The sequence below is a fragment of the Lethenteron reissneri genome, chromosome 65 (genome assembly GCF_015708825.2).
Source record: "Lethenteron reissneri isolate LAM-NWPU_2019-01 chromosome 65, ASM1570882v1, whole genome shotgun sequence".
Lineage (NCBI taxonomy): Eukaryota > Metazoa > Chordata > Hyperoartia > Petromyzontiformes > Petromyzontidae > Lethenteron > Lethenteron reissneri.
The window spans coordinates 12,764,186-12,834,458 of record NC_083843.1 but is presented as its reverse complement, the minus strand read 5'-3'; the positions used below and the strand labels follow the sequence as shown (position 1 = coordinate 12,834,458).

The window sequence follows — 70,273 nt, the reverse complement described above, 5'->3', positions numbered from 1 at the left end:
ATAGGTGTGGCGCTGCAGGTTACTTTTTTGATGGAGTTAAATAGCGATTTGTGATCGCGGGCCACTGAGGCAGACTCCATCTCCTCAGCAACCCGCGACCACCACCCATCCTTACAGCGCCTTACGGCTCTCCGAACCTCCGAGCGAAGGCTGCGGTAAACCTCCTCATTCTCTGACGTGGGATGCTGTAGGCGATGAGAGTGGGCCTGTCGCTTTTTCTCAATTAACCTGAACACCTCCTCTGTCAGCCAGGGTTTCTGGGGAGGTCTGGACCGCGTACCCAAAGCAGCCATTGCAGCTGCATGAGTCACAGTCTTAAACCTCGCCCATTTACCCTCGACATCAGGTGGAGTGGGGGACGATGCCAACCCCAGCTGCACGCGATGATGAAATTCTCGCTTGCAACTTTCATCAGCTAACTGAGACCAGGCCACTTTTGGTTGGAATGGGATCCTGGGTGTACACCCACCACCGGAGTGGAAGAAAGGCAGGCGCATCTTACAGATGACTAGTCGATGGTCAGAGGGCAGATCAGCTCCACGGTAGGTCATGGTGTCAAGGACATGGGCTCGCATCCGCTGGTCCGTCACTATGTAGTCCAGCAGATGTTCTTGCTTGGACCCGGCATGTATCCATGATGTTGTGTGGATGCGCCGATGCCGGAAGAGCGTGTTGGTAATTACAAGCCCATGGGCTGCACAAAAATCTAGCAGCCTCCTACCGTTATTATTGAGACACACACAGTGACACACACAGTGACACACACACACAGTGAAACACACAGTGACATACACACACAGTGACACACACACAGTGACACACACACACACACAGTGACACACACACACACACAGTGATCACACCGCTACAGGTTCTGGACGCACCCTCCTCCTCCTCTTCATCACCGCCTCCTCCTCCTCCTCCCGCTCGTTGTGGAACGACTCCCCCAGCGGCCTCCGCCCCCCCGCCCCTCCCCCGCCCCTCCCCCGCGCCCCCCGCGTCCCCCTCCCCGCCGCCTTCACCTCCATGGCGCGTGCCGGCCCCCCCCCGCCCCCTCCCCCTCCTCCTCGGGGTCACTGCGCGTGCGCGGCCAATCTACAACAAAGACAAAGATCCCCCAGGTAGCCTTCAGTAGAACATTGGGGCAAGTGCGCCTATAAAACACAGACAAAGATCCCCCAGGTAGCCTTCAGTAGAACATTGGGGCAAGTGCGCCTATAAAACACAGACAAAGATCCCCCAGGTAGCCTTCAGTAGAACATTGGGGCAAGTGCGCCTAGATGATACAGACAAAGATCCCCCAGGTAGCCTTCAGTAGAACGTTGGGACAAGTGCGCTTAGACAACAAAGACAAAGATCCCCCAGGTAGCCTTCAGTATAACGTTGGGGCAAGTGCGCTTAGACAACAAAGATCCCCCAGGTAGCCTTCAGTATAACGTTGGGGCAAGTGCGCCTAGACGACAAAGACAAAGATCCCCCAGGTAGCCTTCAGTGGAACGTTGAGGCAAGTGCGCCTCTACAACAAAGACAGAGATCCCCCAGGTAGCTTTCAGTAGAACATTGGAGCAAGTGCGCCTAGACAACAAAGATAAAGATCCCCCAGGTAGCCTTTAGTAGAACGTTGGGGCAAGTGCGCCTAGACAACACAGACAAAGATCCCCCAGGTAGCCTTCAGTAGAACATTGGGGCAAGTGCGCCTAGACGACAAAGACAAAGATCCCCCAGGTAGCCTTCAGTAGAACGTTGGGGCAAGTGCGCCTAAGCAACAAAGACAATTATCCCCCAGGTAGCCTTCAGTAGAACATTGGGGCAAGTGCGCCTAGACGACAAAGACAAAGATCCCCCAGGTAGCCTTCAGTAGAACGTTGGGGCAAGTGCGCCTAGACAACACAGACAAAGATCCCCCAGGTAGCCTTCAGTAGAACGTTGGGGCAAGTGCGCCTAGACAACACAGACAAAGATTCCCCAGGTAGCCTTCAGTAGAACATTGGGGCAAGTGCGCCTAGACAACACAGACAAAGATTCCCCAGGTAGCCTTCAGTATAACGTTGGGGCAAGTGCGCCTATACAACACAGACAAAGATCCCCCAGGTAGCCTTCAGTAGAACGTTGGGGCAAGTGCGCCTCTACAACACAGACAAAGATCCCCCAGGTAGCCTTCAGTAGAACATTGGGGCAAGTGCGCCTAGACGACAAAGACAAAGATCCCCCAGGTAGCCTTGAACAGATCGTTGGGGGTAAGTGCTGTTAGCGAGCAGCAATCTGTCTATGTGTTGAAACGCGCCTAGCACTGAGGCTGTCTTTGTAGGTCGACTCAGCCTCAAATAAGTTACCTCGAGTAGCGGTGTAGCGGTGTAGTGGTGGTGGTGATGTAGTGGTGGTGTAGTGTAGTGGTGGTGTGGTGGTGTAGTGTAGTGGTGGTGGTGTAGTGGTGGTGTCGTGGTGGTGGTGATGTAGTGGTGGTGTCGTGGTGGTGGTGATGTAGTGGTGGTGTAGTGGTGTAGTGGTGGTGATGTAGTGTGGTGGTGTAGTGGTGTGGTGGTGGTGTAGTGGTGTGGTGGTGGTGGTGTTGGTGGGGTGGTGGTGTAGTGGTGTGGTGGTGGTGTAGTGGTGGTGGTGTAGTGGTGGTGGTGTAGTGGTGGTGTTGGTGGTGGTGGTGTTGGTGGTGTGGTGGTGGAGGTGGTGGTGGAGTGAACATCGCTAGCACTGGGGGAGAGACAAAGGCGGCCGTGCGTGGTGCCGGCCACCCACCCCTCGTGTGCCACAGTGCCGGTAGCCTCCATAGCTGCTAGCTTACATCACTCGCCCCACCGGTCTGTGAGGCTATACGGGGGTTCTTTGCCTTTACCAATCGGTCTGTATGTATGCAATTATACGCAGATACTGTGCACGCTATGTGTGTGTGTGCTATGTGTGTGTGTGTGCTATGTGTGTGTGTACGCTGTGAGTGTATGCTGTGTGTGTGTACGCTGTGTGTATGCTGTGTATGTGTTTGCTGTGTGTGTGTACGCTGTGTGTGTATGCTGTGTGTGTGTATGTTTGCTGTGTGTGTATGCTGTGTGTGTGTATGTTGTGTGTGTGTATGCTGTGTGTAAGCTATGTGTGTGTGTATCCTGTGTATGTATGTGTGTGTACGCTGTGTGTGTATGCTGTGTGTGTGTATGTTCGCTGTGTGTGTATGCTGTGTGTGTATGCTGTGTGTGTGTATGCTGTATGTGTGTATGTAGTGTGTGTGTACGCTGTGTGTGTACGCTGTGTGTGTATGTTGTGTGTGTATGTTCGCTGTGTGTGTGTACGCTGTATGTATGCTGTGTGTGTATGCTGTGTGTAGGCTGTGTGTGTGTATGCTGTGTGTGTATGCTCTGTGTAGGCTATGTGTGTGTATACGATGTGTGTGTTGCATGCAGTGTGTGTGTGTGTAGACTGTGTGTAGGCTATCAATTACATCACTCGCACTCACACTTACGTTGAGGGGTCCCCCCGTTCCTCCCTCCCCTCCGAACGTGCGAGCCAGCCAGTCACCCAGTCACCCAGTCACCCAGCCAGCAAAACTTTCTCAATAGAGTTCGACACCGAGATGCCGCGGCTGCCGCTGCTGATGCCGCCCCGGTGCCCAGCCGGAGTCCCCGTGTCTGGGCAGCTCGCTGTGCGCCGCTACCCGCGCCGGGCGGGCGATCCCGCCGGGCCGTGACCCCCCGCCAAGCCCGGCCCGGACTGCTGCTGCTGCTGCCCCATCGAGGACTTCGCTCGGCGAGACGACGCGCGGATGGGGCCAGAGGCGGCCCCTGGGCTACTTGCAACTGCTGCGTGCTACAGCTGAGTGCTGTGTGCTAGTGCTGTGTGCTACTGCTACAGCTGAGTGCCACAGCTGTGTGCTACTGCTACTGCTGTGTGCTGTGTGCTACAGCTGTGTGCTACTGCTACTGCTGTGTGCTAGTGCTGTGTGCTAGTGCTGAGTGCTACAGCTACAGCTGAGTGCTGAGTTTCTGCCCCTGTGCTCGTGGCGACGCCGCTTTTATCTTCGAGCACCGCGCGGAGCGGGGCGGCAAAACTTGGGACTCATTAACCCGGCCTGGTGGGGGGGGTCACGGGGCACCCCCCCCTCACCCCCCACCCACCCTCACCCCCCCTCACCCCCCCTCACCCCCACCCACCCCCCTCACCCCCCACCCCCCACCCTCACCCTCCTGTGTGTGGGGAGCGGTGGGTGTAGTGGTCAGCGCGCTACACTACAAACCCGGCGACCCGGGTTCAATTCCCGCTCACGGCCAACACCACCGGTGAAGATTATCTGAACCGTGCCTGGGCCTCCCCTAGGTCGACTCAGCCTCGAATGAGTGCCTGGTGCGGGGTGTATACTTCGCCACTGGGGATACAAAGGCGGTCGGGCGTGGTGTTGGCCACCCACCCCATCGTGTGCCGTGCCTGCCTTCATAAGTGCTCACTTGCCCCTACAGTCTGTTAAGGCGAAATGGGGGATCTTTGTGTGTGTGTGTACCTGTGTGTGTGTATCTGTGTGTGTGTACCTGTGTGTATACCTGTGTGTGTGTACCTGTGTGTGTACCTATTTGTGTACCTGTGTGTGTGTACCTGTGTGTGTACCTATTTGTGTACCTGTGTGTGTACCTGTGTGTACCTATTTGTGTACCTGTGTGTGTACCTGTGTGTGTGTGTGTACCTGTGTGTGTGTGTGTACCTGTGTATGTGTGTGTACCTGTGTGTGTGTGTGTGTACCGATGTGTGTGTGTGTACCTGACCGGCTCCGGTTTGACAACAGAGGTTTCACTCCGAATCAGTCGAGTGGCGTTATCTTTTCATCGGTTGCGTAACGCTGTGTGGAAGCTACCTGGTCTGTCGCTCCGCACGAAGCGTCAGGTCTTCTCGGCCACGGTCATTCCCTCCCTTCTCTACGCTTGCGAAACGTGGACCCCCCTAATGGAGCATCTTCGCCGTTTAGAAATATTTAGGCTGGCCTGCATACGATCCATCTTGGGTTTAACCTGCAGGCTGGATTGTGTGAGGAGCTCACAAATCCTTGAAAGATCTGGACAAAGTCCCATCTGTCAGCTCCTGCGGCAGGCAAGGCTGCGTTGGCTGGGTCATGTAGCCCGCATGCCCAGCCACCGCATGCCTAAACAATTTTTGTTCGGCCGGATCGAGAGGGCTAAACGGGCGCAGCACGGGCTAGAGAAGAAATGGAGTGATGTGGTACAGGAGGACGTGGAGCTGAGTGGACTTGCCGATGACTAGTACCAGCGGTGTCAAGATCGGCCTCAGTGGAGGAGGCTCGTGAAGGACGCTACTGGGCAGTTGGAGGCAGTCGCCCTTCAACAACAACGGAGGGCGGAGGAGCGACGCTCACAACAATGAGCGCAGCGCCGGGTGGCTAAAGCACAGCAAGTTGGCACAGTAAGGGGCACAGGTGGTGCATCAGCCAGTCATCTCGGTCATCTCAGTCAGTCGACCCGTGGCACCTGGGTCTGCCCCGTGACCTCCTGCAAGCGGGCGTTCGACACTTCACGTGGCCTCAAGGTGCACGTAGCCTGGCACAAGCGTCGTGGTGACGTCACCGCCACTTAGTGGCGAATGGCGGTTGTTGTTGTGTGTACCTGTGTGCACCTATGTGTGTGTACCTGTGTGTGTACCTGTGTGTGTGTACCTGTGTGTACATGTGTGTGTGAGATTGCTACTGGAATGGGGAGGGGTCAATCCGTTGGGCGAGGAGAGAGGGGAGGGGCCACGCGACCCCCTGGCAGCGCGCGCCGCCGTCACGGTGCGCGCGCTGCCCCCCCACCTTGCTGGCACGTCACGTGACCCTTAGCAACGCCACACGGGCCAAACAAACCCCCCCTACCCCCCTAACCCACCCCCCACCGCTGCTACCAACAGAGCGCAGGGAGCGGTGGCGCAGCGGTTAGCGCAGCACCGATTTCGAGATTCCGTGGCGGGTTATTCCGGACGTGCTCAGCTGGTCAGCGAGATTATAACAAACATTGCGATTAGCCTGCGCCTATAGACAGAACGAGTTCTCGTGAAGATGACATCTCACTCTCAAATGTTATTATCGGATGTTGCAGTACAGGGTGGCCCACAAGTGAGGACACTGGAATTACAATATTTTAATTGTTTATTCTTTAAGTTCAGATTGTGTCCATTATCATGATGTAGTGTGGGGGGACATCTCGAATCCGCAGTTCACGAAACTCAACCCCAAGAACCCAGAATTATTACACTCCTGTAATTCCACACCTGTAGTGACACTCCTGTAATCTTAGATTGTGAACGTCCTACGTACATTTCCTAAGACAATTCGTGCACATGCATTGGAGGCCAGCCCGAACATTTGTGAACGTGAATTAAAGACCGCTGCGTGATTTGAGAAAGTAACACCACTGACGTTCCTGTGAAGACGCTGCAAGTCAAAATTAACTGAGGAGCTGAATGGGCTTCGGGTAGAGTGGAATCTTCAAGGGCTGCTTCGTGACGTGATTCGCTCCAGGGGCTGTTTGGTAAACGAAGTCGGTGCCCCAAACGGGGAACTTCGACAGGGATGGGCCTCCCGACTCGCCACGGTGCTGAACGAGAATGGCAACAGCCCCACTGGGTGGACAGAGCCCCTGCAATGCAGACACTCACCTACTACTAACTCTCACTCACTCACACAGAGACTCACTCACACTCACCTACTAACTCTCACTCACTCACACACTCACACACTCACTCCCACTCACTCACTCACACAGAGACTCACTCACTCACACTCACCTACTAACTCTCACTCACACACTCACACACACTCACACACTCACTCACTCACACACTCACTCACACTCACCTACTAACTCTCACTCACTCACACACTCACCTACTAACTCTCACTCACTCACACACTCACACACACTCACACACTCACTCACTCACACACTCACTCAGAGACTCACTCACTCACACTCACCTACTAACTCTCACTCACTCACTCACACACTCACACACTCACTTACTCACTCACTCACACACTCACACACTCACTCACACACTCACTCACACACACTCAGAGACTCACATACTCACACACTCACTCAGAGACTCACTCACTCACTCACACACTCACTCACTCACACACTAACTCTCACTAACTCTCACTCACTCTCACAATCACTCAGTCTGACCTATTCACTGTCGCACTCACTCACTCACACACTCACCTACTCACACACTCACGCTCACTCACTCTCACCTACTCTCTCTCGCACTCACTCACACTCACTCTCACACTCACTCACCATCTCTCACTCACACACTCACTCTCACTCACACACTCACTCTCACTATCACACTCACTCTGACAATCACTCACCCCTCTCACACACTCACCTACTCACTCACACTCTCTCACACACTCACCTACTCACTCACTGAGTGAGTGCGAGGGAGGGGCAGGTGAGTGTGAGTGAGAGTGAGTAGGTGGGTGAGTGTGAGTAGGTGGGTGAGTGTGAGTGAGTGTGAGTAGGTGAGTGAGAGTGAGTAGGTGAGTGAGGGTGAGTGGGTGAGTGAGTGTGCGAGTGAGTAGAGCGACTCTCACCTCACACTCACCTCACACTCACTCTACATCAACAACAGTGACAGTGGTGATGATGGTGGTGATGATGGTGATGATGGTGATGATACCACTACAGCAGCAAGCATCGTCAGCCCTGGTCCCGGATCGAACCCAGGCGGCAGGAGGCGAGGGAGATCGCCTCCCCTCGACCGCCACCGCCACCAACCTTGGAGTTGAATTTGTCCGTGACCCCCCCCCCCCCAGGCCCCCCCAGCCCCCCACTCTGCTTTGTCAACAGCAGTGAAGGCGGCGGCGCGCGACTCATGAAGGGCGTGAGGTGGGAGGGAGGGGGAAGGGAGGGGGAGGGGAGGGGCTGGTGGGGGGGAGTGGGGGGTGGTGGTGGGGGGCTAATTCGCTAAGCCCACACGCGGCTCTCTCCATTCACGTCGTGGGGTTTTTTTTCTGTCTGAAGGAGCGGGGAGTGAGAGGCCCGTGCCCGATGCCTGCACAGGCAACACAGACAAAGATCACCCGTGTAGGCTTAACTGACTGTTGGGGCAAGTGCACAGACACACACACGTACAAACATCCAAACGCACCCACATATACACAACAACAACAATCGCCATTCGCCACTAAGTGGCGGTGACGTCACCACGGCGCCTGTGCCAGGCTAGGTGCACGTTGAGGCCACGTGAAGGGTCGAACGCCCGCTGGCAGGAGGTCACGGAGCAGACCCAGCAGGTGCCGCGGGTCGACGAACTGAGATGACTGAGATGAGTGGCTGATGCACCACCTGTGCCCCCTACTGTACCAACTCGCTGTGCTTTAGTCGCCCGGCACTCCGCTCGTTGTTGTGAGCGTCGCTCCTCCGCCCTCCGTTGTTGTTGGAGGGCGACTGCCTCCAACAGCCTCCTCCACAGAGGCCGATCTTGACACCGCTGGTACCAGTCATCGGCAAGTTCACTCAGCTCCACGTCCTCCTGTACCACATCACTCCATCTCTTCTCTAGCCCGTGCCGCGCCCGTTTAGCCCCCTCGATCCGGCCGAACAAAAGCTGTTTAGGCATGCGGTGGCTGGGCATGCGGGCTACATGACCCAGCCAACGCAGCCTTGCCTGCCGGAGGAGCTCACCGATGGGACTTTGCCCAGATCTTTCAAGGATTTGTGAGCTCCTCACACAATCCAGCCTGATTAAACCCAGGATGGATCGTAGGCAGGCCAGCTTAAATGTTTCCAACCGGCGAAGATGCTCCATTAGGGGGGTCCACGTTTAACTACATACACACACACACATACACACACACATACACACACACATACACACATACACACACATACCCATACATACACACACATACCCACACACACATACACACACACATACCCATAGACACACATACCCATGCACACAAACACATACCCATACACACACATACCCATGTGCACACACACATACCCATACACACACACATACCGATACACACTCACACCCACCCACGCATCCACGGGTTTCTAGCGCAGCGCGCTCACCGCTACGCTCCCCACAGTGGGAATTATTGAAAAGTACCGGACATCGATTCACGAAACGTGGTCGAGTATTGTCTGCAGTCGGCACACAGTGCAGGCGCATTGCACAGCTGTGTGTGTCTGTGTGTACAATGCTACCGTGTGTACAATGCTGCCGTGTGTACAATGCTGCCGTGTGGACAATGCTTGATGTGTGTTTGCCCTAAGTGTCTGTTGAGGCTATACTGGGATCTTTGTCTATGGCGAGCGTGCAACGGTTTGCGCGCTGCGCTCTGAACCAGAGTTCGATCCCCGGTCACGGCCAACAACACCAGTGACGATTATCTGAACCGGTCCTGGGCCTCCTCCCCTAGGTCGACTCAGCCCCAAATGAGAACCTGGTCTTTGCACGTGTTCACGTGGCTGTGCGTGTGGGGAGCGGTCACGCAGCGCGCTACTAAACCGGCAGAGAGCCGAGTTCGATTCCCGCTCACGGCCACCACCACCACCACCGCAGTGAAGGCACCAGCAACAACATTATTTGGATATTTGCGACACCTTCAAACGACTCCAAAACTGCTGAGAATAGCCACCGATTACTCGAGCGATAGACACCGCAAACCAGAATCCATGCGACCTATGAATGATGGTGGCGATGATTATTCGGCTTTCCACACGCACGCACACACAAAGACCCCCTCGTGTAGCCTGAACAGCTCCAACGCAGGACCTTTTTTCGCCAGTATCAAAGTGTGAAAAAATAAGACGAAGTTTGATCCTTTCTGGAAAAAAACAGGAGGTGTGAAGATGTCCAAACACCAAATGGAAGCCTTTTGCGAGGAATCAAGTCTGCTGCTTGTGGTGAGCATGCAAACCAAAAAATGCTCTGATAATGATAAATGATGCGTTGTCTTTGAAACTGATTGGTCTGCACTGTTCGCCTTTTGACGTTGTCCTCTGGTCTGCCACAGGTGGTGAGACTTGACCCCAAGAAGGCCGCTGCCTCTGGTGGAGACCAATCCGTTTCAAAGACAACGCATCATTTATCATTATCAGAGCACGTTTTGCTTGCACGTTCACCACAAGCAGCGGATTTAATTCCTCGCAAAAGGCTTCTATTTGGTGTGTGAACATCTTCCTGTTTTATTTCCAGAAAGGGTAAAAGAGCTCGTCTTGACTTTGCATACTTCACAGCTCTTTTTCACAGAAGTCCAGATTCCGTGTCAGGGGCGAGCGTTTGGTGGGGACAGTGATGGTGACGGCGGATTTGTGTTGAGGTGAAAATTAAATGCAGACAATGTAACACGCACACGCCACTACCACCACCACCACCAACACTACCAAAGATAAAGATCCCCTGTGTAGCCTTAACAGACTGTTGTGGCAAGTGCTGTTAACGAGCACCTACGAAGGCCGGAAGGGGGTGGGTGGCCAGCACCATGCCCGGCCGCCTTTGTCTCCCCAGTGGCGATGTTTACTACACACCGCACCAGGTACTCGTTTGAAGCTGAGTCGACCTAGGGGAGGCCCAGGACCGGTTCAGTTAATCGTCACTGGTGTTGATAGCCGTGAGCGGGAATCGAACTCGGGTCGCCGGGTTCGTAGCACAGCGCAGCGCTAACTGCTACACTACCGCTCCCCACACGTGCACGTGCACACACACACACGTGCACACAGACACACACACGTGCACACACACACACGTGCACACAGACACACACACGTGCACACACACACGTGCACACAGACACACGCGCACACACACGTGCACACACGTGCACGCGCACACGTGCACGCGCACACGCGCACGCGCACACGTGCACGCGCACACGTGCACGCGCACACACACACGTGCACGCGCACACACACACGTGCACGCGCACACACACACGTGCACGCGCACACACACACGTGCACGCGCACACGCGGAGAGGAAGAGAATGGGCACGCGGCGAGACTGCTTAGCTGCCTATTAAGCCAGGCGCCATTGGAATCAACGCATTCAGCAGCCGCTCGGTTAAGTACACAGAGATGGGCCGGCGCTGCATTGAGAAGGAACGAGCGGCTGTTCCTGTTTGCTTAGCGCCCCCACACAAAGCGCCACGGAGCGATGTTTACACAGCGCGCCCCTTCGACGACAATAACAACACGCGGCCACGTGGCCTCCACACAATGGAGGCAAACGGCCTGTGACGTCACTTCCTGTTTGATCAAGCGGCGCTGCGGCCCTAAAGCGACAAAAGCCTCAAAGCTCCGCGGAGCGGAGGAATGCGCGATTATTTATTTATTTGACCCATTGGTGGGGGGGGGGGGGGGGTAGCGGATCGCCTTTATTTGACCAGGTGAGCGCCCATCGAGATACATTATCGTCGCTTTCGCAAGTCGAGAAGGTGGTGTTTGAACAAGGCGTTATTTATTTATTTGCTTACACGATTCTATGGCTATCCGTTTAAGTCATAAAGCACAGATCCCGGCTAAATTCCGGTAGAGATTGCCGGGTAAATTCGGGACGGTTGGGAACAGAAGCCAGAAACGGCTCAGCTCAAGACGTCGTTCAGCAAAGCACGCACGGCGACACTGGCCAGCGTACGGTCAGACACCCCCCACTCCTCCCTCCACCTCAGTACCAACAGGCGCGCGCGGGTGCCTCCATCCAGCAGTGGATTGATGAAGGGCTGTGCCCAGCGACTGAGTCGGATCCCATCTGGCTGCTGCGTGCTGAACAGTTCTCCAATTGATCTATGATTTATTGTTTATTTGGGTTAGCCATTGGCTGTCCCGCCTGATGATGCTGGTTGTAATTACTGGCGAAACGTCGTACTCAGATTGTAAATGTTGTGGATTTGCTCTCCAACACACCGGTGTGCTGTAATAGTATACTATATATACACTACACTACACGCTACTATTAACTATACACTACTACACTATACACTACTACACTATACACTACTATACTATACACTACACTGCACTATACACTGCACTATACACTCCACTATACACTGCACTATACACTACACTATACACTACTATACACTACTATACACTACACTATACACTACATTATACACTATACACTTCACTATACACTATAGTATACACTACACTACACTCTACACTACACTATACACTACACTGTAAACTACACTATACACTATACTATACACTACACGATACACTACACTATACTATACACTACACTGTAAACTAGTGCTGTACTAGTAACGAATTGCCACGTTCTATTTACGTGACACTAAACCGTATTGGTTGGCTGGCTGTGTCGGGTGGTGGCGGGTTTAACGACACAACATTTAGAAATTGTGGATGACATTGGTCGCGAAAGCCGCCTCCTCCTCCTGCTACTGCTGCGGATGCGTCTTAAACGGAGTTCTCCCATCTTGATTTGAAGCTTTCGTGACTGCAGGAATCCATACTCTGTGGTTCTTTCGGTAAAGTCACGTAGGTAGACAAATAATAAAACAAAGAATAATACATCACGACGTTTCGATCGCAACACAAGCGGTCGTCCTCAGGCGGGAAAAAATAATAATCCAGCAGTGGAACTTCTGGATTATACTATATATTCGACCTGCGTGACTTTACCCAAAGAACCAGAGAGTAGGGAGTCCTCCGTTTGGACAGCACAGAGGGGTGAGAGGAGGAGGCGCCCCCCGCGGCAGTCACCGCGACTCGCGTCGCGTCCTCCGCTCCGTTCACGGGGCTCAGCGATGGCTGCTCGACTCCCTTTTTTTCTTTACGATGCAGAGGAAACAAGAAAATGCTCGGTGTAGTCGGAACTTTGCTTCGTTCATCGTTTCGTTTTTCTTTTTTCAATGATTTGCTTTACGTGCCCCCCCCCCCCCCTAAATGAAATATTTCACAACATTTCGATTTAAAGCTTTCGTGACTGCAGGGATTCATCTTCTTGGTTCTTACTTCCCTTCTACGTGACTTTACCGAAAGAACCAAGAAGATTTCACAACATATTCCACGCTCTGTTCTCCTCCTTCTTACCCCTTCCCTCTCTCTACCCCCCTCTACCCCCTCTCTCTACCCTCTCTCTCCCTGCTCTATGTCTATGTTCCCCCTATGTTTTTTATGTAATGAATTTTTTACTACGACAAGTGCTGCATCTGCACCCAGCCCTTCTCGCAGTCCTACGGCCTCTAACGGCAGCTCTAATCTGCATGCAGAGCTCCCCGTCATCTGCCACAGAGTACGCGGCCTTCTACAGCGCCCACCGCTCCTTGAAGGCCGCCACGGCGTGGGTCACCAGCCGCGCCGCACGGCGGAACTCCGGCCCACACCCCCTGGCTCCGACCAGAGCGCGCAAGATGCCCAGGCTGCTGGCCGGACGTTTCCCCTCCACGGCCACCTTCCTCGCCCTGTATATGGCGATCTTGGCGTCCCTCTCTCTCTGTGTCTGTGTGGCTGCTGTGGGGGGGGGGGGGGGGAGCGATTGTCCCTTCACATCAGCGGCTGCGTGGGGCGCGGTTCGTGCGGCTCAGAGGGGATCGCGCCACCTCGAGAGAGCCTCGGAGCGTCGTAGCGAAGGGAGGTGGAGAGGGAAAGAGGTGAATGAGGAGGTGGGAGGAGGTGGAGGAAGAGGTGGGAGGAGGTGATGGAGGTGGAGGAGGTGGTGGAGGAAGAGTTGGGAGGAGGAAGAGGGAGGAGAAAGAGGTGGAGGTGGTGGAGGAGGTGGAGGAGGTGGACGGGGGCAAGACGAAGGAGGAGGTGGAGGAGGTGGTGGAGGTGATGGAGGAAGAGGTGGAGGTGGTGGAGGAGGTGGAAGAGGTGGAGGAAGAGGTGGCACTGTTGGGGGGTTGCCAACCCTCCCGGTTCGGCCATGAGGGTCTCTGCCGGAGTCGCCATCGGCTCCCCGTGAACGCGTGAAGCTTCGCAACTGTGGAGGGTTTTTTCTTTCTCTTCAGAATATAAATAAATTATTCGTGAAAATTAGTCCGGAGTCGCTTCAGTCAGAGTCGGCAACCCGAGCCCACAGGAATGTGTCCGAGTGCTTTTACTTTACAACAACCACAACACGACGACGGCGGCGCAGGTAACACTCGCTCGCTCGCTCACAGACAAAGATCCCCCGCGTAGCCCGCCACAGGCCGTCGGGGCAAGTGCCGCTGGTAGCGAAGAGCAGCGCCAATGAACCACGGGGGCTGTGGCACACGAGGGGGTGGGGGGCCAGCACCACGCCCGGCCGCCTTTGTCTCCCCAGCGCTTGAGGCTGAGTCGACCTATGGGAGACACAAGACCCCCGCCTGATGAGACTCCCAGCCACTGTGCCGCAACCCGCGGCCTGGAGTCCAACTCGGAGGTCGGAGCGGGGCCCGGACACGCGCTGCGCTCACCGCTGCGCCACCGCTCCCCGCACCTCCGCGTCACGTGACACCGCGGCGCGTGCCGCGTCTCGGGCCGCGCGCGCGACCCCCCCCCCCAGCCCCTCCCCCACCGCGCGTCCTTTGTTGCCGTGGCGACCGCGTGGGGCCGCGCGCGCGCCCGGGGCCTCCATTCCCGCCTCCCCCCCAGCCCCGCCCACAATCCTCCCTCGCTCCTCACCCCCTGCCGAGCCCCCACCTCCATCCACCCCCCGCAGCCCCCACCCCTGACAAACCCGCGAAAGCGCGCGCCACTGCGCTCGCGGCGGGGCGCCCGCGCATGCGCAGTGCCTTCTAAGCTGCCCTGTACCTGGCTGGCTGCTGGCTGGGCTCCTGTCGACCACCCCGACACGAACGCTGTCTGTTGAGAACATTTTGCCAGCATCAGGATGTTGAATGATAAACAAAGAAAAGCCCTTCGCCCTGTCTGCCGTAAATATATTAACGGAGTATGCAACTTCTTGCCCACCGTACGTAGTAAACCGTGCTAATCAGAGGTCCCCACGGATGTATAAACATTTCCCCACCACCGCAACTTCTGAATAATTTCCACAGCGCTTAGGCTACTCGTGGTGGAGTAAAAAAAATAGCTCAGATGACTTGCAGACACGCATTCTGATAAATACAGGGTGTTTTTAAAAGATGGACCCAATTTCAAAGCAGTATATTTCACGATGGCAACATGTTACAATTACACAAAAAGTTACAAACGGTTTAATGAGCTATCAAGTTTTACTAACCATTTAGTAAATGCTCTATGTGCCCTCCACCTGCTGTACGGACAACATCGAGACGATAGTTGAATTCGTCCCAAACGCCTCTCAAAGTGTCTCTTCTACTGAAGTCACCGCTGCCGTGATTCTGTTTTTGAGGTCATCCAGATTAGTCGCTAATGGTGGCACAAAAACACCACCGTCTCTTGTGCCACCATGCCCTGTGACATTGGCGGATCAATGCCAACACGCCGTTGAAACGCAACGCAGCACCGCAATTACGGATTCAGTCTCGCTGAACTGTAGAACGCCAAAAGGCGCATCTGGCTGTAAAAAAAAAGCTGTCTCTGGTGTGGGCCAATCAATTTCAAGGAAAGTGCACATACATTATCAGAGTGCTGTTTTTTGTTTGCATTTTGACCGCAGGTATTGTGGTTAATGCAAACATGATCCCTTGTAAAAAGGTGTCAGTTTTGTGCCAGATAAAAGGGTAAACACCTATTATTATATCATTGAGCAGTTCATTCTTGCATTCTGATGTTGCATCGCAGCTTCCGATGTCCCTTCAATATCAGTGAACTCCACCAGGTGGTGCAACATCATACATCATGCTCAGAATCTCGGACTCATTACAGCTGCACCAACAGATTCGTTCTCGGAGTTTGGAGGAGATGAGTCGCTTAACTGTAACACGTGGGCCGATAGGCTCACAGTGAAGATCGTAAGCAGGAAGACTTATTCACAATTCGGGCAAATCTCCTGATGCAGCTGGTTGTGATCACCAGTGAAACGTCGTAAATGTTGTGTTTATTCGCCATCAAACCCATGTGCTCAAGGAATGTTGTTTACTTTACTGATTGGCTGAATAAGATGAGTTACATCAAAAACCAAATATAATTTGGTGCTATGCTGCGAGTAGCCATCAATTCTCTGCACTTGAGAATCTGGATTCATCTGAAATCTCAACACCTGCACAGTCGGCGTTTTGTGTCCCTCCACTCTCACGCTCTTCCCTCTCCCCTCCTTCTCCTCCCCACTCTTCTTCTCTCATGCACCATTCTCGGCATCGCTCTCCTTTACTTCAACCTCTCCCACCTCAATCTTGATTTGAAGCTTTCGTGACTGCAGGAATCCATGCTCTTTGGTTCTTTCGGTAAAGTCACGTAGGTAGAAATAAAACAAAACAAATCACGACGTCTCGATCGCAACACAAGCAATCTCTCCCACCTCACTCGAAGCGCCTGTCAAGTACCAATAAACTGCCCCCATAATTGTCTGCACTCTCCCTTCATTCTCTACGTCATCCCCACCACGCCTCCCAATTTCCTTCACTTCCCCAGCACCATTTCCCCCCATTCCTCCAACGCAACCTCAGTCTGCTATGCTTCACTCTCCTCCACATCACTCTCCTGCACTTTCCCATCCTGCCCCAACTCACTCTCCACTGCCTCACCGCTACGCACAACGCTCTTTATTCCTGCCTTACTCAACATTTCCCAACAAGTTTCTGCGTTATCTTTACTTTTCACGTTGTCTGTAAAAGTCTCCACATCTTCCTTTGTCGCATCGCCGCTCTTCCCTGCAGCATTTACCACTGCTCCTCCATCCTGCGCCTCGGGGTCAGGGTTCACTCTCGCACTCTCCCACCCCTCGCTCTTCCCTGCCCCACTATCCCCCACCTCACTCTTCTCTCCTCCACCCTCTGCCACATCACTCGCTACTCCAGCCTTACTTTGACGACCATTCTCTTCTGCTCTCTCCTCATCATTCCTCTTCCCCACCTCACCGGTTGGTCCTTCACCCTCCTCAAACCGTAGACTCAGGCGAAGTATGGTGACCGTCCCCTTGTGCACGCACAGGGCGGGGTAGAGATGGCTTGGGAAGGCGGTGGCATTGAATGAGTGCAGCCGCCTCCTGGTGTCGGCGCAGTAGAACGAGAGGAGCCCCTCTTCCCAACGCAGGTGTACGCCGATCTTCCTGGGAGGAGGGCGCACGGCCGCCAGTGCGGTGTGGCGGCCGTGGTGGCTCGCCGCGTAGCCGCCCTCGCGTCTCCACAGGCACCAGGAGTCCGCGCCCGCGCCCAGGAGCTGCGCCTCCGCGCTCCCTCCGCGCGGCAGAGTGGCGCACGCGACGCCCACTCTGAACTGCTCCGCGCCGCCCACGTCCACCTCCCAGTAGTGCGCGCCGCTGGAGAAGCCCTCGCGGCACAGCGCCTGAGCGGAGTTCTCAAAGCGCTCGGGGTGGTGGGGGTAAGAGTGGCGCTCGGAGGACAGAGTCACCGTCCTGAGGTCGACGGAGAGGCGGAGGTCGGAGTACACGGAATTGGGGTTCACGGTGGGAGAGCACCTTTCTGAAAACAAATCAAGAATAGTGATATGTTTGCATGCGTGTTGAACTTCTTCCTCGCCGTACGTAGCCAAGAGTGCTTATCGGAGGTGCATGCTTAAAATGTAAAACAATGAGATCTTTATTTTACCAGATAAATCGTTGCTGATTGTGGATGAATACATAAAATATCTGGAATATAGCAGCATTTTGGTCGTAAACGACATCGTTTATAGCAACAGCAGTGACAGAGCGAACCTTTGTCAGAGCCACAGATGATTGACACTTCATGCCCACTTTGACGTCTCACTCTCCTGACAAGCTTCCCAATGTCCATCTTGTACACTGACGTTGACAAATTATGTTACAACAATAACGCTTGTGATGACTATAAACTGAAGCGTGCAAGCATGAGGTGTGCTGGTATTTAAGTGGTTTGTCTCTTACCTGACAATTGCAACATGGCGAGGAAGTCTCTTTCATTACTTCTAGTGACTACCATCACTTCCTCGAGCTCCCCGTCCTTCTTTACACTTTCAACTTCCTCGCGGATGAACTTTTCACACTTTCTGGGGGTTTTCTCCATGTACGCCTTCCAGTATATGTTCGCTTCGATGTGGCCCTGCATCAACATCTCATGCAGGAAGAGATAGGGTCTCCTGCGCAGCAGGGCCACCATATCAATCCGCACAGGCGTCAAACCGGCCTTGTCCTCATCGACCTTCTGGAGAACAGATTTGTTGACATCACCACTGAGGGGTTGGGCTAAGAGAGGGGTGAACAAAAACACGCGAATGAGAGACGTTAGGGAGTCCGAGCAAATGCAAAATCCTCAGCCACAGGCAATTGTTAGGCAGAGCTGCTTAATATCTCAAGGCATTGCTGCGTTTCAGTATCTAGAACACTGTCTCTGAGTGCGAGTTTTAACGATCCACACGAGTGGATCGTAAAAAATAGATGAAGCTACAAAATGCAAAATCTGACGTGTTTTGAAGCTTACACAATTCTCCATATTTGTAATCAGTTTTTGTGATGTAAATATTATAATTGATTATATTACTACCAGCCATCTTCAGCTGGAGAATCTCTAAACATGCGTAGCGTTTAGTTTGGCTAAACGAGGGCACGGAAGTGGCTATGTAAATGTAAGGGATTAGCAAGAGGCTGCTCTTCAATCTCACAGTTACATGCTAATTTCTCACATTAACATCACTAACCCCGGTCACTTCTTTATAACCCTTGAGCTACACCCATTTAAACCCTTTTAGAACAGCCTACCTCAGCAGTATACTGTGCTTTCCCACCTGATGTCGTGATTCTATTTAGTTTTCATTTTTTATTTTATTTTCACCTACTTGACTTTACCGAAAAAACCAAAGAGTATGAATCGTACTACTAGCGACGACAACCTGAGTATTGCTATTGCAAGAGTGATGTTTAAGCTGATATCAGGTGAAGCCTACTGCCAATAACTAGGTGATGTATGTTAATTATATGAATGGCTGATCTCACCAATGGTAATCGATCCACTGAGCAGCAACATTGCAGGATGAAGCGTAACGGAGCGTTCCCACTCATGCAAATTAAAATCGTGCAGAGGCGTCATGGTCTCAGCACAAACAAACGTGAGCGTCAGATTGCCACAGTCCAGGTGAATCCCGATTCGCTGGGGAGGCACTGGCGGGTTCAGCATGGTGACTTCTCCATCGTGAGCAGCCACGAGCTCAGCCTCGCGTCTCCACACGCACCAGGACATTCTAACCCCGTCCAGCCCAGCAATACATTCTTCTCTCTCCATCGCATTCTTCCCACAAGCGACACCGACCATGTATTGCTTTGCACAGCCCACGTGCAGCTCCCAGTAGTGGCGCCCGGAGGAGAATCCCTCTGAGCACAGCACTTGGGGGACGGCCTCAAACCTCTCCACGTGATATGGGTACATTTGTTCAGCTGCTTTCGTTACCGTCTTGAGGTCCGTGGACAGCAGTAGGAACCCATTTGCTGTGTTAGGGTCGTATGTTGGTGAGCAGATTTCTGTAACAATAAAAATAATTAACGGAGTTATCGGATGAATGAGATCATTTGGCGTTGATGATGCTGCCAGGGGCACCACCGCTGCTCCTGCTGTGTTGGTTGAACGGTCGAATCATGGCAGTGGGGCACGTGGGGTAGTTGTGGGGATGAGAAGAAAATGCGCAGCTTGGGGGACGGACGCGTGGAACATAACCCAATTAACATAACGAGGCACAAACACGGTTGCTGTGGAGGATACTGAGTGGTGTTGATGTCGTTATTGATGTCATCATCAACATCAACAACTGAGATCAAACGACTGCCACAAGAAGGCGTTCAAGTCGTTTCCATCTCTCACAAACCTGAGATCTAATAATCCACCGACCACCTGCACCAAACTCGTTTAATTGCCCCGTCTCCTCAGCGGGCATCCTCCACCGCTATATTTGACCATCGCTTCTCATCCCTTCTAACGGCACGTTCTGTCCCAGCCCACTTGCTCTTCTTGACCGTTTGAATGATGCAATCTACCAAGCTGCCCTGACCAGCGTGGCTACCACTCTCAAACACCACAGCATGACCTACACATCGAATTAAACATATTACGTTATAGTGATAAAGGTAATGTTGCAATGTACGAGTCATTTATGTACTTACCAGCCTGACTCTGAGCGGCGATCACTCAGCCACGTCCACACGGCACCTCCACTCGAGGCCATCTTCTCTTGGATCATCTCCACGGCGTCTCTCACAACGACAACCTCCACCTGCGACACGGCCACTGTTAGGACGTGGACTCTGCAATGGAACTTGCATGGATTGAGCACAAGGAGAATGAGGAGCAAGGAGAGACGGCAAAGATTCAGACTGATGAGGGCGAAAAGGCGACACAGAGAAAGTTACAAGCGTGGAAAGATATGGTGAGGCAAGACCATGAAAGAATGTGTAGACCAGGGTGAGGAGTTGGAACAGGCAGCGTTAGTAGCCGATCGTGTGCCTGGAGTGCGGTGGTGATGGTGGTGGAGGTGGTGTGGTAGGAGTTGTCACCTGTGGTTCCGATTGGGTTGGCTCGGAGCGATCGTCGCTACTCAGCGGTTGCCTCTCAGAGTCGGTGGCATTGACTTGGGAACCTTCATCATGACACACAAACACGGGCATTGTGGTTACACAGGGCAAGTCCTGAGGGCAGGGAACGTCCGGTTTGAGAAATCATCCCTCGAATAGCGAGGAACACAACCAGACTGGTGGCATTGAGGAGCAGCGTGTGACCCAGTAGCCCTGTGTTATTGATCACTCCGTATTCAGTGTGTGGTCAATTTGTACTTATGAAACGTGTGATTACTTCATGTGAATATATTCATTACCAATTGAAAATGAATCAACAGCAGTGAGTGTTAGGGTGAGATCAGGTTGTGGTGTTGGTATTTTTCGGTCGAAAATTTATTTTAACGTCAAGTGTGTCCATGTTTTTTATCCACTTGTCAAAGCAGGTTATAGACACTGTTTGACAACAGAGTGAACACGATGCCAGGATGACAATGGAACTCACCCACACGTTGAGATGTTTTCACTTTCTTAAACCAATATACGAAAACAGCAACTCCACCCAAAGCAGCAAAAATAATGAATACGACGACAACCCAAATCCAATTCAATGAGCCTACAACACAAAACACACACGTAATATAATGTTATATATATATGCAATATTTACACTCGCAAAACAACAAGATGTTCTACTCAGTGTTGAAGACAACGCCGGTGGATTTGAGCTAGGCCAGTAGAAAAACTCAAAACGGAATGTGTTCAAATGAATGGGGTGACTGCAAGTTTCACCACCCGCTCTTCCCACCATGGTAACTTTCTCTAGTTCAGCTGCCCAGGGCTCTTCTTATTTTTCTGACCGTCCTTTCACTGCCTCCCACTTTTCTCTATGTTGCCCTCCTCTCGATGTTCGTGTTGTTGTTTGTTGTTGTTGTTGTCGTAACTTGCTGACCCCCCTGCCCCTCCTGGACATCTGTGAAAAAGAGCTTCATAGCTCTACGGATTCCTCCTCCTCCTGTAGTCTAAATAAAGATTCTGATTCTGCTGAAATGCATCTGCTCCAAGCTCCGTCCACACAGGCTGATATTGATGGATGTGTAGTGACAGGGTGCCATTTGCTGGCCATGGGGGCTAACTACGGGTATAGGTGCGTTATAAAACGACACACATATAAGCAACCACAAGGGGGGTGTAACTGGGCCAAGGGTCAAGGAAGGGATCGGTCTGGAAGCTCCTGGAACCAGCGAGAGAGTTCCATTAGAGAGGCGTGGCCAGGAACGGGGCTTCGCCACGCTGGAGGGATATAAGGGAGAGGCAAACGGGGGTTCGAGGCTGTCATGGGGGCTGTGGTCGCTGTCATCACTGCATCTCTTCGTCGTCATCGTCACTGCATAGCTAGCCGGCTATGCAGTCTTCACGGTCATCGTCACTATATAGTCAGTCAGCTATATAGTTGTGTGTTGCCAATGTGGCTGTATGGGTGACTAAGCTAAAACTCACTCAGCGCTCGTGTTATTCCGTGAACCTGTCCTTAAAGTATCGAGAAATAAATAAGAAACCCTCACTTCTCGGAAGTCAACTCATTACAGATGTATAACACGTAGGAGGCTTTCGCGACCAATATCATCAATAAGCGTTTTTTCTGGGTGGGATTGCGTAAATATAAATGTGCCGTTAAACCTGCCACCACCCGACACAGCCCAATTAGTAAGGGTTGGCACGTAGACAGAACGTGGTGCCAATTCTTTACTAGTACAGCACACTGGCTGTGTGTTGGAGAGTGAACCCACAACATTTACAATTCGAGTACGACGTTTCGCCAGTAATTACAAACCGGCATGTATAGCTCAGTGGGTCTTACGTGTCTAAAATAAAAATAGCTTTAAAAAATCCTTCGTTTTAGTTTAATTTTGGCATAAAACTAGCCACGTGGCCGAACACAAACAAATAACGATGAACGTATTGGCTACGAAAATCTACGTTGTAATTTAACCACACCATGTACAACAAAACTTGTGTCTTACCCAGGGCCAGATTTGGACTTGCTGAGGGCCCTAAGCTATGTCAAGCTTAGGGTTCGTATATCGAGTAATTCCTGTTTATCACGTAGGAAGGACAAGATCAATGGTCCCGCATAATGCACATGCATAATGTACGTTGACTCAAGAGCTTAGAAGTTTGGTCACCACATCTACGCCTCTATATAAGGAACGAAACAGGTGAACTTCTCCACAAATTTGGCTGTCGCCTGATGAAGATAGTTATAATTACTGGCGACACGTCATACTCAGTTTGTAAATGTGGTTTGGCTCTCCAACACACCGGTGTGTTGTACTAGTGACGAATTGGCACATTCTGTTTACGTGACAACCCTTACTAGTTGGTTGTGTCGGGTGGTGGCGGGTTAAATGACACATTTATATATTTACGCGATCTAACCCAAAAAATTTCTATTATTGAGTAATGCCTGCATATTTTTTGTCATATCGGAATGAAAATAACCGCTCTCGACAGCAATTTTCCCCCTACCTCCTTAATTTCAGCCGATTATGTAAAACTGTAAATGTATTATTATTATTTTGGGGAATTTAGAGGCCCCACTTGATAATGTGATGCCCTACGCTGTAGCTTACTTAGCTTCAATGAGTTGGCTCCTAAATAGCTGACCACCAATCTGCTTAAGTTTTATATTCCACTGCGATAAACCGTACATCTGCTAATTCTCAACAGTTTTTACTGCAGGCTTTCTCCATAACTTGACAAGATTCACATGGAGCTCATGACTATAGAACTGCTTGCTGCTGTTGTGTTTAGTTTGTTGTCCTTTCCCCGCATCTCCAATTATCATGGTTGGCTTGCGTATGGTGCAAAGAAGTTAAAGGCACATACCTGCACACAAAGCTCTTTGAGGCCCTGTGCGAATAGCGCTGCAGAAACCAAGTTAATCATTATCTTGCCTAAATCCGGCACTGGTCTCACCTTTAAGAACCTCACAGGGCTCGGACTGGCTTGGTCTGTACATTCCTTCCACGCACTCGCACACCGTGTCGCCAGTGGCGATGCACTTATGCTGAACAAGCTCCCCTGGCAAAGAAAGTCGCGCGAACACAGCGTACAATTGTCATTGCTTAACGAAGGGCATTTAAGAGATGGGCCTCAATAGAACACGTGATCGCACGATGTACTGACACCACCACTGTTGGGAACACAGCGTCACGGGTGTGAGAGTTGAATAAGAATACGACAAATACTTTGTTCGTCGCAGATTCTGCATTCTTGGCAGCTGGTAAGGTTATTTTCCGAGTCTGTGAATGTTGATCCGTCGCTACACGAAAGGCAGAATGGGAAATGTTCCTCAAATACACAGTCTTCAACCTTCGCTGTCCCTGTTGGGTGAAACAAAGGTTATTATTATGTTGTTGTTGTTTATCTCAGTTGCTAATAAGAGGACCGAAGTCAATGCCTCTCACCGTGGAAGCAAAGTGGAGAGGCAGGTGAGGGGTTTTGAATTAGCTTCTATCGGAGGGCTCAGAGCAAATATTTGATTGTTTGCTACCACCTGAGAAGTCGAAACTTGAGCCTCAGCAAAGCGTTTAATCGCCAATTAACGTGAATTATACGCAATAAATTAGTTCAATGTGTACGATTTCACATCATCCACTTTGTAGCTAACTACGTTAATTTAAAATAAACTGAATTTTCTCTTTTTACTTTACCAGCTAAAGCTCACTGATCTATATTGCTTTTTTTCAGAAGCAACTTGGCCACAAATGATAGCTCAATAGATCATACCAGAATCTAAACTTATGCTGGAGAAAGCCGATGAGCTGAAAACCGCTTTTTCAAAGATGTCCAGATGGGGTGGGTCAGAAAGTTAAAACAACAAACAATCCTAAAAATTCTAGTCGTGCAAAGTATAGGGAAGGTAAAAAAAAAAATCACAACAATAAATACGTAAAACAGACAAAGTATATGTATTCAAACGGCATGAGTACATCAATTCCGAAGCTTATCATGTGGAAATTGATAGCAGCTGCCAAATTATATAAAACTCGTGACGTTGGTTTTAAATGTGGAGGGAAAAACCGGAGGACCCGGGGAAAACATCCACGTGACCACGGGGAGAGAGACGCAAACTCCAAATATACAGCAGGCGTCAGGGTCGGGATCGAACCCACGCGCACCGCTGTATCGCAGGCGTTTATTCTGTATCCTAATTTCGACTTTCGATCGGACAAAGAATCCACGTGGCTTCGTCACCTGGGGGGCACAGCGGGCAGCAGACGTTGGTCTCTGTTCTGTACCTTCCTGGGGGGCAGCCATCTTGATTGCCCTCTGCAGAGAGGGGGGCCATCTGCACATACACACACCACGTTAACTCACCTACACTCACACGTGTACCATGTTTACTCACTTATCATCAAAATTATGGACATTATGTGCGCCCATCCAACACTGAATGTCAGTCTAATAACCACGTAAATACAATTCCATACTATGGGGACCTCATTTGCCAGTAAAAATATGATAATTGGTTCTTTACCCTTCTATCTGGCAAGGTGTCAGTTTTGTTGCCAGATAGAAGGGTAAAGAACCAATTATCATACAATTCCATAATTCATGTTACTTATTTACGAGTGCTAGCCACCACTCATAAAACAAAGACAACCGGCTGACTCCCGAAGTGAGGGGAGTGTGTGAACGCTTGACCCGAACTATCCTTTAACAACACAAAGATTCATCGAGGCAGCTCGATTCTCTTTAGTCTACGAGTTAACTCCCTGCTACTTCACAACCGCTGCTCACCCTCTTTCCTCCAATTCCAAAACCCCTCCACATCCTGGCAGCGCCACCCCTCCCTATTGATAACCCCTCCCAGTTTCTTCCACTCACTCCTTTATTACCAACCCGTGCCCCCCCCCCCCGTTTCATTACCCAATGAACCCTCCACAGGTGAACAATCGCAATCACCCCTGTGAACACCACACCGCCACCGTCCCCTTATCGTCACTCGAGCAGCAAGCACAAATGTGCAATTGATCGCCTGGCTAGGAGAGACCATCGAGCATCTACAATACCTAGCACAGACAGACAGGTATTGGAATTGTTACCCAGATTGAGGGACCCAAGGTCACAGCGACCATGCAGAGGCTGTGGACAGCCGTTTTGAAAACGCAGTCTCGACGGTGAGCTCCATAATTGCGTACTAATCCGGCCCAGTTGCAGCCCTGCGGACACAACACTTGTGAGTAATTAATGTTGTGCCAGATGTAGACTACACAAGGTGCATTGTGAATACCATGCAAAGAGTTTGAAGATGACGTGATGGGCTCACACCTCTCGTCTTCTCAAGATTACTTTTTCCATTTGGCCCTTTCACGTTTTTACACTCGGATCCCAGTTTGTTCAGCATGGGAGCCGTCTAACGCGTGACGCCGTGAGCGGTGGCTACCCCCTCACTCCGCTACTCGGCATCTGTGAAAATAGCTTCGTAGGTCATGGGATTCATCCACTATGAATATTCTGATTCTGATTCAGTTCACGACTCTCGAATTGGTCCCTGGACTACGCAGCCCAACGGTGTCCACGTTAACTCCCCCCTCCAGTGGAGGAAGTCCACGGTTTTATGACAAGGACCCAGCTCTGCATGCACCTCCTGTTGGCTTCTCGCTACGTGTGAAGACAAAGATCCCCAGTACAGATCCACAGTGCAGCTTCTCTAACCCTTTGCTGTTAGCGAGTAGCAGCGCCTATGAAGATCAACCCGAGGGGTTTGGTGGCCAGCACGACCACGGTCCACCTTTGTCTCTCTGAGGCTGAGTCACAATGCAAACACAGACACACACACAGACACATACACAGATACACACACACACATACACAGATACACACAGACACACACACACAGACACACACACACACGTAACTTACCAGCATGAGTGTGTAGGTTAGGAGCGTGGTGAGCAGGCGGAATGGAGACATGGCCCAGGAGTTGTCCACACGGATGTGTGGATGCGAGCGAGAGGCGATGGACTCCCCTTGACACTCACGTCGGGTTTCTGACCCTTACTGAGGACGAGGAGGGTGCGGCTCGGCTTTATGAACTTTGAGTCCAATAAAAACGCAACTGGTAAAGGTCATTCTTTGGGTCTTTCGGTAAAGTCACGTAGATTTTATTTAAACATATCGACGTGACTTTACCGAAAGACCCAAAGAATATGAATTATTGGAGTCACGAAAGCTTTAAGTGAAGATTTGGTAGAGGTCATTACAACACTCACGATCATGTAAAAGGTCAGAGTTAATGTATTTATTTATTGAAGTTAGCAAGGTTGTACGGACATTGGAAGAGAGACAAACTGAATGGGGAACTTAGACGTTGAGCAATGCCAGTGAAAGAAGCAGACAGAGAAGTGTTGTGTGGTGGCTGGACACGGTGTGGACGACACAGGCAGTGTGGAAGACCGAGTGGAAGGGGCCAGTGAGCGTAGTTCATGGGAACAGTAACCAAAGTGATAGCGATAGAAGAGTAATACGGAGGTGACTGACTGCTGGTGAGGGAGTGAGTCGAGTGATTGACTGAGTGCTGAATCGTCTATTAACGGGACTGCGTTAAGTTGAATGCTATTAGCACAACGAGTTTGGAACTGTGTGCCCCGCCCCAGATATTAAAACAGCAGTGGGCTTTCGCGACCAATATTCTTCAAAATGAAGTGGTTTGGATCTCTTCTTCGTGTCTCATGTCCAGCCTTGTTAGTCTTTGGCCAATATTCTGCACAGGCCACCACTTCTGGTGTCGGCAAATATCCAAATCTTGAGGAATGCATTGTGGTGCTGCAGGGCACCTCAGGAGATGATCCATGGTTTGCTTCTCCTGACAAGCACATTGCTCGGTTGCACAGAAGCGCCGTGATTTCATGAGAGGGTTGCAACTTGCCGAAACCCACTCTCAGTCTGTGTAGGCTCCGCCATGTGTGTCATTTGCAATTGGAGCCAGATGCGAGCTCCTCACTGGGGATGATTCCTCGCCGGCTCCATTCAGCAGTTTTGTCACTCGATGTTGTCCCATTATTTACACCAGAGGGAAGTTCTTGCAGATTGCGGCGATGTGGTCACTGGTACAGTGGAGCACAAGAAGCAGTTTCTCGATGACAGACGACGGTGGGCTGGCTGATGGCCATGATGGACGTCCCCCTCTAGGACTTGCCGGTCGTGGTCACCCGACACCCTCCTCCTGATGTTCGGGGCTGCTATGCCAGAAAGTGCAAATAGGCAGGGAACAGGGGTGGCTCTCAGGCACCCTGCTATGACTCTGTACATGTCGTTTACGGCGGTGTCGACATATTGACTGTGGGTTGAGAGTACCTCGGTAGAGCATGCATATTCAGCCACAGAGATACAAAGTGCTAAGGCAGGAGTGAGTAGAGTGGGTGGATGTGCTCCCCACTTTGATTTTGGGAGCTTTCGCATAATGTTGTTTCGTGTGTTGACCTTGGCTTTGGTATTTAAAGTGTACTTTTTGTATCTGAGTATACGATCCAGTGTTACCCCGAGGTACACTGGGTGACTCTGGTGTTCCAGGCTCTGGCCTCCCCAGGTGACATTCAGGTGTCGCTCTGCATTCCAGTTTTTAAGCTGGAAGGCAAAGATTTGTTTTTACTCTTGTGGGGTTTGAGAAAATTATTTAGGAAGCATCTTGACATCTCGTCTAGTGCCCTCTCCAAGATCTTCTCCGTGTGTTCTCGAAATTCCCTTTTGCTGTGTGGTGACACAGAGGCCAATAAGTCGATTCAAACTTGTACCCAACTAATTATATTGCGATCCCGAGAGCAAGGATGACGAATTATCTCATCCACAATTTAGTGTTATGTATAATACTGTACATTTGGGGTGCAGTGTGATGAATACACGATTTCCCTTTATGTAACACAGCAGCTTATGCTCTTGTATAGCTATTCAGTGGTAATGTAGGTGCCTGGTCCATCCAGGATCTATTGTTTAGAAACATGTTATCGAAGACAATGTTAAGATGCTGTGGTGTTCATTCATTGTATTGGTGTTTCTGGGTACTAACAGATGCCGTATCTGTGCTGTTTTCTTACCAGTTTTACCTCGTTAAATTCAATAAATGACGTTTGGAGTCGGACGTTCATCCTGGCTCTGAGGGTTTATTGGACGCGAGGTTAACTACTCAGCTAGCGGTGCAACGCAGTGCACAGCGAGGCCGAGACACACAGTGAAAATTAACTTGATAATCATCGACGTGAAAATCATCTCCGTACTATGAACCCGAATCGTCACTGCTCTACCGCCTATACCACTAAAACCCCACATCAGGAAATTTGCTAGCGTTGCTGTGACTTTTAAAAATGTTTCTAAATTGTGGTATTCGCACAACCTCCGACACAACGCGTCCATGGTTTCTGTGGAGGGGGACAGAAAGACCACGTGGGGGGTGGGGGGGGGGGGTACTTGACCACAAGCATTGTGGTTAATGGAGACATGATTCTTAGTATAAATTTTTTAATTTTGTTGGCAGAAAAAAGGGGAAAACCAATTCTTATAATAGCTGATTGGCACGTTTTGTTGATGTAACAAACCTTACGAATTTGCTGTCAGGTGGTGGTGGGTTAACGACACATTTATATTCACGCGATGTAACACAAAACCCTTTATTATGAATACGATGAGTTACGTCAAAAACAAAGATAACGTGGTGCTACGCTGCGTGGAGCCATCAATTCTCTGCACTTGAGAATCTGGATTCATCACGGGGCGAAGTCTTCATCTGAATTCTCAACGCCTGCACAGTCGGCGTTTTGTGTCCCTCCACTCCCACGCTCTTCCCTCTCCCCTCCTCCACCACCTCCTCCCCACTCTTCTTCTCTCCTGCACCATTCCCAGCATCGCTCTCCTTTACTTCAACCTCTCCCACCTCACTCGAAGCTCCTGTCAAGTACCAATAAACTGCCCCCATAATTGTCTGCACTCTCCATTCATTCTCTTAATTATTCCCTCCACTCCTCGCAGTTTCCTTCACTTCCCTAGCACCATTTACCCCCATTCATCCACCCTCAACTCGGTCGATGATGCTTCACTCTCCTTCACAACACTCTCCTTTACTCTCTCATCCTGCCCCACCTCACTTTCCACTCCCTCACTGCTTCGCACACCGCTTTTTATTGCTGCTTTACTCAAAACTTTCCCAAAGTTCTGCGTTATTCCTTCATGATGTGCTTTACAGAACCCTCAGCTCCCTTCACCGTGTCCCCACTCTCCCCAGCGGTGAATTCTAATGCTCCTCCAGCCCCCACCTCGTTCTTTACAACTCCACTCTTACTCACATCGCTCGTCTCTCCTTCACTCTTGCACCCGTCGACTTTCCCTTCTTCACTCTTCACCACGGTACTCTTCTCTCCTCCGCTCTTCTGTCCTCCACGTTCCTTCACTCTCGCACCCTGCGCCACCTCAGCCTCCACTGCCTCACCACTACGCACATAGCTCTTTATTCCTGCCTTGCTTAAAACTTTCCCAACAAGGTTCTTCTTATCTTTACTTTTCACGTTGTCTTTTAAAGTCGCCGCCGCTCCCTTCTTCGCATCGCCACTCTCCCTATCAGTGCTTTCTACTGCTCCTCCACCCTCCACTTCGATCTCTACGACTCCGCTCCTACTCACATCGCTCTTCTCTCCTTCACTCTCCTTCACTCTCTCATCCTCTCCAACATCACTCTTCATTGCCTTAGTGCTATGCTCATCACTCTTTATTCCTGCCTTACTCAATAATTTTCCAACAAGGTTCTTCTTTATAACTTTACTTTTCACGTTGTCTGTAAAAGTCTCCACATCTTCCTTTGTCGCATCGCCGCTCTCCCCTGCAGCATTTACCACTGCTCCTCCATCCTGCGCCTCGGGGTCAGGGTTCACTCTCGCGCTCTCCCACCCCTCGCTCTTCCCTGCCCCACTATCCCCCACCTCACTCTTCACTCCTCCACCCTCTCCCACATCACTCGCTACTCCAGCCTTACTTTGACGACCATTCTCTTCTGCTCTCTCCTCATCATTACTCTTCCCCACCTCACCAGTCACTCCTTCATCCTCCTCAACCCGTAGACTCAGGCGAAGTATGGTGACCGTCCCCTTGTGCACGCACAGGGCGGGGTAGAGATGGCTTGGGAAGGCGGTGGCATTGAATGAGTGCAGCCGCCTCCTGGTGTCGGCGCAGTAGAACGAGAGGAGCCCCTTTTCCCAACACAGGTGAACGCCGATCTTCCTGGGAGGAGGGCGCACGGCCGCCAGTGCGGTGTGGCAGCCGCAGTGGCTCGCCGCGTAGCCGCCCTCGCGTCTCCACAGGCACCAGGAGTCCGCGCCCGCGCCCAGGAGCTGCGCCTCCGCGCTCCCTCCGCGCGGCAGAGTGGCGCACGCGACGCCCACTCTGAACTGCTCCGCGCCGCCCACGTCCACCTCCCAGTAGTGCGCGCCGCTGGAGAAGCCCTCGCGGCACAGCGCCTGAGCAGAGTTCTCAAAGCGCTCGGGGTGGTGGGGGTAAGAGTGGCGCTCGGAGGACAGAGTCACTGTCCTGAGGTCGACGGAGAGGCGGAGGTCGGAGTTCACGGAATTGGGGTTCACGGTGGGAGAGCACCTTTCTGTGACGACAACAAAACGATAATTCCAACTTCATTGAAACAACCGAGACGTTTATTTTGGTTTTGACATCCGGGGCTGAATTTAAGTGTTGTTTAAAGACGCCACATTGCCAGCATAATTGTTTACCAACAAACCACATCTTTGGATGTATCTTCCTTCCATGAAATGATGGCAGTCGCAGCTTTCTGCTCACACTGGAGCTGGCCCCTCATTACGGAGGGCCCAGTTTGATTTGTGGCCATGTTTACACGGTGATGGGAACGCGACTATCATTAAGACACCCATCATCCCATCGAGCCTGAGTGACGGCTTTGCCACAGATGAAGGGGACGTCATCACAGCCCCATATCTCCCTCAGTCTGCTCCCGATTCCTTTGACACATCAACACCTGCCCAGCTGTACCCGAGCGATGTTTTAAATAATAGTAAACTCACTAATGCATGTCAGGCCGTTGTGAGATTTGGTGGATACTTATTCACATACCTGACGATTGTAGCATGGAGAGAAAGCCCGTTTCATTCTCTTTAAAGGCTTTCACCATCATATTGAGCTCCTCAGCCTTATGTTCGTTTTTAACTTCACTCTCTATGAAATCTTGGCACTTGTAGGGGTCTTTTTTGTGCGTGTACGCCGTCCAGTAGACGTGCTCCTTGATGTGGCCCTGCATCAACATCTCATGCAGGAAGAGATAGGGTCTCCTAGACAGCAGCGGTGCCATCTGATAGCGCTCTGCCTTAGATCCAGATAGAGGTTTTGGACTTTTCTCACGAGTGAGGGGTTGGGCTGCGGAGTGAGAGAACAAAACGCGTGGATGAGAATTGGTGCCTTAACCTCTGCCTGAGCGTGTTTGTGGTCATTCATGATCCATGAGAGTGGATGACGAGGAAGTGATGAATCTCTGATGCAAAACCTTCAACTTTCTAATCGTTCACCTTTTGGCAATGATACTTGACACCTTATAGCGTTCTCTGGTCTGACACTGGTGAGACGAGGCCATGTAGAAGGCTGTCGCTGGTGTAGGTCAATCAGTTTCAAAGACAATGCCACATATTATTAAATCATGTTTGTCTGCATGTTCACCACAGGTCTGTGTGTTTAATGCAGACTTGATTCCTTGAAAAAGGTTTTTAGTTGGTGTTTGAACATCTTAATATTTTTTATTGCTAGAAAGAGTAAAACATATTCTTATTTTCATGTTTCTAATCGTATATGTGTGACGAGCCTAACCCTACAGTTCAGAAAATGTTAGAATTATAATGACGCTATGGATTAAGATTGTGGCATTTATTTCACTGGGAATATTTTAACACGTTTCGTTTAAATAGCTTCTGACCGACAGTCATCTTTCACTGGGAAATTACCAGAATTATCCATCAGTTATTCAGAAAGATAACCATGAGGGTACATTTAGGTGTAGTGGTGTCTATTTTGAAGCATTGCTGATGTTTAATGTACACGTAAATGTTTTAAATAATTGATTTCCGTCTGTAATGGACTTCCCCTTGGACTGAAAATATAAGAAGAGCGTAAACATTGGGCAGCCTGAACTTTCTAAAATATTCTGTTTGATCAAATAACCAGATTTAAGTCTGCTTCTGGATAATGGCTTTGTGAAAGTATATACATACACAAAGTGCAATACTAACTCTTTGATTTTGCATCTTTTTTATTACCATAAAATTATGGAGAAAAACCTAAACATGATTGGAACTGAGCTTGGTCCTACCACATTTTCCATCTGGTGGTTATGAAATCTGCAGAATCCCACGATGGCATCAAGCTCTGAATCTCTCTATTCATGGTGATGTTGAACAGAACTGTGATGCTGCACCTGACAGAGAGCGGGAAAGCCCAATAGCAGTTACCGTTGTGTACATAGCAAGATAAACAAGCAGACAATATGCATCCTGCACTGGTATCTAGGAGCGCATCACTTCTGGGAATGCACCACTTACTCATCAGAAAGGGTCATCGTCTATAAATATCTGGTAGTTCACCAGCACTGGTTCTAGCGAGCCAGACTGCTGATGAGACACTGCATGTCGAAACCAGTCCGGAGTTTGTGTGGAATCATTGCTGCTGAAATGATGCAATACCGGAAGGCGTTGTCGCTCATGGGATGATTACAAAGCATATTCACGGGGTCTTTCGGTAAAGTCACGTAGATAGGTTCAAATAAACAAAACTACGACGTTTCGATCGCAACGCAAGCGGCCGTCTACAGGCGACCGCTTGTGTTGAGATGTTATTTTCTTTGAGCCTATCGACGTGACTTTTACCGAAAGACCCACAGAATATTAATTCCTGCAGTCACGAAAGCTTTAAGTCAAGATTACTAAGCACTTCATTATTTATGTAGAGGGACAGACACGTGAAGGATGCGTGATGTCTCTGCTCATTTATGTCGCCATTGATATTCTCCACAATGATGTGAATGGCTGTGTTGCGTTATTGTACACACGAAGACGTTAGCGTTTAGAAAAATGACCGTACCTATGGTGATCGATCCGCTGTGCAGCCACATGGCAGGATAAAAAGGAAGCTTGTATGTTAATTCTAAACGGCGTACCCACTTCAGTGTAAAAGTGTGCAGAGGCGTCATGGTCTCGGCACAAACAAACATGAGCTTCAGATTGTCACAGTCCAGGTGAAGCCCGATTCGCTGGGGAGGCACTGGCGGGTTCAGCACGGTGACTTCTCCATCGTGAGCAGCCACGAGCTCAGCGTCGCGTCTCCACACGCACCAGGACGCAGCGCTGTGTCCCAGATCTTTTACACTCTCTTGGGTTTTGAAAAAATCCTTCCCACCAACGACACCTACCATGTATTGCTCTGCACAGCCCACGTGCAGCTCCCAGTAGTGGAGGCTGGAGAGAAATTTATCCGAGCACAGCACCTGGGGGTGACTCACAAACCTATCCCCGTGCTTTGGGTACGGATGAGCATGAGTTGCTCTCGTCACCGTCTTGAGGTCCGTGGACAGGAGGAGCATCTCGTTTGCTGTGTTCGGGTCGAATGTTGGTGAGCAGATGTCTGTAACAATAATAATATCAGCGCTGTTACTGAGTGGTTCCAAAACTATGGGTCGTGAAGTATTGGTGGGTCGCAAGAGGTACTGAGGTGGATCGCAGAACAAGGCCCAGTGAAACATAAACATTTGTACTTTTACATTATTTATAATATCACGTTACAGTAATACAGGTAATGTTGCAATGTACGAGTCATTTGTGTAATTACCAGCCTGACTCTGCATGTCTAGAAATGTTCTCTTCCTGCTACTGAAGTCCTCGTAAATGTCCCTGAACTTCCCGCAGGCCTCCTCTCCTCTGTCTACCACGAGGGCGATGACGTAGTGTGCCCGTCGCGACGCATCAGGGAGGCCGCGTGCCTTCCAGGACTCGGCCTCGTCGATGAGCTCCCGCAGGAAGAGGTCGAGCAAGAGGTGGGGCCCGACCCCACCGCCTCCACATTCCAGCAGCTCTGAGCGGCGGTCACTCAGCCACGTCCACACGGCACCTCCACTCGAGGCCATCTTCTCTTGGATCATCTCCACGGCGTTTCTCACAACGACAACCTCCACCTGCGACACGGCCACTGTTATGACGTGGACTCTGCAATGGAACTTGCATGAATTGAACACAAGGAGAATGAGGAGCAAGGAGAGACGCAAAGATTGAGAATGATGAAGGCGAAAAGGCGACACAGAGAAAGTTACAAGCGTGGCAAGATATGGTGAGGAAAGTCCATGAAGGGATTTGTAGACCACGGTGAGGAATTGGAACAGGCAGCGGTAGTCGACAGGGAGCCAGTGCAGTTGAGTGAGGAGGGTCGAGGTATGGGGTTTTTTTTATCAATCAGGAAAACAGTTTTATATTTTTTACTTTGATTATTCCTAACACGTTGATGAGTTTACACTTTGATCGGATACTCTGCAGCTGAAACAGCGTCGCTGTAGGAGAATGAGTCCTTGACATTGGGTTCACTGCTCAAACTACCGTTGCCAGAGAGTGACTTAGTCTGGCGGTGCTGTCGGAGTGTCACCTGTGGTTCCTCTGTGGGTGGCTCGGGGTGGTTCTCCTCTTGTAGCGGTTGCAGCTCCACATCGGTGGCCCCTGCTTGGGGATTGTCCAAAGAAAAATCATGAAATTGTAGTAAAATACAACGCTCATCATACGGCAGTGCCCTCGCTCAGCGCGCCGGGTTCACACAGCGACGCGCTTCCGCTCCTACGCGGTTCTTCTATGAGGAAATTCTTATCACGCAACCCAGAACGCACGCCGTAATAAACACGGACCATGCACCATTATAACACGGAACAGGAACCGTTATAACGCAGTGTCTGAGCAGTGTTGATGACGAACTACTTCATTGAGCTGCCTTGCTGAGTGGTGCAGTGATGCGGTCAGCGGAGTGATCCACTAACGCATTAGAGGCATAGCCTCAGTTACTATTCCCTCCATGTCACTGCGTGGTGTGCGTAGTAGTACATCGTATCTCGCCACACTTCATCAGGAACGCGTTTTTCACTTCATGCGGAACCTCTTCAGGAACGCATCCACTACTACTAGCGCGTTAAATGAGGACTCGCTGTATTCCAGTGTAACATTCACACAAACTTGTAAACTGTTAAGCCTTCAAGCACAAATTAGCTGCTGTCCCCATCCGTTGCAAGATTGTACAATTGCCGTGCGTTTCTGCGCTGGCAATTCTGAAGCTGTGTAGGTTACCTCTCTGCTGTGTGGAATTTAGTGCCCGCGATCATCCACAGGCTCTGCTAGCTCGCTCGCTCGTCAGAATTGTTTCCCGAACAAATAAATAAAATGCCCTGCGCAGCGTCTGTGCAGCGTCTGTGCAGCGTCTGCGAATCTGTTCATCCTTCCACATCCAGCGAGCCTCAGCCGTGTCGCCTCGACATCGGTGACAGTGGCTGGGACCAAGCTGTCCATGAGTGTTCATTATCACATTCTCAATGTAAATATCTGGTTCATTATTTGAAATCGTGGTGTGGATGTCTCTTCAACTTCTTTTGCCAACCATGCCAATCGGATGGGTGAGTGGTAATAAAGTCAGATTTAAATGTAGTAATGCATACATTAATTAATTATTTACAGCATACAGGACACCCCCTAGAACTGGAAACGCTCTCCCTCACCCTAATTATTCCATCATCGAGAGATTTTATTGCAAGAACAATCGTTCCATACTCATTCGAGTGGGAAGGCACTTTAACTTGAAGCTTCTTAATATCACAGAACGTTGGGAGACTCGGATGAATGAAGGTTTATGTCAAATTATTAACACGGGAGACCAATGGGTGCATTGCAATCCTCGACACGAGAGGACGGCTCACCTGCATGTGGACGCATTTTAGATCTCTTTATCCAATATACGAGGCCGGCAAATCCACACAGAGTAGCGATCATGACGATGACGAGAGCCACAATCCAACCCCTTGAGCCTACAACACAAACAAGCCCGCTGTTTATGTACACACACACACACACATGAAGTATAATTACAAAAAGGAGAGGCTGGCCCTGGGAACATTTCATTTTCAACACGGGCTCAGGCCCGCAGCAAACATGCTCTTTCAAATTACGTTTTTGCGGTTTGACGCAGCAAAAATTCTCCTCTCCGTGCTGACGAGCAGTGCCGTGAGAGTGCTGCATCCGTTGAAAGGTGTCAATGAATCGACTGTGAGAACGAACGATTTACCATGTTTTTTTAGTGCGTTAACGTAACAGACTCAACATGCACAACGGCACAACACAGATGTTCGCGCACTGCCGCGTGCATCTAGAGCAGGGGTCGGGAACCTTTTTGACTGGGAGAGCCATAAAAGCCAAATATTTCGAAATATATTTCATTGAGAGCCGTATAGTATTTTTAACGTATATTAAATTAAATATGTCTTACTTTTAATGCGACTTCTGGTGCTGCATGGTTTTGCTGATGGCCTTGTAGTCTGGTTCATACGTGGTGAGGTTGAGCTTCGTGCAGGCGTGACCCGTGAAATTTATCTTCAAAACTAATTTCTGTTTACTTTAAAATGACACAGTTTTTATTAAGCAATATCACAAGTATTTTAAAATCAGTTCCAAACTGATTTTTTATTACTTTTTATTATTTTTTCAACTCAAAATTATCTGGAGGCCATATGCCGTCACTGGAAGAGCCATATATGGCTCGCGAGCCATAGGTTCCCGACCGCTGATCTAGAGGACACCAATGATGCCGGTTCTCTCGATGCCTCTGGCGCAAGATTTGTTGATGTTTCTGTCACACGGCAGCTTCACATAGAAGCTCACAGGCGTAAACAAGATGACACATCTGAAGCTTCTCCCAGCAGGCTATCCAGACTGTTGGAGCAAGTCCTGGCAGTGAGCACCTTTGAAGGCCAACACGGCACTTGAGCGGGTGGTGAAGCCAGCACCACCCACGCCCCCCATTACTAATGTTTACACATTGTACCCGGTACTCAGTTAAGGCTGAGTCGACGTAGCGTAGGCACAGAACTGGTTCAGATAATCGCCACTGATTTTAGCTGTGGCTGGGAAGTGAACTCAAGATCTCCGGGTTCAAATCACAGTGGGCAAACCACCGCACTACCGCTCCCAATATGCAACCTAAATATAAACACAAACACGCGATGTATACAATGCAACTTGTGTCTGACCTTTGATTTCCTCACAAAGCAGGGACTGGCTTGCTCTTTGTAGTCCCTCTGGGCACGTGCACACCGTGTCGTGAATGGTGGTGCAAGGATGCTCTAAAATCTCATCTGCAAGAAAATACCAAGACACACGCCTATCGCCAAACAATCAGCACCATGAGTTGTAACAATCTGCAAGTTTTGCATTTAAATATAAGTTTGCGTTAATTTTTTTACTTGGGACTTCATTTCCTCCACAAGACCGTAATATCCATAATTGTGACTCGGTTTGGCTGTTCGAGGTACCGGCATTATTTCCACGTCATTATAAGAATCGTGGATTAACCTTGACGTAGCTTAGGCAGCTCCTTTAGACCCATATGTGCATTGGGTAAAGTGGAAGATGATTTTCGTTGTGGACCACCCATCATTCGGTCAAATATTTGGCTTAATGTGACTATTCTGGGACAACAACAAAAGGAAAGTGAAAAGTGCGGTGGTTGTTGTTGTTCGAAGAAATGGGAGGAACCGAAAGAGAGGAAGACCTAACAGGGAATGTCTTGACGATGTGGCCACTACTTGAGCTTATTGGCACTACCAGACAGAAGAACGTGGAAAAAAAATGAAGAAATGTGCAGTGGACACCTACTATGGGCTATCTGACCATGGATCGTGATGACGATGATTCTGCTATCCGAGTACAGAACGTGTGCATACAACCCACCAGGTGGCCATTGGTGTAGGCTCTCAAACTGCTTAGTGCAACACGCGTGTGGTGAACTACTCACTATGACGTGAGTCTAGTGTGGGATGGACTACTCGCTATAACGCAAATCAAAGAGCAGAATGATAAAGCTGGTTTAGTCTGTTTTGTGTTTGAAAAGTAACCGAAAGAACCTAAGAGCTGATCTTTAAGCCGCGCCACAGTAGTCAAAAAGTGGTTGAATGATCGCTTCAACAAATTGCAGGCACAATCTAATAAGAATAAAATGTTTCTTTCTGTATAAAACCCCGATTTTGGATTTGATTTACTTTGAGATGTGATGAAGTAATGTGAGATTGGATTTTAGGTAAAGTTTACAATGGTGGGTCCTGTATAGTACATCCAATGCAAATAAACGAGTAGAATAAGAATTAAAGTTTTAGCGGACCTTTGGGAGGCCTCGAACCGGATCAGACATTCGTCACTCACGTAGGCCATGAGCAGGTGCGTAGTGCAGTGCACTAGACGCTACGTTACCGCTCCCCACATCTTTGTCTATCGTCAATGTTTTACGCTACAACAAAGGCAGCTTCAGAGATGGGTGTCAGTGACCAGGGAATGTACTGACACCACCACTGCTGGGAATGCGGCACCATGGGTGGGAGAGTTGAATAATAAAAACAACAAATACTTTGCTCTTCGCAGACTTTGCATGCGTTACAGCTGCTCAGGTTGTTTGCCGAGGCTGTGAATGAGTCTCCATTGGCACATGACATGCAGACCGGAAACTCTCCATCAGATCTGCAATCTTCGTCCTTAGACGTTCCTGTTGGGTGAACACATTGTTATTTTTCGATTTTGGGGTCTCACAGTGACAGCAAAGGGAAGGGAAACCGATTAAGGGTTTTGAATATACAGTTGATCATCGATTAACCAGCATGCGATTATCCCAAAGCTGTAACCAGTCCAGCGATCGGCACCGGGTGCGTGTGACCACAAAAGTAGCTACGCTTGATTTAAGTGTCAAGTATTATATACAGCCCATCAATACACGCGATACAACTTAAACAATGAAAATACGTGTTTACCTTTCTCATGACTAATAACTACGCTAATAAAAACAGATAATATAGAGCGCCATCCGGCAAAAAGTGCGCGTGTAATTTGGCGTTCACACCAGTCCGGTGATTTTCAAACGCATCTTGTTGTGCATATCATTATCATCATCAGAGTTGTTTCTTTTTGTTTGCATTTAGAATTCTTGTGTTGTGGTTATTGCAAACATGATGCCTTGTATAAAGGTGTCAGTTTCTGTACCAGTTAAAAGGGTAAAAATCTATTACTACTAAGTGTGTAGTGGTAAAGTGAATACGGTAACTTGTTACAGGAGGATATTTATTTCCGTCTATTTGTATGCTTATTTATGCCCCTTTCACGCTGTAAACACATTTAAAACACTAAAAAAAAACATGCACAACACCTCAACACGTAATGTTATGCAAGAATGTAACAAAAACAGCTATATTCTTGGTTCTGTCGGTAAAGTCACGTAGAAGGGAAATAATAAAATAATATTAATATATTGTATTGTTTTATATTTATATTATTTTTTTATTTCCCTTCTACGTGACTTTACCGAAAGAACCAAGAATATGAATCCCTGCAGTCACGAAAGCTTTAAATAAAAAATAGCTATTTTAAATAGCGATGTTAGTGATAATCCAGCGTTTTAGAAAATCTGGCACCTCCTTCCCCAGGAAGCCACCAGATAATTGATGATCGACCGTACGTACAATTTGTACTCATATACTTTATTTATGCTTATTTATAGTGCCTTGCTTACCTCTACTTTGCACTCCTATCGTAGTTTGTATTGTGGTTGTTGCTGTAACTTTGTGACACCCCCACAGCCCCCACTGGACATCGGTGAAACAGAGCTTCAAAAGCTCATCAGATTCCTCCTCCTGGAGTCTAAATAACGATTCTGATTCTAAATAGTGTTGGGTTTTATCAGGATGACAAAACACAAGAAGAATGGAGTTTCCAAAGCGAGGAGAGTGTGGTCAGGGCCGGAATATGACAATGCACAGGCTACGTCAGGTCTGTCTGTGTGTGTGCCCTTTGTGTGTGTCTGTGTGTGTCTGTATGTGTGTCCTTTGTGCGTCTCTTTGTCTGTGTGTCTTTGTGTGCCTTTTGTGCATATTTGTGTCTGTGTTTGTGCAATTGTGGTGACTCATTGCGCCCCTTCCGACAAGCAAGCCAACATCAGGACTCAATGTGAGTGGAAATGTAACCTTTTCTATTCATGTTACTTATTTTATGTTTTATTTACTATTCAGTTTTTGTTATTGAACTGTAACACATTTCATAACACTGACCGCATGGGAATTCATGAACTAATTATGGCGGTAAGTCGATGACTGTCCAATTAGTTGCTTCGTTACCTGAGGGGCACAGCTTGCAGCAGAAGTTAGTCTCGGTTCTGTACCTTCCTGGGGGACAGCCACCTTGATTGCCCTCTGCAGAGAGTGGAGCCATCTACCCACACACACACCAAGTGAACTCACTCACACTCACACGTGAAGCACGTGTACCACGTGAACTCACTCACACTCACACGTGTATCACGTGAACTCACTCACACGTGTAGCACGTTAACTCACTCACACTCACACGTGAACTATGTTAACTCACTCACACGTGAACCATGTTAACTCACTCACTCACACGTGAACCACGTTAACTCACTCACACGTGTATCACGTTAACTCACTCACTCACACGTGTATCACGTTAACTCACTCACTCACACGTGAACCACGTTAACTCACTCACACGTGTACCACGTTAACTCACTCACTCACACGTGAACCACGTTAACTCACTTATGCAGTCGACCCTTCTGCATCGCGACTTCCCCCATCGCGGTTTCGATATATCGCGGGATCGGCACAAGAAATAAAATAGATTTTTTTGGGGGTTTTGCGAAAGCCGCAGACGACACACAAAAAGTTTAGTAACTCATAAATGCATAAAACATACGTATAGTACCGTATAATATTAACGTCTTTTATCTTTTAATACCATAGAAAAATGCAATTTCTTTTTTAAAGCTACATTTTCTAAAAAGTTAGTTTGCGAAAAGAACTGCGATTCTACGCGCTGGCTTGGAGGACGCCAAAGCGTGTTCACGGCAGCCTCCCACGTGATGTCTCACGTGAGATCTCGCAGTGGTCTTTGTATTTCGCGTTTGTCGAATCTTTTTGTGCCGTTTTAGTGCCCTAAACTGAACTAAAAAATAATTCACGCCGTTTTTCCAGATCGCGGGGGGCCTGCGCCTGGTGTACGGTGTTTTTTCTGCAATATTTTGCTGTATTTTCTTGGATTTTCTGTTTGCACTTAGTCACTTAAGATGTTATAATGTTAAAGTTTTTTGTTTGTTGCGGTTGCACCCGATTCAAGAGCCGAATGGCTCACAGGGCTACACCTAATACATGAACTTGAACCCCCGCGATGTGGAAGGGTCGACTGTCCTGCCAAAGATGTCTCACGACATGCAAAGACAAAGATCCCCCGTATTGCCCCCGAAAGGCTGTTGGGGCAAGTGCTGTGAGCGATCACATATTAAGGCCGGCACAGCACACAGTGTGTAGGTGGCCAGCACCACGCTCGACCGCCTTTGTCTCCCCAGTGGCGATGTCTATACACCGCTACACCAGGCACTCATTTGAGGAAGCTGAGTCGACCTCGGGTAGGCCCAGGACCGGTTCGAATATTCGCCACTGTTATTGATTGTAAACAACAACAATCGCCATTCACCACTAAGTGGAGGTGACGTCACCACGGAGCTAGTGCCAAGCTAGGTGCACTTTGAGGCCACGTGAAGTGTCAGACGCCCGCTGGCAAGAGGTCACGAGACAGACCCAGCAGGTGCCATAGGTCGACTGACTGAGATGACCGGTAGATGCACCACCTGTGCCCCCCTACTGTGCCCCCCTACTATGCCCCCTGCTATGTCAACAAGGCACAGTTGATTATAAACACACAAAGACAAAGATCCCCCATGTAGCCTTAACACTGTAGGGGCAAGTGCTGTTAGCGAGCACCTATGAAGGCCGGCACGACACACGAGGGGGTGGGTGGCCAGCACCACGGCCGGCCGTCTTTGTCTCCCGAGTGGCGATGTTTACACACCGCACCAGGTACTTATTTGAGGCTGAGTCGACCTAGGGGAGGCCCAGGACCGGTCCAGATAATCGTCACTGGTGTTGGCCGTGAGCGGGAATCGAACCCGGACAAACACACAGATACACAAACACAGAGACACACACACAGACACACACAAAGACACACAAGGGGGACACTTAGACACAGACACACACAGACACACAGGGCACACACAGGCACACATACACAGACACACACACACGGACAAAAAGATGTCCAAAAAACATTCAGACACACAAAGATACAACACAGATCCCCCATAGAGCCTTAACAGACTGTAGGGGCAAGTTCTGTTTGCGAGCAGCACCTATGAAGGCCAGAACGGAACACTAGGGGGTGGGTGGCCAGCACCACGCCCGACGGCCTTTGTCTACCTAGTGGCAATGTTTACACACCGCACCAGGTACTCATTTGAGGCTGAGTAGATCTAGGGGATGCCCAAGACCGGTTCAGATAATCGTCACTGGTATTGGCCGTGAGCGGGAATTGAACCCGTGTCGACGGGTTCATAGCGCAGCGCGCTAACCGCTACACCACCGCTCCCCACACACAGACACACACGGAAACACACACAGACACACACACACAGACACACACACACGCAACTTACCAGCATGAGTGTGAAGGTTAGGAGTGTGGTGAGCAGGCGAAATGGAGACATGGCCCAGGAGTTGTCCACACGGATGTGTGGATGTGAGCGAGAGGCGATGGACTCCCCTTGAGGCTCGCGTCGGGGTTCTCCCCCTGACTGAAGACGTGGAGGGTGCGGCTCGGCTCAGTGGACTTTGGCCTTTAACTCAATGAAAATGTTCCAGATAATAGAGGTGTTTTGGGTTAGATTGCATTACGCGATCTAACCCATATTGGTGTGCTTGAACATCCTTCACTACCCCAACCCCTCAACTCCACCACTCCCATCTGTCATCCCAAGTCACCATAACTACACCAACACCCTCAACAAGAACCCCACTCTTTAATTCAACCACCATTATCGTACGCACACCTAGAATTATGGTAAATCGCCTTGGAACAAGACGCAATGCAAATAAGATGTAGAAATAAGACTCCATAAATAAGCAGGACAATAGGTCTCCTTTCCGTAGATGTTTCTCCATAGGATTTAAAAAATATATGTTTTTACACATCCCATCGGCCATACAGCCTTCCGGGATTTCTTCAGCAGCTTTGCTTTAATGGACTTGGCTGAGCTGTTCACCGCCGGTTGGTCACGTTGAAGGCGGAAGGGTTGGCAGGGAGTTTATGAACCCCGCATTCGACCTTTGTGGTCAAGTAAAGTATTGCTATGATTCACTTTTATCAGCGTATGTACTTGCAAATGTAACATTGGATTTTCTTTTTGTTAATCTTCAGTCGACTAACAAGTTTGGCTCTGTACACTGCGAAGTAACTTCCACATAGAAACTGGGGTACAAGGTTCATTCAGGCGAGCCAGCCTCATCCACTTGCTTGGTCACGAGCATCGTATCTGAGTTGCCATGCGATGGCTTTATTACTAATAAATGAACTTGAAATTGGATTGTTATTGTTATCGATGTCAATGCCTTGGTGAATTCTGAACAATTATTACTCCTATACATGGCAGCATGAGTTCAGCCACATTTTAAAAAACAACTTATTCATAACGCGTTTTGGGTTAGATTGCGTAAAAATAAATGTGTCGTAAACCCACCTCCACCCGACACAGCTAACGAGTAAGGGGAACGAAACGTGCCAATTGGTGTCAACTTCAGCAGACCCTCTGCATGTGTGTGTGCAAACCCACATTTATAATTTGAGTTAACTAAGTTTCGCTGGCGATTACTACCAGCGACACGCGATCTAACAAAAAACATTTATTTTGAAGAATATTGGTCGCGAAAGCCAACTTGTTAAATACGTTAACAAAAACTGTTATCTTATCTGGGGTGGAGCACACAGTACTTAACTCGCTGTGCTAAATGGAATTCAACGTAACGGGCGATCAGTCACCTCCGTATCACTCTTCTATCGCGATCACTTTGGTGACTGTTCCCACGAACTAACACTCATTGACCCCTTCACTCGGTCTTCCACACTGCCCGTGTGGTCCACACCGTGTCCAGCCACCACACAACGCTTCTCTGTCTGATTCTTTCCCTGGCATTGCTCAATGTGTAAGTTCCCCATACAGTTTGTCTCTCTTTCCATGTCCGCACGACCTTCCTCATTTCAACAAGCGTCTTAACTTTGACTCATTACACGATCGTGAGTGCCGTCTCTGGGTCCGTTTTTGCCAGTATCAAGTTGATGAAAAAAATTTATGGGCTTGACTCTTCCCGTCAAGAATACAGGAGGCGTTAAGATGTTCAAACACCAAATAGACTCCCTATCACCACAAGGCATCGAGTCTGCATTAGAGGCGGTTGTCTCCGGCGTTGGCCAAATCAGCACTATCGAGAACGCTGTTTACTGCTGGATGCTTGTAATGGCCTCCGACAGCTCCTTTTTTATTGAACTCAAAGTCCATTGAGCTGTGCCGCACCCTCCTCGTCCTCAGTCAGGGGGGAGAACTTCAAGGGGAGTCCATCGCCTCTCGCTCACATCCACACATTCCTGTGGACAACTCCTGGGCCATGTCTCCATTCATCCTGGTCACCACGCTGCTAACCCACACATTCATGCTGGTAAGTTGCGTGTGTGTGTGTCTGTGTGTGTCTGTGTGTTTCTGTGTGTGTGTCTGTGTGTTTCTGTCTGTGTGTATGCGTCTCTGTGTGTGTGTATGCGTCTGTGTGTGTGTGTGTATGCGTCTCTGTGTGTATGTGTGTGTGCATTGTGACTGAGGGTAGTGTAGTAGGTAGCACTACGCTGCGCTGCGAACCCAGCGGCCCGAATTCGATTCCCGCTCAGGGCCAACACTAACAGCAGTGAGAATGATCTGGAACCGGCCCTGGGTCTCCCCTAGGTCGACTCGGCCTCCTCAAATAAGCATCTCGTGTGGCGTGTAGTAAACATCGCCACTGGGGAGACAAAGGCGGCCGGGCCTGGTGCTGGTCACCAACACCCTCGTGTGCTGTGTCGGCCTTCATAGGTGCTATTCGCTAACAACACTTGCCCCAACAGACTTTTAGAGACTATACGGGGGATCTTTGTATTTGTGTATTTATAATCAACTGTGCCATGTTGACACAGTAGGGGGCACAGGTGGTGCATAAGTGAATTAACGTGGTCACGTGTGGCAGTAAAAGTGAGTTAACGTGGTACACGTGTGAGTGGGTTAGCGTGGTACACGTGTGAGTGTGAGTGAGTTAACGTGGTACACGTGTGAGTGTGAGTGAGTTCACGTGGTACACGTGTGAGTGTGAGTAAGTTAACGTGGTTCACGTGTGAGTGGGTTAGCGTGGTGCACGTGTGAGTGTGAGTGAGTTAACGTGGTGCACGTGTGAGTGTGAGTGGGTTAGCGTGGTGCACGTGTGAGTGTGAGTGGGTTAGCGTGGTGCACGTGTGAGTGTGAGTGAGTTAACGTGGTACACGTGTGAGTGTGAGTGAGTTCACGTGGTACACGTGTGAGTGTAAGTGAGTTAACGTGGTTCACGCGTGAGTGTGAGTTAGTTCTCGTGGTTCACGTGTGAGTGTAAGTGAGTTAACGTGGTTCACGTGTGAGTGTAAGAGAGTTAACGTGGTACACGTGTGAGTGTAAGAGAGTTAACGTGGTACACGTGTGAGTGTAAGTGAGTTAACGTGGTACACGTGAGTGTGAGTTAACGTGCTGTGTGTGTGCAGATGGCTCCAGTCTCTGCACAGGACAATCAAGACAGCTGCCCCCCAGGAAGGTACAGAACCGAGACCAACATCTGCTGCCAGCTGTGCCCCCCAGGTGACGAAGCCACGTGGATTCTTTGTCCGATCGAAAGTCGTTTGAATACATATACTTGATTTATTTAACATATTTATTCTTGTCATTTTTTTTACCTTTCCTATACTTTGCACGATTATAATTTTTAGGATTGTTTGTTGTTTTAACTTTCTGACCCGCCCCATCTGGACATCTTTGAAAAAGCGGTTTTCAGCTCATCGGCTTTCTCCAGCATAAGTTTAGATTCTGGTATGATCTATTGAGCTATCATTTGTGGCCAAGTTGCTTCTGAAAAAAAGCAACATAGATCAGTGAGCTTTACCTGGTAAAGTAAATAAAGATGTTCCGTTTATTTAAATTGACGTAGTTAGCTACAAAGTCGATGATGTGAAATCGTGCACATTGAACTAATTTATTGCGTATAATTTACGTTAATTGGCGATTAAACGCTTTGCTGAGGCTCAAGTTTCGACTTCTCAGGTGGTAGCAAACAATCAAATATTTGCTCTGAGCCCTCCGATAGAAGCTAATTCAAAACCCCTCACCTGCCTCTCCACTTTGCTTCCACGGTGAGAGGCATTGACTTCGGTCCTCTCTTTAGCAACTGAGATAAACAACAACAAAATAATAACCTTTGTTTCACCCAACAGGGACAGCGAAGGTTGAAGACTGCTCATTTGAGGAACATTTCCCAGTCTGCCTTTCGTGTAGCGACGGATCAACATTCACAGACTCGGCAAATAACCTCACCAGCTGCCAAGGATGCAGAATCTGCGACGAGCAAAGTATTTGTCGTATTCTTATTCAACTCTCACACCCGTGACGCTGTGTTCCCAACAGTGGTGGTGTCAGTACATCGTGCGATCACGTGTTTATTGAGGCCCATCTCTTAAATGCCCTTCGTTAAGCAATGACAATTGTACGCTGTGTTCGCACGACTTTCTTTGCCAGGGGAGCTTGTTCAGCATAAGTGCTTCGCAACTGGCGACACGGTGTGCGAGTGCGTGGAAGGAATGTACAGACCAAGCCATTCCGAACCCTGTGAGGTTCTTAAAGGTGAGACCAGTGCCGGATTTAGGCAAGATAATTGTAGAGGTGATACGCGCTGGGATTAGAGATCGTATGCCAGCGCGTAATGATTGGCTGTGTAGGTGGTGACGTGCGCTGACGGTGGAGGATCAGGGGTCAGCGCGGGGTCGTGGGTTACGGGGTACTGATTGGCTGTGGACGGGTGACGTGCTGAGAGGGAGTGATCGGATGGCAGCGCGGTGTGATTGGTGGAGGAGTGTTAACACGCGCTGGGGAAAACGGATCGTAGAGAGAGTGCGTCGTGATTGGTTCATTAAGGAGCGATGCTCACGTTGAAGTACGCATCAGCTCCGCCTCTCGTGAGCAGGGGCTATAAAAGGGGATGCACACAGGCGTGAGGGCAGTGTGTAACCAGCGAAGAATGAAGACGGGGATGAAGACCTAGGGCCCTGCGGTACCTAGTCTCGCTGTCCTAACGGGACCGGGACTCTGTGTAACCCAGAGGCGAGTGTAGTGTGTGTAGCCATAGGCGTAAGGTCTACACGAGCCGAATGCAGTGTATTGTGTAGCCAGGGACATAGGGTCTACACGAGTCGAGTGTATTGTGTAGCCAGGGACATAGGGTCTACACGAGTCGAGTGTATTGTGTAGCCAGGGACATAGGGTCTACACGAGTCGAGTGTATTGTGTAGCCAGAGGCGTAGGGTCTACACGAGTGAAGGGTATCGTGTGTAGCCAGAGGCCTAGAGTTTACACGAGAGTAGTGGAGTGTGAAGTCGGAAGAAAGGAGACTACACGTTGTATTTTGATACGTAAAGATTTAATAAAAGTGTGTTCCCGTCAAGAAGTTCCTGCCGTCAATTCCCATACTTCAACTGGCGTCAGAAGTGAAACGGTCTTCCAAGCATGGATACAAGGAGGAACCGTCGGACCCACGGGATTGACCACGGGGACAACCTCGACGACGCGGGTCAACTGGCATCGGGGGGTGAGGAAGAGGAGTTGCCCACGGGGCAGGATCCGCCGACGGCGCCGGACGAGCCACGGGGGACTGACGCCGTGCTTCGCGAAGCGCACTCCCGTCTGGCGGAGCTGCTGCTCGCCGCCGCGTCCATCTTGGCGGAGATCAGCTCGTCGGGAGGAGCGGGAACGGCGGCCGACGTTCTGCAGGGTCGCCCTGCAGATTCCCGCCAAAACGATTTGGCGATGGCCGCCATTTCATCTGCATCGACTTTTGGCGGGAACGGCCATCACCACGTGGCAGCGGTTCTCCATGCGCGCCCGCTGACGTCACCAACGCGCGCGGCGGACCGCCATCACACACCCGCCGATGGGGCCGCCATCTTACACACCGGCGGGGCGGCAGAGAGGAAGCACGAGGAGGAGGACGACTTCATTTTTCAGCAGCGCCTTCCCACGTTGTCAGCCTTCAAGGCGGAAGGCGGGGATTGGAGCCAATTTCAGCGCAGATTTTTGGCGCATCAGGAGATGTCCGCCTGGTCCGACGCTACGGCACTGCGGGCACTGCCTGCCATGCTGGATGACAACGCGCTCGCGGCCTTCACGTCCGCACGCAGGTCGGACCGCTCCACGCTCAAAGATGCGCTGGCTCTCATGGCCAAGGTCTATGGTCCTCCCTCCGCGTGCCGCCATCATTTTTATGCAAGACGGAAGGCGGACATGGAGACCGTGCTCGCCTACCGCACGGCGTTGCTTGCTCTCGCCGACGCCGCGTTCCCTCGTATGGACGAGGAGGGCCAAGATGCCATGGTTTTGGAGCAGCTGCTCAAGTTGGCGCAGGACCTGGGGGTCCCCATCAACACGGCCGATGAGACCGATATTTCATCCTTACGGGTCGCCACAAGCATACAAGCGCACGAGGTCCTTCAACGTAAACAGGGAGTCGTCTGCAACGCTGCCGTGGCCTCAACTCCGGGCCCAGTTGTCACCGTGCCCCAAGTCGTCAGCCCACGAGAGGAGGCGTTCATCGCGGGACGACCGGGGGACTGGAGATCGGGGGGTCGTTCGCCTCTGCGAGCGGCCCGCAAGCTGGAGCAACCGAGATCTCCGACGACTGTCATCACCTGCTATAACTGCGGCCTCCGGGGCCACGTGGCCTCCGGTTGCCGCGCCCCACGTCAGCGCGCCATGGGACCTCGGCTGGACGACGACCAAGGCCCCAAGTCGTCCCTGCAAACCCCGGCAAGTCGCGGCACCTCACATGCTCGGCCCGCATACTCGGCACATATGGGTCGTCGCGTTGCGGCGGGGGAGAGCCGAGTAGAGTTCGGGAATTCGGTTCAGAGAGGGCGATTCGGCCGGGACCGGGGAGACATTAAATGGTCGGAGTTGGGGCACAGAATAGTGGCTGCCTCAGCGGGTTCATCCGTAGTTACCGGATCTATTGATGGGGTCGAGGTCAGGGTGTTAGTGGACACGGGGGCATCGGCGACTATTATATCGGATCTCATTTATAATATTCTCCCTGTACAATGTCGTCCGCTTCTTCCGGTGGATGTGCCATTTTACGCCGCTAACGGGGGATCGTTGGGCATTATCGGTCAGATTAGGGCATCCATTTGCATTGGTGATATCAAATTGTCGGGACCCGTTTTTGTTTCGTCCTCCCTGGCGGTCCCTTGTCTATTGGGCACTGATTTTTTGGCTAAAATGCCCATCAAAATTCTCATTGATCAGCGTTGCATTGAACTACCATCGGGTCGCCGTATTTCATTTTTGACGAGCCCTAATGAAATTCGGACGGCGTGCGCTACCATACAGGCGTTAGCGACACAGACCGTGCACGTGCCCTCCGGGTTCACAAATGTTAATTCCCCTCCGGTTGCGGAAGCCATGGGTGAAGGAGGCCTCGGAACAGGGCATGCTTTTGGGTCCTTCTAATAGGGCTGTTGGAGGTCTCGATTTGTCGGTGGCTCACACTTTGGTGGGGGCTGACAGGGATCCGTTTGTGATGGTTTTAAACGCTGGGGCGCGGCCGGCCGTCATTCAGCAGGGCACCGTGCTAGCTCACGCGGCGCGGGTCCCTGCGGAGGAGAGGCTGGTTGCGCAGGCGGATCCGAGTCCCACGAAAAACGTTACATTGAAGGAGGACCTCGATTGGGTTGATTCGCTGTGCGCGGACTCTGACGATTTATCAGCGGTACAGTTGGGTGCGCTGCGCGGGTTGCTCATTGAATTTTCGGATGTCTTCAGTAAACATAAGTATGACATTGGGTGCACGGACCTGCTACGCCACCACATTGAAACGGGCGATGCGGCACCGGTCAGGCAAAATCCCTTCCGACTGAGTCCTGCTGAGAAGGAGCATGTTCAGTCGGCAGTTAATGATATGCTAGAAGCCGACATTATTTCGCCTTCCTCCAGTCCTTGGGGAGTGCCTATTGTGCTCGTTAAAAAGCAGGACGGGTCCCTGCGATTTTGCGTCGATTTCCGTCGCCTGAATAAGATCTCTGTGGCCGACGCGTATCCGCTCCCCAGGATGGACGAGTCTCTCGACGCATTGTCTGGTGCGCGATACTTTTCGACTCTTGATTTATTATCCGGATTCTGGCAGTTGCCACTCGACGAAGAGTCTAAGCCTAAGACCGCATTTCGGACTCCAGGGGGCCTGTTTCAGTTTAACCGGTTACCCATGGGACTTCACTCCTCTCCGGCGACGTTTCAGCGTCTTATGGAATTGGTTTTGTCGGGCTTGCAGTGGGATACGTGCCTCATTTACCTTGACGATGTCATTGTTTTCGGTAAAACGTTTGAAGAACACCTCCAGCGATTGAGGGGGGTGTTCTTGCGAATGCGATCGGCTAAATTAAAGTTTAAACCGGCCAAATGCCACCTTTTTCGTAAATCCGTGAGGTACTTGGGTCACATTGTCGACTCTTCGGGGATTTCTACCGATCCTGCGAAGACGGACTGTGTCAGTTCGTGGCCAACGCCCACGTCAGTGTCAGACGTACGCAGTTTCATCGGTTTTGCTTCGTATTATCGCCGATTCGTTGAGCACTTTGCCACCATTGCAAAACCCTTGCACGCTCTAACGGCGAAAGGAGTGAGGTTCCGATGGGGACCGGAGGAGGAGGCTGCATTCTGCTCCCTCCGGGACGCCTTGGTTAGGGCCCCACCCTTGCGCTATCCGGACTTCGCGAGTCCCTTCTTGCTAGACACGGACGCTAGCAACACGGGCATTGGGGGAGTGCTGTCCCAAGTCGTTGGAGGGGTCGAACGAGTGGTCGCCTATGGTAGCAGGGTGTTGTCGCCGGCAGAGCAGCGCTACTGCGTCACCCGTCGCGAACTGCTTGCCATTGTTTTTTTTGTACAACAATTCAGGCCATATCTCTATGGTCGTCATTTCACGGTCCGGACGGACCACGCGGCGCTCCAGTATTCATTGCGGGTCGCCCAGCCCTCGGGCCAATTGTCGCGGTGGTTGGAAGTCCTCCAGGACTATCAGTTCACGACTACGTACCGTAAAGGCTTGCGACACACAAATGCCGATGCCCTGTCGCGGTTGTTGCCTTGTCACAAATGTGCGTGCTTATCGGGATCGGCGCGCTGTAAACCGCCGGTTACGGAAGGTAGGGAGGCGTTGGTTGCGGCCGCGAGCACACCAATTGGGGATGGTCCCGCTACCCCTGGGGGTCAGGACTCGCTGCTCTCAATGTCATTGATTGAGTGGGGCTGTCTCCAAATGGCGGACAGCTCCCTGCTGGCATTGCGCCGCAAGACGGGGGGTTCCGAAGGTAACCACGACCGAACTGGCTCCTACGAGCTTAAGCAAGGCCTATTGATGAGATGGGACAGTTTGTCCCGGCGGCATGCGATTGTGGTGCCTGCTGCTGTGAGGGGGAAGGTTGTCTTGGCCGCACACGAACGCCTCTTGCATTTGGGAGTTAACAAAACGCTTGCCCTGCTTCAGCGTGACTATTATTGGCCGGGAATGGGGGGTGACGTGGTGAACATTCTGAAGGGTTGTGTTGAGTGCGCCAGACGGAAACCACCACCTGTGCCAGCTAATCCACCGCTGCAATCCATCCAGGTCTCGCGCATTAACGAGCTCGTTGCACTCGACATTCTGGGGCCTTTTCCGGTCACGCCTAGGGGTAATAAGTACCTGTTGGTGGGGGTCGAATATTTTACCCGGTGGCCTATGGCGTGGCCACTCGCCAACCAGTCGGCGGCGGCTGTGACGGACGCCTTTGTCCAGGGCTACGTCCTGGACAAGGGGGCTCCCGAACGCTTGCTGACTGACCAAGGGAAGAATTTTTCGAGTAAATTACTGCAAGAGGTGTGCGACCTGTTGGGTACCAAGAAGGTGCGTACCTCCCCGTACCACCCGCAGACGGACGGGATGGTGGAGAGGCTTAACAGGACATTGACTTCTATGTTGTGCCAGCAGGTGTGTGAGGCGCATGTTGATTGGGACCTGCAGGTCCCTGGGGTCCTCGCCGCGTATAGAATGGCCCCCCATGCAGCTACGGGATTTTCCCCGTTTTATCTGATGTACGGTCGGGAAGCCGACCCGCCCATGGAAACGCAGCTGGGTCTGTCCGCACCACGAGCAAATTCGAAATTGGCAGAGCATATTAAATTTAATATTCATAAGCTGACAGAGGCAAGGGAGGCCGCACGGCTTAATTCACGGGCTCGCCAAATTGCAAACGAGCGGTTGCGGGCACGGAAGGTGTCCGTGCACAATTGGGAACCAGGTGACAGGGCCTGGCTGCATTGCCCGCAGGCACCTTTGGCTACGTCGCCTAAATTGTTGAAGCCGTGGCGGGGACCCGTGGAGGTCGTGCGGGTTGCACGCCCCCAGTGCGTTCAGATAAAATGGGGAAAACGCCGTTGGTACGTCCACCCCTCCCGACTGAAACCGTTCTCGCCTCCGTATGGCCTCCCCTTGTGTCATGAGGGCCGAGCATGTGACGTGACCAGCGACCCTGAGGGGGAATTGTCTTTGCCTGCTCCTCACATGTCTCCGCCTGATCCGCTCCCAGGTGTCTCGGAACTGACAGCTGCCGACCACCGGCGGCCGGATCTTGAGCAGCCGGAGCCACCGGACGGTCGCCAACGTCCCGTCCCATACGACGGACCGGCCAGACGGACTCGCGCTAGGTCGCGCTACTTTGTGTGACCTGCCACGTGAGGAGTCGAGGCAGCCGGAGCGCCTCGGCACTGCGTTTAGTCACAGAGACACTTGGCGCGTTCGGTTTCCGGTGTTCGCTTTTATTGTGTTCGTTTTCCGGTGTTCGCTTTTATTGTGTTGTTCGTCGGGCTGTATATTGCTTCATATTTAAGTGTTGTGTTGTGTTGTTGTTGTTGCGTTACGGGGCACACTGAGAGGTGGAGTTTCTTTGTTACTGCATTGACGTTAGGTTGTGTTGTTGGTTAACAGCCGGGCCGGCTGCAAGCTATGTGGGAGGGGGTGATGTAGAGGTGATACGCGCTGGGATTAGAGATCGTATGCCAGCGCGTAATGATTGGCTGTGTAGGTGGTGACGTGCGCTGACGGTGGAGGATCAGGGGTCAGCGCGGGGTCGTGGGTTACGGGGTACTGATTGGCTGTGGACGGGTGACGTGCTGAGAGGGAGTGATCGGATGGCAGCGCGGTGTGATTGGTGGAGGAGTGTTAACACGCGCTGGGGAAAACGGATCGTAGAGAGAGTGCGTCGTGATTGGTTCATTAAGGAGCGATGCTCACGTTGAAGTACGCATCAGCTCCGCCTCTCGTGAGCAGGGGCTATAAAAGGGGATGCACACAGGCGTGAGGGCAGTGTGTAACCAGCGAAGAATGAAGACGGGGATGAAGACCTAGGGCCCTGCGGTACCTAGTCCCGCTGTCCTAACGGGACCGGGACTCTGTGTAACCCAGAGGCGAGTGTAGTGTGTGTAGCCATAGGCGTAAGGTCTACACGAGCCGAATGCAGTGTATTGTGTAGCCAGGGACATAGGATCTACACGAGTCGAGTGTATTGTGTAGCCAGGGACATAGGGTCTACACGAGTCGAGTGTATTGTGTAGCCAGGGACATAGGGTCTACACGAGTCGAGTGTATTGTGTAGCCAGAGGCGTAGGGTCTACACGAGTGAAGGGTATCGTGTGTAGCCAGAGGCCTAGAGTTTACACGAGAGTAGTGGAGTGTGAAGTCGGAAGAAAGGAGACTACACGTTGTATTTTGATACGTAAAGATTTAATAAAAGTGTGTTCCCGTCAAGAAGTTCCTGCCGTCAATTCCCATACTTCATAATGATTAACGTGGTTTCTGGAGCGCTATTCGCACAGGGCCTCAAAGAGCTTTGTGTGCAGGTATGTGTCTTTAACTTCTTTGCACCATACACAAGCCAACCATGATAATTGGAGATGCGGGGAAAGGACAACAAACTAAACACAACAACAGCAAGCAGTTCTATAGTCATGGGCTCCATGTGAATCTTGTCGAGTTAAGGAGAAAGCCTGCAGTAAAAATGGGTGAGAATCAGCAGATGTACGGTTTTTTCGCAGTGGAATATAAAACTTAAGCAGATTGGTGGTCAGCTATTAAGGAGCCAACTCATTGAAGCTAAGTAAGCTACAGCGTAGGGCATCACATTATCACTTGGGGCCTCTAAATTCCCCAAAATAATAATAATACATTTACAGTTTTACATAATCGGTTGAAATTAAGGAGGTAGGGGGAAAATTACTGTCGAGAGCGGTTATTTTCATTCCGATATGACAAAAAATATGCAGGCATTACTCAATAATAGAGATTTTTTTTTGGGTTAGATCGCGTAAATATATAAATGTGTCATTTAACCCACCACCACCCGACACAACCAACTAGTAAGGGTTGTCACGTAAACAGAATGTGCCAATTCGTCACTAGTACAACACACCGGTGTGTTGGAGAGCCAAACCACATTTACAAACTGAGTATGACGTGTCGCCAGTAATTATAACTATCTTCATCAGGCGACAGCCAGATTTGTGGAGAAGTTCACCTGTTTCGTTCCTTATATAGAGGCGTAGATGTGGTGACCAAACTTCTAAGCTCTTGAGTCAACGTACATTATGCATGTGCATTATGCGGGACCATTGATCTTGTCCTTCCTACGTGATAAACAGCAATTACTCGATTTACGAACCCTAAGCTTGACATAGCTTAGGGCCCTCAGCAAGTCCAAATTTGGCCCTGGGTAAGACACAAGTTGTGTTGTACATGGTGTGGTTAAATTACAACGTAGATTTTCGTAGCCAATACGTTCATCGTTATTTGTTTGTGTTCGGCCACGTGGCTAGTTTTATGCCAAAATTAAACTTAACGAAAACGAAGGTTTTTTTAAAGCTATTTTTATTTTAGACACGTAAGGCCCACTGAGCTATCAGAAGCAAGGAGTCCAAACAACATTACTGGGCAAAGGGAGCTCGCCTTCCAGTGTTTGCAGATCCTCAAAGGTTTGAGAAAGGAGCCAATCACGGTGAATGTTGCTGTTGGGTCCTCTGCTGAGGAGGTGTGAATGAGAGAGGGGGGGGGGGGTGATTGTGTTAAGGCTGCCTTTTATGACATCGTGCCGTACCAATGAAATTCCCACCTGGTACAGATACAATACCGAAGTAAGGTAAGAGATGGATTCCAGCTGGTTCATCAGCCAGTGACCTGGTGATTAATGCCCATTCTGGGAAAGTTTCCCTACTGCTGGGCCTAGAACTTGCCACATTGGTGGTTTGGCCTAATCAACCAAATTAAAACTCCTGCCCGCGTACTATGTGTAATTGAAGACGTTAATCTTTCCACATCTCCATGAGTCATAGAGCAATTGCATAGGTGGTAGGTGGTTAGGGCTAAGGGGGCTTAGACCCTTCAAACCTATACATGCCGTTCGAGATTTGAAGCTTTCGTGACTGCAAGGATTCATACTCTTAGTTTTTTCGGTCAAGTCACGTAGGTAAAAATAAATTAATAAAAATAAAATAATAAATGCATGCCGGTTTGTAATTACTGGCGAAACGTCGTACTCGAATTGTAAATGTTGTGGGTTCACTCTCCAACACACAGCCGGTGTGCTGAACTAGTAACGAATTGGCACCACATTCTGTTTACGCGCCAACCCTTACTAATTGGGCTGTGTCGGGTGGTGGCAGGTTTAACGGCACATTTATATTTATGCAATCCCACCCAAAAAAACCGCTTATCAATGATATTGGTCGCGAAAGCCTCGTACGTGTTATACATCTGTAATGAGATGACTTCCGAGCAGTGAGGGTTTCTTATTTATTTCTCGATACTTTAAGGACAGGGTCACTGAATAACACGAGCGCTGAGTGAGTTTTAGCTTAGCCACCCAAACAGCCACATTGGCAACACACAACTATATAGCTGACTGACTATATAGTGACGATGACCATGAAGACTGCATAGCCGGCTAGCTATGCAGTGACGATGACGACGAAGAGATGGCAGTGATGACAGCGACCACAGGCCCCATGACAGCCTCGAACCCCCGTTTGCCTCTCCCTTATATCCCTCCAGCGTGGCGAAGCCCCGTCCCTGGCCACGCCCCTTTTATGGAACTCTCTCGCTGGTTCCAGGAGCTTCCAGATCGATCCCTTCCTCAACCCTTGGCCCAGTTACACCCCCCTTGTGGTTGCTTATATGTGTGTCGTTCTATAACGCACCTATACCCGTAGTTAGCCCCCATGGCCAGCAAATGTCACCCTGTCACTACACATCCATCAATATCAGTATGTGTGGACGGAGCTTGGAGCAGATGCATTTCAGCAGCATCAGAATCTTTATTTAGACTACAGGAGGAGGAGGAATCCGATGAGCTATGAAGCTCTTTTTCACAGATGTCCAGGAGGGGCAGGGGAGTCAACAAGTTACGACAACAAACAACAACAAACAACAACACGAACATCGAGAGGAGGGCAACATAGAGAAAAGTGGGAGGCAGTGAAAGGATGGTCAGAAAAATAAGAAGAGCCCTGGGCAGCTGAACTAGAGAAAGTTACCATGGTGGGAAGAGCGGGTGGTGCAACTTGCAGTCACCCCATTCATTTGAACACATTCCGTTTTGAGTCATTCTACTGGCCTGGCTCAATTCCACCGGCGTTGTCTTCAGCACTGAGTAGAACGTCTTGTTGTTATGCGAGTGTAAATATTGCATATATATAACATTATATTACGTGTGTGTTTTGTGTTGTAGGCTCATTGAATTGGATTTGGGTTGTCGTATTCATTATTTTTGCTGCTTTGGGTGGAGTTGCTGTTTTCGTATATTGGTTTAAGAAAGTGAAAACATCTCAACATGCGGGTGAGTTCCATTGTCATCCTGGCATCGTGTTCACTCTGTTGTCAAACAGTGTCTATAACCTGCTTTGACATGTGGATAAAAAACATGGACACACTTTACGTTAAAATAAATTTTCGACCGAAAAATACGAACACCGCAACCTGATCTCACCCTAACACTCACTGCTGTTGATTCATTTTCAATTGGTAATGAATATATTCACATGAAGTAATCACACGTTTCATAAGTACAAACTGACCACACACTGAATACGGAGTGATCAATAACACAGGGCTACTGGGTCACACGCTGCTCCTCAATGCCGCCAGTCTGGTTGTGTTCCTCGCTATTCGAGGGATGATTTCTCAAACCGGACGTTCCCTGCCCTTAGGACTTGCCCTGTGTAACCACAATGCCCGTGTTTGTGTCCCATGATGAAGGTTCCCATGCCACCGACTCTGAGAGGCAACCGCTGAGTAGCGACGATCGCTCCGAGCCAACCCAATCGGAACCACAGGTGACAACTCCTACCACACCACCTCCACCACCATCACCACCGCACTCCAGGCACACGATCGGCTACTAACGCTGCCTGTTCCAACTCCTCACCCTGGTCTACAAATTCTTTCATGGTCTTGCCTCACCATATCTTGCCACGCTTGTAACTTTCTCTGTGTCGCCTTTTCGCCCTCATCAGTCTGAATCTTTGCCGTCTCTCCTTGCTCCTCATTCTCGTTGTGCTCAATCCAAGCAAGTTCCATTGCAGAGTCCACGTCCTAACAGTGGCCGTGTCGCAGGTGGAGGTTGCCGTTGTGAGAGACGCCGTGGAGATGATCCAAGAGAAGATGGCCTCGGGTGGAGGTGCCGTGTGGACGTGGCTGAGTGACCGCTGCTCAGAGCTGCTGGGGAGTGGAGGCGGTGGGGTCGGGCCCCACCTCTTGCTCGACCTCTTCCTGCGGGAGCTCATCGACGAGGCCGAGTACTGGAAGGCACGCGGCCTCCCTGATGCGTCGCGACTAGCACACTACGTCATCGCCCTCGTGGTAGACAGAGGAGAGGAGGCCTGCGGGAAGTTCAGGGACATTTACGAGGACTTCAGTAGCAGGAAGAGAACATTTCTAGACATGCAGAGTCAGGCTGGTAAGTACATAAATGACTCGTACATTGCAACATTACCTGTATCACTATAACGTAATATGTTTAATTCGATGTGTAGGTCATGCGGTGGAGTTTGAGAGTGGTAGCCACGCTGGTCAGGGCAGCTTGGTAGATTGCATCATTCAAACGGTCAAGAAGAGCAAGTGGGCTGGGACAGAACGTGCCGTTAGAAGGAATGAGAGGCGATGGTCAAATATAGCGGTGGAGGATGCCCGCTGAGGAGACGGGGCAAATAAATGAGTTTGTGTGCAGGTGGTCGGTGGATTATTACCTCCCGGGTTTGTAGAGATGGAAACGGCTTGAAGGCCTTCATGTGGCAGTCGATTGATCTCGGTTGTTGATGATGATGACATAAATAACGACATCAAGACAGCTCCGTATCCTCCACAGAAACCGTGTTTGTGCCTCGTTATGTTAATTGGGTTATATTCCACGCGTCCATCCCCCAAGCTGCACATTTTCTTCTCATCCCCACAACTACCCCACGTGTCCCACTGCCATGATTCGACCGTTCAACCAACACAGCAGGAGCAGCGGTGGTGTCCCTGGCAGCATCATCAACGCCAAATGATCTCATTCATCTGATAACGCCGTTAATTATTTTATTGTTACAGAAATCTGCTCACCAACATACGACCCTAACACAGCAAATGGGTTCCTACTGCTCTCCACGGACCTCAAGACGGTAACAAAAGCAGCTGATCAACTGTACCCACATCACATGGAGAGGTTTGAGTCCGTCCCCCAAGTGCTGTGCTCAGAGGGATTCTCCTCCGGGCGCCACTACTGGGAGCTGCACGTGGGCTGTGCAGAGCAATACATGGTCGGTGTCGCTTGTGGGAAGAATGCGATGGAGAGAGAAGAATGTATTGCTGGGCTGGACGGGGTTAGACTGTCCTGGTGCGTGTGGAGACGCGAGGCTGAGCTCGTGGCTGCTCACAATGGAGAAGTCACCGTGCTGAACCCGCCAGTGCCTCCCCAGCGAATCGGGATTCACCTGGACTGTGGCAATCTGAAGCTCACGTTTGTTTGTGCTGAGACCATGACGCCTCTGCACGATTTTTATTTGGAGGAGTGGAAACGCTCCGTTACGCTACGTCCTGCAGTGTTGCTGCTTAGTGGATCGATTACCATTGGTGAGATCAGTCATTCATATAATTAACATATTTCACCTAGTTGTTGGCAGTAGGCTTCACTTGATATCAGCTTAAACATCACTCTTGCAATAGCAATACCCAGGTTGTCATCGCTAGTAGTACGATTCATACTCTTTGGTTTTTTCGGTAAAGTCAAGTAGGTGAAAATAAAATAAAAAAATGAAAACTAAATTAAATCACGACGTTTCAGGCGCAACACAATCGTCCGTCATCAGGTGGGAAAGCACAGTATACTGCTGAGGTAGACTGTTTTAAAAGGTTTGAAATGAGTGTAGCTCAAGGGTTATAAAGTGGCCGGGGTTAGTGATGTTAATGTGAGAAATTAGCATGTAACTGTGAGATTGAAGAGCAGCCTCCTGCTAATCCCTCACATTAACATAGCCACTTCCGTGCCCTCGTTTAGGAGGCCGCTCTTCAATCTCACAGTTACATGCTAATTTCTCACATTAACATCACTAACCCCAGCCACTTCTGTATAACCCTTGAGCTACACCCATTTAAACCCTTTTAAATCAGTCTACCTCAGCAGTATACTGTGCATTCCCACCTGATGACGGATGCTTGTGTTGCGCCCGAAATGTCGTGATTTAATCTAGTTTTAATTTTTTTATTTTATTTTCACCTACGTGACTTTACCAAAAAAACAAAGAGTATGGATCCTTGCAGTCACAAAAACTTCAAATCAAGTAGTACGATTCATAATTTAGTTTTGAGTGAGGCCAAGTAATGATCGCTCTACATGTGCCGTCAAAACCTACAACAAATCGACAGCCAAACTAAACGCTACGCATGTTTAGAGATTCTCCAGCTGAAGATGGCTGGCAGTAATAGAATCAAATATAATATTTACAACACAAAAAAATATTTAAATTATTTTTAGAATTGTGTAAGCTTCAAAACACGTCAGATTTAGCATTTTGTAGCTTAATCCATTTTTTACGATCCACTCATGTGGATCGTTAAAACTCGCACTCAGAGGCAGTGTTCTAGATACTGAAAAACAGCGATGCCCTGAGAAATTAAGCAGCTCTTGCCTAGCAATTGCCTGTGGCTGAGGACTTTGCATTTGCTCTGGATTCTCTCACGTCTCTCATTTGCGTGTTTTTGTTCACCCCTCTCTTAGCCCAACCCCTCAGTGGTGATGTCAACAAATCCGTTCACCAGAAGGTTTATGAGTACGAGGCCGGTTTGACGCCTGTGCGGAATGAGATGGTGGCCCTGCTGCGCAGGAGACCCTATCTCTTCCTGCATGAGATGTTGATGCAGGGCCACATCGAAGCGCACATATACTGGAAGGCGTACATGGAAAACATTTCCATAAAGTGTGAAAAGTTCATCCGCGAGGAAGTTGAAAGTGTAAAGAAGGACGGGGAGCTCGAGGAAGTGATGGAAGCCACTAGAAGTAATGAAAGAGACTTCCTCGCCATGTTAAAATCGTCAGGTAAGAGACAAACCACTTCAATACCAGCACACCTCATGCTTGCAAGCTTCCGTTTATAGTCATCACAAGTGTTATTGTTGTAACATAATTTGTCAACGTCAGTGTACAAGATGGACATTGGGAAGGTTGTCAGGAGAGTGAGACGTCAAGGTGGGCATGAAGTCTCAATCATCTGTGGCTCTGACAAAGGTTCGCTCTGTCACTGCTGTTGCTGTAAACGATGCCGTTTACAACCAGAATACTAAATTCCAGATAGTTTAGGTATTCATCCACAATCAGCAACGATTTATCTGGTAAAATAAAGATCTCATTGTTTTAAATTGTAAGCATGCACCTCCGATAAGCACTCTTGGCTACGTACGGCGAGGAAGAAGTTCAACACGCATGCAAACATATCACTATTCTTGTTTTGTTTTCAGAAAGGTGTTCTCCCACCGTGAACCCCAATTCCGTGAACTCCGACCTCCGCCTCTCCGTCGACCTCAGGACGGTGACTCTGTCCTCCGAGCGCCACTCTTACCCCCACCACCTCGAGCGCTTTGAGAACTCCGCTCAGGCGCTGTGCCGCGAGGGCTTCTCCAGCGGCGCGCACTACTGGGAGGTGGACGTGGGCGGCGCGGAGCAGTTCAGAGTGGGCGTCGCGTGCGCCACTCTGCCGCGCGGAGGGAGCGCGGAGGCGCAGCTCCTGGGCGCGGGCGCGGACTCCTGGTGCCTGTGGAGACGCGAGGGCGGCTACGCGGCGAGCCACCGCGGCCGCCACACCGCACTGGCGGCCGTGCGCCCTCCTCCCAGGAAGATCGGCGTTCACCTGCGTTGGGAAGAGGGGCTCCTCTCGTTCTACTGCGCCGACACCAGGAGGCGGCTGCACTCATTCAATGCCACCGCCTCCCCAGGCCCTCTCTACCCCGCCCTGTGCGTGCACAAGGGGACGGTAACCATACTTCGCAAGAGTCTACGGTTTGAGGAGGGTGAAGGAGCGACCGTTGAGATGGAGGAGAGTGGGGGAGTGAAGGGAGGTGTGGTAGAAGGTGTGGGAGTGAACAGCGACACGAGTAAGAATGTGGAGCTGCACAGCAACGTCGTGGAGAATAGAGGAGAGAAGAGTGGAGGAGAGAAGAGTGGAGTAGAGGAGAGTGGAGTAGAGAAGAGTGGAGTAGAGAAGAGTGGACTAGTGGAGAGTGTAGTAGTGAAGAGTGTAGTAGAGAAGAGTGGAGGAGTGAAGAGTGGAGTAGAGAAGAGTGGAGGAGAGAAGAGTGGAGTAGAGAAGAGTGGAGGAGTGAAGAGTGGAGTAGAGGAGAGTGGAGGAGTGAAGAGTGGAGTAGAGAAGACTGGAGGAGAGAAGAGTGGAGGAGAGAAGAGTGGAGTAGAGGAGGGTGGAGCATCGCAGATTGAGGTGGGGGATGGAGGAACTGGGGGAGGTGCTGCTGGGGAGAGTGAGGCCAGCAACGGGGTAACGCAAATCTCGAGTGGGGCTGGTGGGGGCACGATGAGCGGAGCAGAGAGCGACGCAACTAAACTTGGGGACGTGAACATTGGCTTAGGGACGATTGAAGGAGAGAAGAGTGAAGTGAAGGTTGATGGCGGAGGAGGGAAGAGTGGTTTGGAGGAGAGTGGAGTGTTGCATAATGAGTCGGAGGATGGAGGTACTGGGGTAAATGGTGCTGGGCAGAGTGGGGATGTGGAGAAACACACTGTGACGACTGGGAGTGGTGGTGAGAAAAGTAAGGGGAAAAAGGAGAGATCAATTGGGAGTAAACTTAAAGGAATAAAAATGGCTGTGATTAAACGTGAGGGAATGAAAAGGAAGGTGGATGGAGCAGTAAACAATGACAAGAGTGAAAATGTTGACGTGGACTGCAAGGTCGGGGATAATGAAAGAGATGAGAGGGATGTCGAGGTGGGGGGTGGCGGAATGGAGGGGGGTGGTGCTGGGGAGAGTGCGGATGCGGATAAAAAATCTGAGGCGACTGGGAGAGACGGTGTGGTAATTATAGGGCGTTTAACATCACTGAGTGGAGAGAGTGAAAGTGGGGGAGTGAATAGTGAGGTGGATGAAAGTGGAGAAGTGAATATCGATGGCGTTGATGGTGGAGAGAAGAGTGGAGTAGAGGAGAGTGGAGTGTCACAGATTGAGGTGGGGGGTGGTGGAATGGGGGGAAATTGTGCTGGGGAAGTGAAGGAAACTGTGAGGAGCGGCGGCGGTGACGTAGAGAATGAAGGGAGAGTGCAGACAATTATGGGGGCAGTTTATAGGTACTTTACAGGAGCTTCGAGTGAGGTGGGAGAGGTTGAAGTAAAGGAGAGCGATGCTGGGAATGGTGCAGGAGAGAAGAAGAGTGGGAAGGAGGTGTAGGAGGAGGGGAGAGGGAAGAGCGTGAGAGTGGAGGGACACAAAACGCCGACTGTGCAGGCGTTGAGAATTCAGATGAAGACTTCGCCCCATGATGATTCCAGATTCTCAAGTGCAGAGAATTGATGGCTACACAAAGCGTAGCACCACTTTATCTTTGTTTTTGACGTAACTCATCGTATTCATAATAAAGGTTTTGTGTTACATCGCGTAAATATAAATGCGTCGTTAACCCACCACCACCTGACAGCCAATTCGTAAAGTTTGTTACATCAACAAAACGTGCCAATCAGCTATTTTAACAATATGGTTTTCCTCTTTTTCTGCAACAAAACTGAAATATTTTTACGAGGAATCATGTCTGCATTAACCATAATACTTGTGGTCAGAATGCAAACAAAAAAACACACTCTGATCATTTTTGCATTGTCCTTGAAACTGATTGGTCCACACCAGAGACAGCTTTCTTTATTTTTTTTGCATTCTGACCACAAGCATTGTGGTTAATGCAGTCATGATTCCTCGTAAAAATATTTCAGTTTTGTTGCTGTAAAAAAGGGTAAAAACCTATTCTTATATTTTGGTACCGGCAAAGGAAGTCCCATGAATCAGCTATTACTTCAGCACATGGGTTGATGGTGAGTCAACCCAAAACATTTACATTGCATGCAGTACGACGTTTCACTGTGATTACAACCAGCTTCATCAGATTTTCCCGGATTGTGAAGAAGTCTTCCTGGTTCCGGTCTTAAATAGAGCAAGATTGCCCACGTGTCACATTTAAGAGATTCATCTCCTTCAAACTCTTAGAATGAATATTTAGGTACAGCTGTAATGAGTCCGAGATTCTGAGCATGACGTGTGATGTTGCACCACCTGGTGGAGTTCACTGATATTGAAGGGACATCAGAAGCCGCAATGCAACATCAGAATGCAAGAATGAACGGCTCAGTGACAGCACAGCAAATATAAATGAATGTTACGGCCAATTTGAATATGCATAGAGAAAAATAATGGTTTGAATATGAACAGATGCACGATTGTACTTGCATTATCAAGGGTCAGGTTATGGCAATGCAGGGGCCCTGGGCTTCAAGAGCCGAATGGCTCACAGGGCTATACCTAATACATGAACTTGAACTTGAAGCTCAAGAGACCCGATCTAGGAGTGGGTGTGTCAAGAAGCGCCGTGGAGACGTCCATCTCTAACAAAGCGACGTCTCTATCGTCTTAGGAGTAACGTAGCTACAGCTCCGTGAACAGTCGGCCCCGATGTCTTCCACCTCGTAGACGTTGTCCCGGGCAAGCGCCCAGACCGCGGCCTCGCCCTGCTCACAAAGCCTCTCGGCCCACCCTCAACTGGACAGCGCCCTCCACCCCCAGTGCGTCACGTGACGCCAATCGTCACGACGCGCCGAGTTAATTAATTATATAGACACTCCCCTATGGCCACGCGTTCTTAACGCCCTCCATGTGGACACTTTAACTTTCTCTTTGCAGTCCCCTACAACTCTAGAGTGTTGTCATGGGAATTAAAATAACAGTTTTAGAGTCTTTATTTTTGTACCTCCGTCGCCTTTATTTTTGTTTACCGATCATGTAAAACTTAAACCTTCATATTATTGACTTACAGCTTTCGTGACTGCAGGAATTGATATTCTTTTTGTCTTCCTCCTGATGACGATCGCTTGTGTTGTGATCGAAACGTCGTGGTTTTTGTAAATTTTATTTGTATTAATTTGAACCTATCTACGTGACTTTACCGAAAGACCTAAAGAATATTTCATATTATTGTGCTAAATAGAATTAAACGTAATGCAGTCGGGTTCATGGATGATTCAGCACTCAGCAAAATCACTCGACTCACTCGCTCACGGGCGGTCAGTCACCTCCGTTTCACTCTTCTGGCGCTATCACTTTGGTGACTGTTCCCACGAACTAACACTCATTGACCCCTTCACTCGGTCTTCCACACTGCCCGTGTGGTCCACACCGTGTCCAGCCACCACACAACGCTTCTCTGTCTGATTCTTTCCCTGGCATTGCTCAATGTGTAAGTTCCCCATGCAGTTTGTCTCTCTTTCCATCTCCGTACGACCAACCTCATTTCAATAAGCGTCTTAACTTTGACTCATTACACGGTCGTGAGTGCCGTCTCTGGGTCCGTTTTTTGCCAGTATCAAGATGATGAAAAAAAATAATCGTCTCGACTCTTCCCGTCAAGAATACAGGAGGCGTTAGGATGTTCAAACACCAAATAGACTCCCTATCACAAGGTCGATGCCTTGTGATTTGAGGAGGCCGTCTCCGGCGTTGGCCGAATCAGCGCTATTGTGAGCGCTCTTCACTGCTGCCTGCTTGTGTAGAGAAGCTCATCGGAGACGTCCATCTTCAGGGGAGTTGAGACTCCAACAGTCAACCCCGATGGTGTCCACCAAGTTGAGACTCCAACAGTTAACCCCGATGGTGTCCACCAAGTTGAGACTCCAACAGTCGACCCCGATGGTGTCCACCAAGTTGAGTCTCCAACAGTCGACCCCGATGGTGTCCACCAAGTTGAGACTCCAACAGTCGACCCCGATGGTGTCCACCAAGTTGAGTCTCCAACAGTCGACCCCGATGGTGTCCACCAAGTTGAGACTCCAGCAGTCAACCCCGATGGTGTCCACCAAGTTGAGTCTCCAACAGTCGACCCCGATGGTGTCCAAATCATTTGGTTATTTCGGTAGAGTCACGTAGATAGAAAAAAATAAGAAAAATAAAAACCACCCCCCCTGTTGCCAACGAAACATCGTGGTTTTTATTATTATTTTCTATCCACGTGACTTTACCGAAAGAACCGAATAATTTGAATTCCTTTAGTCACGAAAGTTTTAAGTCGAAAGTGTCCACCAAGTTGTCTCCAACAGCCCCCCCCCCCCCCCACTAAACCATAAGACGCGTGTGCTCAGTGCCTTCTGTCCACCTCTTTGTCAACCATCTGAACCCCCCACCACCCCTACACTTGTAATGGCCTCTACCAGTTGCGTTTTTATTGAACTCAAAGTCCATTGAGTCGAGCCGCACCCTCCTCGTCCTCCTCATCAGTCACGGGGAAAACCCCGACGCGAGCCTCAAGGGGAGTCCATCGCCTCTCGCTCACATCCACCCATCCGTGTGGACAACTGCTGGGCCATGTCTCAATTACGCCTGCTCACCACACTCCTAACCTTCACACTCGTGCTGGTAAGCTGCGTGTGTGCGTGTGTCTGTGTACCTGTGTACCTGCGTGCGTGTGTACCTGCGTGCGTGGGTCTGTGTACGTGTGTACTTGCGTGTCTGTGTGTACGTGTGTGTCTGTGTGTACGTCTTTGTGGGTCTCTGTGTGTCTGTGTGTACGTGTGTGTGTGTGTCTGTGTACGTGTGTGTACGTGTGTGTCTGTGTACGTGTATGTCTGTGTGTGTCTGTGTGTGTGTCTCCGTGTCTGTGTGTGTGAGTGGTAGTGTAGCGGTTAGCGCGCTGCACTGCGAACCTGGCGACCTGAGTCCGATTCCCACTCACGGCCAATACCACCAGTGACAATTATCTGAACCGGTTCTGGGCCTCCCCTAGGTCGACTCAGCCTCAAATGGAGTACCTGGTGCGGTGTGTAGTAAACATCGCTAGCACTGGGGAGACAAAGGCTTCCGGGCGTGGTGCTGGCCACCCACCCACCCACCCCCTCGTATGCCGTGCCGTCCTTCATCGGCTGTGCTGGGGATCTTTGTCTTCACACGTAGCGAGGAGCCAAGAGGAGGTGCACGAGAGGCTGGCTCATTGTGTCACCTGAGGACCCCATGGACTTCCTCCACTTCCTCATTTGATGTCCCCCCCCCCGCCTGCCCGACGATATCCCGGGGGTTTTGGGCAGGGAAACCAGGCAAGGCAGGCTTGGACCGCGGCGAGCCACGAGGAGGCCTCAACATCGGGTCAATGTTTGGCATCGAAACCAGCGGGGGGGGGGGGGGGGCACACTACAGTATAAACTACACTCTCTACACTACACACTATACTATACACACCACACCACAATATACCTGTCAACCCCTTATCAGCGCCTACATTATTATCGACTGTATTGGTCAACCCGTGCCACTAATAAATCTCAAACGTTCATCCTACAAAGACCCATCTAAACACAAACAAATTAGACGAAACATTTGTCCCGCATTGAAACGGTCCGACCCAACATGGAACTCGGAACTCGAGATCCCTGCACAAGCACGCGGGCTAACCCGTACCAGTGCCGGATGATCCCAGTAGCAAAAGTAGCTACAAATACGACGGGGCCCGCACTTTCAATGGCCCCGCGCTAAATGCTTTCAAGCTATCAAGTCCGGTTCAGTGGACTCTGCACTTGCTCTATTACTATAGTACTCTACCGCTCTTCAACTTTTATGAACGACTGGGTGTTTAAGGTGAACAATTTGTCATATTATTTGACTGTATAGCAAATGAAAAAATATTTTTTTTACTATGCAAGATAAAAATGAACGTGTTTTAATATTTTTTATTTTAATTTAGGGCCCCGTTATAACATCGTACGCTGCAGGCCCCCCGTACTAGCTTCATCCGGCACCGAACCGTACGCGTCGACAGCTCTGAGATCTGCCCGTGGCAGATTTTATAGCGAGCGAGGTGGCATCACGCGTGAGATGGCGTCTTGGAGCGGTGGGGGCGGGGCCGGGGGAGGGCAAGCGCATGGAGTTGCCTCACGGTCCAAAGACGTCACGTGTGCAATTACATCACGGGGCAGTGTGCACGTGGCCTCAGTTCTTTTTCCGATTATAAAAGCCCAGCGTTGCGTTTGTCCGTCAACTAAAATCATAAGAGAGCCTTTCAGAAGGCCCAAATACAAAAAAAGTTAATGGTGTAGCGGTTACCGCAAATATGCGTTTCATGCAGTGTGTAAAAACATCGCCACTGGGGAGACAAAGGCGGCCGGGCGTGGTGCTGGCCACCCACCCCCTAGTGTGCCTTGCCGGCATTCATTAGCTGCTCGTCACTAACGGCACTTGCCCCAACAGTCTGCTAAGGCCCTACGGGGGATCTTTGTATTTGTTGTGTTGGCGCGTTCCAATCGGACGCACCCGTTAAGCTCAGTTACAGCGCGAGAACTGGCAATGGAAGATTGCTCGAGAAAGGAGTACTGTATTAACCTCACACAGTACTTGTGGTGAAATACAAACATGCTCTGATAATAATGCATGGCATTGTCTTGGAAACCGATTGGCCTAAACGAGAGATAGAGTCAAATTTCGATTTAAAGCTTTCGTGACTGCAGGGATTCATCTTCTTGGTTCTTTCGGTAAAGTCACGTAGAAGGGAAATAATAAAAATAAAAATAAAACATAATAAAATACAAATTGTATTTTAATAAAATACAAATTGTATTTTATTATGTTTATTTTTATTAAAGTATTTTATTACGTTTTATTTTTATTTTATTATCTTCCTTCTACGTGACTTTACCGAAAGAACCAAGAAGAGAGATACAGTCGCCTTCTTTATGGCCTAGTCTCACTCCCAGTGTTGTGGACCAGCAGAATCATATATCGTTTTCATGTATGCATTGCCTGTAATCGTAATGATAAACTTGCATTGTCTTTGAAACTGATTGGCCTACGCCAGAGCGACAGCAGCCTTCTTCATGGCCGAGTCTCTGTACCAGTGTCAGACCAGAGAACGCCAAAAGGCGACCAGTACAAGGACAATGCCATATATTATTATCAGCGCATGCTTGTTTACATGTTCATCACAAGTACTGTGCGTGGTTCATGCAGTACTTGATCCCTTTTATTATTTTATTATTTCCCTTCTACGTGACTTTACCGAAAGAACCAAGAAAATTATTTATTAAAGATGATATAATTATAGGAGAGCGGTGGTGCAGTGGTTAGCACACTGCGCTATATAACCCCGGCCCTTAAGAGTTAAATTCCCGCTCACAGCCACCAACACCAGTGACGGTTATCTGAACCGGTCCTGGGCCTCACGTAGATCGACTCAGCTTCAAATGAGTACCTTGTACGGTGTGTAGTAAACATCGTCACTAGGGAAACAAAGGCGGCCGGACGTGGTGCTGGCCACCCACCCCCTCGTGTGCCAGTGCCGGCCTTCATAGGTGCTGCTCGCTAACAGCACTTTCCCCAACAGTCTGTTCAGGCTACACGGGGGTTTTTTGTCTTTGTTTCGTGGAGACGCTCGAGGGTCATGTGACCAGGTCTCTGATCCAGA

General features: G+C 50.0%; 5 protein-coding genes across 9 annotated transcripts in view; 2 read left to right on the top strand and 3 right to left on the bottom strand.

The window, feature by feature from the left end:
* Positions 1 to 965, bottom strand: part of LOC133359477 (uncharacterized) — a 13,210-nt gene extending 12,245 nt beyond the window's left edge. The window contains exon 1 of the mRNA XM_061577894.1: positions 885 to 965. Within this exon, the coding sequence (XP_061433878.1) occupies positions 885 to 902 (18 nt within the window). The 5' untranslated portion in view covers positions 903 to 965. The remainder of the gene's footprint in view (positions 1 to 884) is intronic.
* Positions 966 to 14,723: 13,758 nt separating this feature from the next.
* LOC133359672 (butyrophilin-like protein 9) lies at positions 14,724 to 26,574 on the bottom strand. Of its 4 annotated transcripts, XM_061578178.1 has the most exons (9): positions 26,467 to 26,574; positions 24,796 to 24,889; positions 23,787 to 23,921; positions 23,515 to 23,619; positions 21,041 to 21,151; positions 20,539 to 20,621; positions 20,149 to 20,258; positions 17,926 to 18,243; positions 14,724 to 17,503 (listed from the first exon to the last, which is right to left on the bottom strand). In XM_061578178.1, exons 8-9 carry the CDS (start codon positions 18,155 to 18,157, stop codon positions 16,533 to 16,535), a joined length of 1,203 nt encoding a protein of 400 aa, XP_061434162.1. In that variant the 5' UTR covers positions 18,158 to 18,243; positions 20,149 to 20,258; positions 20,539 to 20,621; positions 21,041 to 21,151; positions 23,515 to 23,619; positions 23,787 to 23,921; positions 24,796 to 24,889; positions 26,467 to 26,574; the 3' UTR covers positions 14,724 to 16,532. The 4 variants fall into 4 exon arrangements, with proteins under 4 accessions (XP_061434162.1, XP_061434161.1, XP_061434163.1 ...); XM_061578177.1 differs by having other exon boundaries at positions 23,515 to 23,921; XM_061578179.1 differs by lacking the exons at positions 23,515 to 23,619; positions 23,787 to 23,921; positions 24,796 to 24,889; positions 26,467 to 26,574 and having other exon boundaries at positions 21,041 to 21,257.
* Positions 26,575 to 28,734: 2,160 nt separating this feature from the next.
* On the bottom strand, positions 28,735 to 43,934 carry LOC133359662 (uncharacterized). Of its 2 annotated transcripts, none has more exons than XM_061578147.1 (10): positions 43,375 to 43,934; positions 40,982 to 41,075; positions 39,229 to 39,363; positions 37,859 to 37,963; positions 36,533 to 36,640; positions 35,224 to 35,297; positions 34,420 to 34,762; positions 33,676 to 34,215; positions 31,666 to 31,965; positions 28,735 to 31,180 (listed from the first exon to the last, which is right to left on the bottom strand). In XM_061578147.1, exons 1-10 carry the CDS (start codon positions 43,423 to 43,425, stop codon positions 29,754 to 29,756), a joined length of 3,177 nt encoding a protein of 1,058 aa, XP_061434131.1. In that variant the 5' UTR covers positions 43,426 to 43,934; the 3' UTR covers positions 28,735 to 29,753. The 2 variants fall into 2 exon arrangements, with proteins under 2 accessions (XP_061434131.1, XP_061434132.1); XM_061578148.1 differs by having other exon boundaries at positions 35,224 to 35,294; positions 43,375 to 43,933.
* Positions 43,935 to 45,075: 1,141 nt separating this feature from the next.
* On the top strand, positions 45,076 to 64,129 carry LOC133359403 (uncharacterized). The gene is made up of 10 exons (XM_061577813.1): positions 45,076 to 45,427; positions 46,524 to 46,617; positions 47,247 to 47,381; positions 47,548 to 47,652; positions 57,825 to 57,932; positions 58,352 to 58,428; positions 58,709 to 59,051; positions 59,684 to 60,205; positions 61,350 to 61,667; positions 62,087 to 64,129. Exons 1-10 carry the CDS (start codon positions 45,377 to 45,379, stop codon positions 64,018 to 64,020), a joined length of 3,687 nt encoding a protein of 1,228 aa, XP_061433797.1. The 5' UTR covers positions 45,076 to 45,376; the 3' UTR covers positions 64,021 to 64,129.
* Positions 64,130 to 67,109: 2,980 nt separating this feature from the next.
* LOC133359644 (uncharacterized) overlaps positions 67,110 to 70,273 on the top strand; it is a 16,910-nt gene continuing 13,746 nt past the window's right edge. Inside the window, exon 1 of the mRNA XM_061578115.1 lies at positions 67,110 to 67,242. Coding sequence (XP_061434099.1) covers positions 67,192 to 67,242 — 51 coding nt within the window. The 5' untranslated portion in view covers positions 67,110 to 67,191. The remainder of the gene's footprint in view (positions 67,243 to 70,273) is intronic.

What these genes read in the sequence shown, in the direction of transcription:
- LOC133359403 (XM_061577813.1), top strand. Translation starts at nt 45,377, where the DNA reads ATGTCTCCATTCATCCTGGTCACCACGCTGCTAACCCACACATTCATG. An exon ending in TAGTGGATCGATTACCATTG is followed by an intron (nt 60,206 to 61,349) that starts GTGAGATCAGTC and finishes CCCCTCTCTTAG; the next exon opens with CCCAACCCCTCAGTGGTGAT. An exon ending in CGCCATGTTAAAATCGTCAG is followed by an intron (nt 61,668 to 62,086) that starts GTAAGAGACAAA and finishes TTTTGTTTTCAG; the next exon opens with AAAGGTGTTCTCCCACCGTG.
- LOC133359672 (XM_061578176.1), bottom strand. Translation starts at nt 19,084, where the DNA reads ATGACGCCTCTGCACGATTTTAATTTGCATGAGTGGGAACGCTCCGTT. An exon ending in CAGTGGATCGATTACCATTG is followed by an intron (nt 18,244 to 18,990) that starts GTGAGATCAGCC and finishes CCCCTCTCTTAG; the next exon opens with CCCAACCCCTCAGTGGTGAT. An exon ending in CGCCATGTTGCAATTGTCAG is followed by an intron (nt 17,504 to 17,925) that starts GTAAGAGACAAA and finishes ATTTGTTTTCAG; the next exon opens with AAAGGTGCTCTCCCACCGTG.
- LOC133359662 (XM_061578147.1), bottom strand. Translation starts at nt 43,425, where the DNA reads ATGTCTCCATTTCGCCTGCTCACCACACTCCTAACCTTCACACTCATG. An exon ending in CTGCAAGCTGTGCCCCTCAG is followed by an intron (nt 39,364 to 40,981) that starts GTAACGAAGCAA and finishes TTCACCCAACAG; the next exon opens with GAACGTCTAAGGACGAAGAT. An exon ending in CACCCACAGAGGAACCACAG is followed by an intron (nt 34,763 to 35,223) that starts GTGACACTCCGA and finishes GCCGTGTCGCAG; the next exon opens with GTGGAGGTTGTCGTTGTGAG.